Below are 72089 nucleotides of genomic sequence, written 5' to 3' on the forward strand. Positions count from 1 at the left end.
TGCCATTATTACAGCCATTTTCTCCTATTCAGAAGCTTCTATTTCGACCAATTTCAGGCATTAAAGTGACTCTAAACACACTTATTTTAGTTCCAAAAGTGATAATTCACATGGAATAGTCATTTACAGTAAAAAAATTAAACATTAAAAAATTTCCATTTCTGACCATCTGGAGACATTTCGACAGGTCACGGGTCATCGTTTTTCATCAGAAAATTGATTTTTTGGACTGTAGAAAAATTGATTCAAAATGTCATTTGGAATGTGCCTCATGTTGAATGACTACTTTTGAAAGCCTCAATGTGACCAAAATTGCCATTATTACAGACTTTTTCTCCTATTCAGAAGCTTTTGTTTCAACCAATTTCAGGCATTAAAGTGTCTCTAAACACACTTGTTTTTCTTCCAAAAGTGATAATTTACATGGAATAGTCATTTACAATCAAAAAATTAAACATTAAAAAATTTCCATTTCTGACCATATGGAGAAATTTTGACAGGTCACGGGTCATCGTTTTTCATTAGAAAATTGATTTTTTGGACTGTAGAAAAATTGATTCAAAATGTCATTTGGAATGTGCCTCATGCTGAATAACTACTTTTTGAAGCCTCAATGTGACCAAAATTGCCATTTTTACAGACATTTTCTCCTATTCAGAAGCGTCTATTTCGACCAATTTCAGGCATTAAAGTGACTCTAAACACACTTATTTTTATTCCAAAAGTGATAATTTACATGGAATAGTCATTTGCAGTCAAAAAATTAAACATTAAAAAATTTCCATTTCTGACCATCTGGAGAAATTTCGACAGGTCACGGGTCATCGTTTTTCATCAGAAAATTGATTTTTTGGACTGTAGAAAAATTGATTCAAAATGTCATTTGGATTGTGCCTCATGTTGAATAACTACTTTTTAAAGCCTGAATGTGACCAAAATTTCAATTTTTACAGACATTTTCTCCTATTCAGAAGCTTCTATTTCGACCAATTTCAGGCATTAAAGTGACTCTAAACACACTTATTTTTGTTCCAAAAGTGATAATTTAAATGGAATAGTCATTTGCAGTAAAAAAACTTAAACATTAAAAAAATTCAATTTCTGACCAACTGGAGAAATGTCGACAGGTCACGGGTCATCGTTTTTCATCAGAAAATTGATTTTTTGGACTGTAGAAAAATTGATTCAAAATGTCATTTCGAATGTGCCTCATGTTGAATAACTACTTTTTAAAGCCTCAATGTGACCAAAATTGCCATTATTACAGACATTTTCTCGTATTCAGAAGCTTCTATTTCGACCAATTTCAGGCATAAAAGTGACTCTAAACACACTTAATGTTGTTCCAAAAGTGATAATTTACATGGAATAGTCATTTGCATTCAAAAAATTAAACATTAAAAAATTTCCATTTCTGACCATCTGGATAAATTTCGACAGGTCACGGGTCATCGTTTTTCATCAGAAAATTGATTTTTTTGGACTGTAGAAAAATTGATTCAAAATGTCATTTGGAATGTGCCTCATGTTGAATGACTACTTTTTAAAGCCTCAATGTGACCAAAATTGCCATTATTACAGACTTTTTCTCCTATTCAGAAGCTTTTGTTTCAACCAATTTCAGGCATTAAAGTGACTCTAAACACACTTATTTTTCTTCCAAAAGTGATAATTTACATGGAATAGTCATTTACAGTCAAAAAATTAAACATTAAAAAATGTACATTTCTGACAATCTGGAGAAATTTCAACAGGTCACGGGTCATCGTTTTTCATCAGAAAATTGATTTTTTGGACTGTAGAAAAATTGATTCAAAATGTCATTTGGATTGTGCCTCATGTTGAATAACTACTTTTTAAAGCCTGAATGTGACCAAAATTTCAATTTTTACAGACATTTTCTCCTATTCAGAAGCTTTTATTTCGACCAATTTCAGGCATTAAAGTGACTCTAAACACACTTATTTTTGTTCCAAAAGTGATAATTTAAATGGAATAGTCATTTGCAGTCCAAAAACTTAAACATTAAAAAAATTCAATTTCTGACCAACTGGAGAAATGTCGACAGGTCACGGGTCATCGTTTTTCATCAGAAAATTGATTTTTTTGGACTGTAGAAAAATTGATTCAAAATGTCATTTGGATTGTGCCTCATGTTGAATAACTACTTTTTAAAGCCTGAATGTGACCAAAATTTCAATTTTTACAGACATTTTCTCCTATTCAGAAGCTTCTATTTCGACCAATTTCAGGCATTAAAGTGACTCTAGACACACTTATTTTTGTTCCAAAAGTGATAATTTAAATGGAATAGTCATTTGCAGTAAAAAAACTTAAACATTAAAAAAATTCAATTTCTGACCAACTGGAGAAATGTCGACAGGTCACGGGTCATCGTTTTTCATCAGAAAATTGATTTTTTGGACTGTAGAAAAATTGATTCAAAATGTCATTTCGAATGTGCCTCATGTTGAATAACTACTTTTTAAAGCCTCAATGTGACCAAAATTGCCATTATTACAGACATTTTCTCGTATTCAGAAGCTTCTATTTCGACCAATTTCAGGCATTAAAGTGACTCTAAACACACTTATTTTTGTTCCAAAAGTGATAATTTAAATGGAATAGTCATTTGCAGTAAAAAAACTTAAACATTAAAAAAATTCAATTTCTGACCAACTGGAGAAATGTCGACAGGTCACGGGTCATCGTTTTTCATCAGAAAATTGATTTTTTGGACTGTAGAAAAATTGATTCAAAATGTCATTTCGAATGTGCCTCATGTTGAATAACTACTTTTTAAAGCCTCAATGTGACCAAAATTGCCATTATTACAGACATTTTCTCGTATTCAGAAGCTTCTATTTCGACCAATTTCAGGCATAAAAGTGACTCTAAACACACTTAATGTTGTTCCAAAAGTGATAATTTACATGGAATAGTCATTTGCATTCAAAAAATTAAACATTAAAAAATTTCCATTTCTGACCATCTGGATAAATTTCGACAGGTCACGGGTCATCGTTTTTCATCAGAAAATTTATTTTTTTGGACTGTAGAAAAATTGATTCAAAATGTCATTTGGAATGTGCCTCATGTTGAATGACTACTTTTTAAAGCCTCAATGTGACCAAAATTGCCATTTTTACAGACATTTTCTCCTATTCAGAAGCTTCTATTTCTACCAATTTCAGGCATTAAAGTGACTCTAAACACACTTATTTTTGTTCCAAAAGTGATAATTTAAATGGAATAGTCATTTGCAGTCCAAAAACTTAAACATTAAAAAATTCAATTTCTGACCAACTGGAGAAATGTCGACAGGTCACGGGTCATCGTTTTTCATCAGAAAATTGATTTTTTTGGACTGTAGAAAAATTGATTCAAAATGTCATTTCGAATGTGCCTCATGTTGAATAACTACTTTTTAAAGCCTCAATGTGACCAAAATTGCCATTATTACAGACATTTTCTCGTACTCAGAAGCTTCTATTTCGACCAATTTCAGGCCTTAAAGTGACTCTAAACACACTTAATGTTGTTCCAAAATTGATAATTTACATGGAATAGTCATTTGCATTCAAAAAATTAAACATTAAAAAATTATTATTTCTGACCATCTGGATAAATTTCGACAGGTCACGGGTCATCGTTTTTCATCAGAAAATTGATTTTTTTGGACTGTAGAAAAATTGATTCAAAATGTCATTTGGAATGTGCCTCATGTTGAATGACTACTTTTTAAAGCCTCAATGTGACCAAAATTGCCATTATTACAGACTTTTTCTCCTATTCAGAAGCTTTTGTTTCAACCAATTTCAGGCATTAAAGTGACTCTAAACACACCTATTTTTCTTCCAAAAGTGATAATTTACATGGAATAGCCATTTACAGTCAAAAAATTAAACATTAAAAAATTTCCATTTCTGACCATCTGGAGAAATTTCGACAGGTCACCGGTCATCGTTTTTCATCAGAAAATTGATTTTTTTGGACTGTAGAAAAATTGATTCAAAATGTCATTTGGAATGTGCCTCATGTTGAATGACTACTTTTTAAAGCCTCAATGTGACCAAAATTGCCATTATTACAGACTTTTTCTCCTATTCAGAAGCTTTTGTTTCAACCAATTTCAGGCATTAAAGTGACTCTAAACACACTTATTTTTTTTCCAAAAGTGATAATTTACATGGAATAGCCATTTACAGTCAAAAAATTAAACATTAAAAAATTTCCATTTCTGACCATCTGGAGAAATTTCGACAGGTCACCGGTCATCGTTTTTCATCAGAAAATTGATTTTTTTGGACTGTAGAAAAATTGATTCAAAATGTCATTTGGATTGTGCCTCATGTTGAATAACTACTTTTTAAAGCCTGAATGTGACCAAAATTTCAATTTTTACAGACATTTTCTCCTATTCAGAAGCTTCTATTTCGACCAATTTCAGGCATTAAAGTGACTCTAAACACACTTATTTTTGTTCCAAAAGTGATAATTTAAATAGAATAGTCATTTGCAGTAAAAAAACTTAAACATTAAAAAAATTCAATTTCTGACCAACTGGAGAAATGTCGACAGGTCACGGGTCATCGTTTTTCATCAGAAAATTGATTTTTTGGACTGTAGAAAAATTGATTCAAAATGTCATTTCGAATGTGCCTCATGTTGAATAACTACTTTTTAAAGCCTCAATGTGACCAAAATTGCCATTATTACAGACATTTTCTCGTATTCAGAAGCTTCTATTTCGACCAATTTCAGGCATAAAAGTGACTCTAAACACACTTAATGTTGTTCCAAAAGTGATAATTTACATGGAATAGTCATTTGCATTCAAAAAATTAAACATTAAAAAATTTCCATTTCTGACCATCTGGATAAATTTCGACAGGTCACGGGTCATCGTTTTTCATCAGAAAATTTATTTTTTTGGACTGTAGAAAAATTGATTCAAAATGTCATTTGGAATGTGCCTCATGTTGAATGACTACTTTTTAAAGCCTCAATGTGACCAAAATTGCCATTTTTACAGACATTTTCTCCTATTCAGAAGCTTCTATTTCTACCAATTTCAGGCATTAAAGTGACTCTAAACACACTTATTTTGTTCCAAAAGTGATAATTTACATGGAATAGTCATTTGCAGTCAAAAAATGAAACATTAAAAAATTTCCATTTCTGACCATCTGGAGAAATTTCGACAGGTCACGGGTCATCGTTTTTGATCAGAAAATTGATTTTTTGGACTGTAGAAAAATTGATTCAAAATGTCATTTGGAATGTGCCTCATGCTGAATAACTACTTTTTAAAGCCTCAATGTGACCAAAATTGCCATTATTACAGCCATTTTCTCCTATTCAGAAGCTTCTATTTCGACCAATTTCAGGCATTAAAGTGACTCTAAACACACTTATTTTAGTTCCAAAAGTGATAATTCACATGGAATAGTCATTTACAGTAAAAAAATTAAACATTAAAAAATTTCCATTTCTGACCATCTGGAGACATTTCGACAGGTCACGGGTCATCGTTTTTCATCAGAAAATTGATTTTTTGGACTGTAGAAAAATTGATTCAAAATGTCATTTGGAATGTGCCTCATGTTGAATGACTACTTTTGAAAGCCTCAATGTGACCAAAATTGCCATTATTACAGACTTTTTCTCCTATTCAGAAGCTTTTGTTTCAACCAATTTCAGGCATTAAAGTGTCTCTAAACACACTTATTTTTCTTCCAAAAGTGATAATTTACATGGAATAGTCATTTACAATCAAAAAATTAAACATTAAAAAATTTCCATTTCTGACCATATGGAGAAATTTTGACAGGTCACGGGTCATCGTTTTTCATTAGAAAATTGATTTTTTGGACTGTAGAAAAATTGATTCAAAATGTCATTTGGAATGTGCCTCATGCTGAATAACTACTTTTTGAAGCCTCAATGTGACCAAAATTGCCATTTTTACAGACATTTTCTCCTATTCAGAAGCGTCTATTTCGACCAATTTCAGGCATTAAAGTGACTCTAAACACACTTATTTTTATTCCAAAAGTGATAATTTACATGGAATAGTCATTTGCAGTCAAAAAATTAAACATTAAAAAATTTCCATTTCTGACCATCTGGAGAAATTTCGACAGGTCACGGGTCATCGTTTTTCATCAGAAAATTGATTTTTTGGACTGTAGAAAAATTGATTCAAAATGTCATTTGGATTGTGCCTCATGTTGAATAACTACTTTTTAAAGCCTGAATGTGACCAAAATTTCAATTTTTACAGACATTTTCTCCTATTCAGAAGCTTCTATTTCGACCAATTTCAGGCATTAAAGTGACTCTAAACACACTTATTTTTGTTCCAAAAGTGATAATTTAAATGGAATAGTCATTTGCAGTAAAAAAACTTAAACATTAAAAAAATTCAATTTCTGACCAACTGGAGAAATGTCGACAGGTCACGGGTCATCGTTTTTCATCAGAAAATTGATTTTTTGGACTGTAGAAAAATTGATTCAAAATGTCATTTCGAATGTGCCTCATGTTGAATAACTACTTTTTAAAGCCTCAATGTGACCAAAATTGCCATTATTACAGACATTTTCTCGTATTCAGAAGCTTCTATTTCGACCAATTTCAGGCATAAAAGTGACTCTAAACACACTTAATGTTGTTCCAAAAGTGATAATTTACATGGAATAGTCATTTGCATTCAAAAAATTAAACATTAAAAAATTTCCATTTCTGACCATCTGGATAAATTTCGACAGGTCACGGGTCATCGTTTTTCATCAGAAAATTGATTTTTTTGGACTGTAGAAAAATTGATTCAAAATGTCATTTGGAATGTGCCTCATGTTGAATGACTACTTTTTAAAGCCTCAATGTGACCAAAATTGCCATTATTACAGACTTTTTCTCCTATTCAGAAGCTTTTGTTTCAACCAATTTCAGGCATTAAAGTGACTCCAAACACACTTATTTTTCTTCCAAAAGTGATAATTTACATGGAATAGTCATTTACAGTCAAAAAATGAAACATTAAAAAATTTCCATTTCTGACCATCTGGAGAAATTACGACAGGTCACGGGTAAGGGTGGGCGTAGTTCGCGAAGTAGCACTTCGCGAAGCTACGCAAAGTGAAGTTCGCACTACGCGAGCTACGCGTAGCACTTCGCGAACTGCGAAGTAACATGTTCGCACTGTGCAAGATGTTGTTTTCAATGATTGCACAGTGCGGACAAGCAACCGGCACTGTGCAATCATTGAAAATGGCATCTTGCACAGTGCGAGCTGTAGTTTTCTGCTGCTCGAGTAGATTTTTACTCGAGCTGCAGCTTTCTCAACGCGAACTGGTAGTTTCTCATCGCGAGCGGTCGCGAGCATACGCGACCCCTCGCAATGAGAAACCTGACCTTCTCGCGTTGGGAATCTCGCCGGGAGGTTTATTTTCCATGCTCGCGATCGCGAACAAGGAAAAAGTCTCGCCAGGATGTCATTTTGCTTGCTCGCGGTCGCCAACTTGACGTTGAGGACCGCGAGCAAGCAAAAAATGACCGCAGCACTACGCAACACTACGCTACGCGTGTTCGCACTGTGCTACGTGCAGTTCGCGTAGCGCGAAGTAGCGCGAACTTCGCAAACTACGCGAGCGTAACGTAGTGCTTCGCCCAGGCCTAGTCACGGGTCATCGTTTTTCATCAGAAAATTGATTTTTTTGGACTGTAGAAAAATTGATTCAAAATGTCATTTGGAATGTGCCTCATGTTGAATGACTACTTTTTAAAGCCTCAATGTGACCAAAATTGCCATTATTACAGACTTTTTCTCCTATTCAGAAGCTTTTGTTTCAACCAATTTCAGGCATTAAAGTGACTCTAAACACACTTATTTTTCTTCCAAAAGTGATAATTTACATGGAATAGTCATTTACAGTCAAAAAACTTAAACATTAAAAAATTTCCATTTCTGACCATCTGTAGAAATTTCGACAGGTCACGGGTCATCGTTTTTCATCAGAAAATTGATTTTTTTGGACTGTAGAAAAATTGATTCAAAATGTCATTTGGAATGTGCCTCATGTTGAATGACTACTTTTTAAAGCCTCAATGTGACCAAAATTGCCATTATTACAGACTTTTTCTCCTATTCAGAAGCTTTTGTTTCAACCAATTTCAGGCATTAAAGTGACTCCAAACACACTTATTTTTCTTCCAAAAGTGATAATTTACATGGAATAGTCATTTACAGTCAAAAAATGAAACATTAAAAAATTTCCATTTCTGACCATCTGCATAAATTTCGACAGGTCACGGGTCATCGTTTTTCATCAGAAAATTTATTTTTTTGGACTGTAGAAAAATTGATTCAAAATGTCATTTGGAATGTGCCTCATGCTGAATAACTACTTTTTGAAGCCTCATGTGACCAAAATTGCCATTTTTACAGACATTTTCTCCTATTCAGAAGCGTCTATTTCGACCAATTTCAGTCATAAAGTGACTCTAAACACACTTATTTTTGTTCCAAAAGTGATAATTTACATGGAATAGTCATTTGCAGTCAAAAAATTAAACATTAAAAAATTTCCATTTCTGACCATCTGGAGAAATTTCGACAGGTCACGGGTCATCGTTTTTCATCAGAAAATTGATTTTTTTGGACTGTAGAAAAATTGATTCAAAATGTCATTTGGAATGTGCCTCATGTTGAATGACTACTTTTTAAAGCCTCAATGTGACCAAAATTGCCATTATTACAGACTTTTTCTCCTATTCAGAAGCTTTTGTTTCAACCAATTTCAGGCATTAAAGTGACTCTAAACACACTTATTTTTCTTCCAAAAGTGATAATTTACATGGAATAGTCATTTACAGTCAAAAAATTAAACATTAAAAAATTTCCATTTCTGACCATCTGGAGAAATTTCGACAGGTCACAGGTCATCGTTTTTCAGCAGAAAATTGATTTTTTGGACTGTAGAAAAATTGATTCAAAATGTCATTTGGAATGTGCCTCATGTTGAATGACTACTTTTTAAAGCCTCAATGTGACCAAAATTGCCATTATTACAGACTTTTTCTCCTATTCAGAAGCTTCTATTTCGACCAATTTCAGGCATTAAAGTGACTCTAAACACCTTTATTTTAGTTCCAAAAGTGATAATTCACATGGAAGTCATTTGCAGTCAAAAAATGAAACATTAAAAAATTTCCATTTCTGACCATCTGGATAAATTTCGACAGGTCACGGGTCATCGTTTTTCATCAGAAAATTGATTTTTTTGGACTGTAGAAAAATTGATTCAAAATGGCATTTGGAATGTGCCTCATGCTGAATAACTACTTTTTGAAGCCTCAATGTGACCAAAATTGCCATTTTTACAGACATTTTCTCCTATTCAGAAGCTTCTATTTCGACCAATTTCAGGCATTAAAGTGACTCTAAACACACTAATTGTGTTCCAAAAGTGATCATTTACATGGAATAGTCATTTGCAGTCAAAAAATGAAACATTAAAAAATTTCCATTTCTGACCATCTGGAGAAATTTCGACAGGTCACGGGTCATCGTTTTTCATCAGAAAATTTATTTTTTTGGACTGTAGAAAAATTGATTCAAAATGTCATTTGGAATGTGCCTCATGTTGAATGACTACTTTTTAAAGCCTCAATGTGACCAAAATTGACATAATTACAGACTTTTTCTCCTATTCAGAAGCTTTTGTTTCAACCAATTTCAGGCATTAAAGTGACTCTAAACACACTTATTTTTCTTCCAAAAGTGATAATTTACATGGAATAGTCATTTACAGTCAAAAAATTAAAGATAAAAAAATTTCCATTTCTGACCATCTGGAGAAATTTCGACAGGTCACGGGTCATCGTTTTTGATCAGAAAATTGATTTTTTGGACTGTAGAAAAATTGATTCAAAATGTCATTTGGAATGTGCCTCATGTTGAATGACTACTTTTTAAAGCCTCAATGTGACCAAAATTGCCATTATTACAGACTTTTTCTCCTATTCAGAAGCTTTTGTTTCAACCAATTTCAGGCATTAAAGTGACTCTGAACACACCTATTTTTCTTCCAAAAGTGATAATTTACATGGAATAGCCATTTACAGTCAAAAAATTAAACATTAAAAAATTTCCATTTCTGACCATCTGGAGAAATTTCGACAGGTCACGGGTCATCGTTTTTCATCAGAAAATTGATTTTTTTGGACTGTAGAAAAATTGATTCAAAATGTCATTTGGAATGTGCCTCATGTTGAATGACTACTTTTTAAAGCCTCAATGTGACCAAAATTGCCATTATTACAGACTTTTTCTCCTATTCAGAAGCTTTTGTTTCATCCAATTTCAGGCATTAAAGTGACTCTAAACACACTTATTTTTCTTCCAAAAGTGATAATTTACATGGAATAGTCATTTACAGTCAAAAAATTAAACATGAAAAAATTTCCATTTCTGACAATCTGGAGAAATTTCGACAGGTCACAGGTCATCGTTTTTCATCAGAAAATTGATTTTTTGGACTGTAGAAAAATTGATTCAAAATGTCATTTGGAAAGTGCCTCATGTTGAATGACTACTTTTTAAAGCCTCAATGTGACCAAAATTGCCATTATTACAGACTTTTTCTCCTATTCAGAAGCTTCTATTTCTACCAATTTCAGGCATTAAAGTGACTCTAAACACACTTATTTTTGTTCCAAAAGTGATAATTTACATGGAAGTCATTTGCAGTCAAAAAATTGAACATTAAAAAATTTCCATTTCTGACCATCTGGATAAATTTCGACAGGTCACGGGTCATCGTTTTTCATCAGAAAATTGATTTTTTTGGACTGTAGAAAAATTGATTCAAAATGTCATTTGGAATGTGCCTCATGTTGAATGACTACTTTTTAAAGCCTCAATGTGACCAAAATTGCCATTATTACAGACTTTTTCTCCTATTCAGAAGCTTTTGTTTCAACCAATTTCAGGCATTAAAGTGTCTCTAAACACACTTATTTTTCTTCCAAAAGTGATAATTTACATGGAATAGTCATTTACAGTCAAAAAATGAAACATTAAAAAATTTCCATTTCTGACCATCTGGATAAATTTCGACAGGTCACGGGTCATCGTTTTTCATCAGAAAATTTATTTTTTTGGACAGTAGAAAAATTGATTCAAAATGGCATTTGGAATGTGCCTCATGCTGAATAACTACTTTTTGAAGCCTCAATGTGACCAAAATTGCCATTTTTACAGACATTTTCTCCTATTCAGAAGCTTCTATTTCGACCAATTTCAGGCATTAAAGTGACTCTAAACACACTAATTTTGTTCCAAAAGTGATCATTTACATGGAATAGTCATTTGCAGTCAAAAAATGAAACATTAAAAAATTTCCATTTCTGACCATCTGGAGAAATTTCGACAGGTCACGGGTCATCGTTTTTCATCAGAAAATTGATTTTTTTGGACTGTAGAAAAATTGATTCAAAATGTCATTTGGAATGTGCCTCATGTTGAATGACTACTTTTTAAAGCCTCAATGTGACCAAAATTGCCATTATTACAGACTTTTTCTCCTATTCAGAAGCTTTTGTTTCAACCAATTTCAGGCATTAAAGTGACTCTAAACACACTTATTTTTCTTCCAAAAGTGATAATTTACATGGAATAGTCATTTACAGTCAAAAAATTAAAGATAAAAAAATTTCCATTTCTGACCATCTGGAGAAATTTCGACAGGTCACGGGTCATCGTTTTTGATCAGAAAATTGATTTTTTGGACTGTAGAAAAATTGATTCAAAATGTCATTTGGAATGTGCCTCATGTTGAATGACTACTTTTTAAAGCCTCAATGTGACCAAAATTGCCATTATTACAGACTTTTTCTCCTATTCAGAAGCTTTTGTTTCAACCAATTTCAGGCATTAAAGTGACTCTGAACACACCTATTTTTCTTCCAAAAGTGATAATTTACATGGAATAGCCATTTACAGTCAAAAAATTAAACATTAAAAAATTTCCATTTCTGACCATCTGGAGAAATTTCGACAGGTCACCGGTCATCGTTTTTCATCAGAAAATTGATTTTTTTGGACTGTAGAAAAATTGATTCAAAATGTCATTTGGAATGTGCCTCATGTTGAATGACTACTTTTTAAAGCCTCAATGTGACCAAAATTGCCATTATTACAGACTTTTTCTCCTATTCAGAAGCTTTTGTTTCAACCAATTTCAGGCATTAAAGTGACTCTAAACACACTTATTTTTTTTCCAAAAGTGATAATTTACATGGAATAGTCATTTACAGTCAAAAAATTAAACATTAAAAAATGTACATTTCTGACAATCTGGAGAAATTTCAACAGGTCACGGGTCATCGTTTTTCATCAGAAAATTGATTTTTTGGACTGTAGAAAAATTGATTCAAAATGTCATTTGGATTGTGCCTCATGTTGAATAACCACTTTTTAAAGCCTGAATGTGACCAAAATTTCAATTTTTACAGACATTTTCTCCTATTCAGAAGCTTCTATTTCGACCAATTTCAGGCATTAAAGTGACTCTAAACACACTTATTTTTGTTCCAAAAGTGATAATTTAAATGGAATAGTCATTTGCAGTAAAAAAACTTAAACATTAAAAAAATTCAATTTCTGACCAACTGGAGAAATGTCGACAGGTCACGGGTCATCGTTTTTCATCAGAAAATTGATTTTTTGGACTGTAGAAAAATTGATTCAAAATGTCATTTCGAATGTGCCTCATGTTGAATGACTACTTTTTAAAGCCTCAATGTGACCAAAATTGCCATTATTACAGACATTTTCTCGTATTCAGAAGCTTCTATTTCGACCAATTTCAGGCATAAAAGTGACTCTAAACACACTTATTTTTCTTCCAAAAGTGATAATTTACATGGAATAGTCATTTACAGTCAAAAAATTAAAGATAAAAAAATTTCCATTTCTGACCATCTGGAGAAATTTCGACAGGTCACGGGTCATCGTTTTTCATCAGAAAATTGATTTTTTTGGACTGTAGAAAAATTGATTCAAAATGTCATTTGAAATGTGCCTCATGTTGAATGACTACTTTTTAAAGCCTCAATGTGACCAAAATTGCCATTATTACAGACTTTTTCTCCTATTCAGAAGCTTTTGTTTCAACCAATTTCAGGCATTAAAGTGACTCTAAACACACTTATTTTTTTTCCAAAAGTGATAATTTACATGGAATAGCCATTTACAGTCAAAAAATTAAACATTAAAAAATTTCCATTTCTGACCATCTGGAGAAATTTCGACAGGTCACCGGTCATCGTTTTTCATCAGAAAATTGATTTTTTTGGACTGTAGAAAAATTGATTCAAAATGTCATTTGGATTGTGCCTCATGTTGAATAACTACTTTTTAAAGCCTGAATGTGACCAAAATTTCAATTTTTACAGACATTTTCTCCTATTCAGAAGCTTCTATTTCGACCAATTTCAGGCATTAAAGTGACTCTAAACACACTTATTTTTGTTCCAAAAGTGATAATTTAAATAGAATAGTCATTTGCAGTAAAAAAACTTAAACATTAAAAAAATTCAATTTCTGACCAACTGGAGAAATGTCGACAGGTCACGGGTCATCGTTTTTCATCAGAAAATTGATTTTTTGGACTGTAGAAAAATTGATTCAAAATGTCATTTCGAATGTGCCTCATGTTGAATAACTACTTTTTAAAGCCTCAATGTGACCAAAATTGCCATTATTACAGACATTTTCTCGTATTCAGAAGCTTCTATTTCGACCAATTTCAGGCATAAAAGTGACTCTAAACACACTTAATGTTGTTCCAAAAGTGATAATTTACATGGAATAGTCATTTGCATTCAAAAAATTAAACATTAAAAAATTTCCATTTCTGACCATCTGGATAAATTTCGACAGGTCACGGGTCATCGTTTTTCATCAGAAAATTTATTTTTTTGGACTGTAGAAAAATTGATTCAAAATGTCATTTGGAATGTGCCTCATGTTGAATGACTACTTTTTAAAGCCTCAATGTGACCAAAATTGCCATTTTTACAGACATTTTCTCCTATTCAGAAGCTTCTATTTCTACCAATTTCAGGCATTAAAGTGACTCTAAACACACTTATTTTGTTCCAAAAGTGATAATTTACATGGAATAGTCATTTGCAGTCAAAAAATGAAACATTAAAAAATTTCCATTTCTGACCATCTGGAGAAATTTCGACAGGTCACGGGTCATCGTTTTTGATCAGAAAATTGATTTTTTGGACTGTAGAAAAATTGATTCAAAATGTCATTTGGAATGTGCCTCATGCTGAATAACTACTTTTTAAAGCCTCAATGTGACCAAAATTGCCATTATTACAGCCATTTTCTCCTATTCAGAAGCTTCTATTTCGACCAATTTCAGGCATTAAAGTGACTCTAAACACACTTATTTTAGTTCCAAAAGTGATAATTCACATGGAATAGTCATTTACAGTAAAAAAATTAAACATTAAAAAATTTCCATTTCTGACCATCTGGAGACATTTCGACAGGTCACGGGTCATCGTTTTTCATCAGAAAATTGATTTTTTGGACTGTAGAAAAATTGATTCAAAATGTCATTTGGAATGTGCCTCATGTTGAATGACTACTTTTGAAAGCCTCAATGTGACCAAAATTGCCATTATTACAGACTTTTTCTCCTATTCAGAAGCTTTTGTTTCAACCAATTTCAGGCATTAAAGTGTCTCTAAACACACTTATTTTTCTTCCAAAAGTGATAATTTACATGGAATAGTCATTTACAATCAAAAAATTAAACATTAAAAAATTTCCATTTCTGACCATATGGAGAAATTTTGACAGGTCACGGGTCATCGTTTTTCATTAGAAAATTGATTTTTTGGACTGTAGAAAAATTGATTCAAAATGTCATTTGGAATGTGCCTCATGCTGAATAACTACTTTTTGAAGCCTCAATGTGACCAAAATTGCCATTTTTACAGACATTTTCTCCTATTCAGAAGCGTCTATTTCGACCAATTTCAGGCATTAAAGTGACTCTAAACACACTTATTTTTATTCCAAAAGTGATAATTTACATGGAATAGTCATTTGCAGTCAAAAAATTAAACATTAAAAAATTTCCATTTCTGACCATCTGGAGAAATTTCGACAGGTCACGGGTCATCGTTTTTCATCAGAAAATTGATTTTTTGGACTGTAGAAAAATTGATTCAAAATGTCATTTGGATTGTGCCTCATGTTGAATAACTACTTTTTAAAGCCTGAATGTGACCAAAATTTCAATTTTTACAGACATTTTCTCCTATTCAGAAGCTTCTATTTCGACCAATTTCAGGCATTAAAGTGACTCTAAACACACTTATTTTTGTTCCAAAAGTGATAATTTAAATGGAATAGTCATTTGCAGTAAAAAAACTTAAACATTAAAAAAATTCAATTTCTGACCAACTGGAGAAATGTCGACAGGTCACGGGTCATCGTTTTTCATCAGAAAATTGATTTTTTGGACTGTAGAAAAATTGATTCAAAATGTCATTTCGAATGTGCCTCATGTTGAATAACTACTTTTTAAAGCCTCAATGTGACCAAAATTGCCATTATTACAGACATTTTCTCGTATTCAGAAGCTTCTATTTCGACCAATTTCAGGCATAAAAGTGACTCTAAACACACTTAATGTTGTTCCAAAAGTGATAATTTACATGGAATAGTCATTTGCATTCAAAAAATTAAACATTAAAAAATTTCCATTTCTGACCATCTGGATAAATTTCGACAGGTCACGGGTCATCGTTTTTCATCAGAAAATTGATTTTTTTGGACTGTAGAAAAATTGATTCAAAATGTCATTTGGAATGTGCCTCATGTTGAATGACTACTTTTTAAAGCCTCAATGTGACCAAAATTGCCATTATTACAGACTTTTTCTCCTATTCAGAAGCTTTTGTTTCAACCAATTTCAGGCATTAAAGTGACTCCAAACACACTTATTTTTCTTCCAAAAGTGATAATTTACATGGAATAGTCATTTACAGTCAAAAAATGAAACATTAAAAAATTTCCATTTCTGACCATCTGGAGAAATTACGACAGGTCACGGGTAAGGGTGGGCGTAGTTCGCGAAGTAGCACTTCGCGAAGCTACGCAAAGTGAAGTTCGCACTACGCGAGCTACGCGTAGCACTTCGCGAACTGCGAAGTAACATGTTCGCACTGTGCAAGATGTTGTTTTCAATGATTGCACAGTGCGGACAAGCAACCGGCACTGTGCAATCATTGAAAATGGCATCTTGCACAGTGCGAGCTGTAGTTTTCTGCTGCTCGAGTAGATTTTTACTCGAGCTGCAGCTTTCTCAACGCGAACTGGTAGTTTCTCATCGCGAGCGGTCGCGAGCATACGCGACCCCTCGCAATGAGAAACCTGACCTTCTCGCGTTGGGAATCTCGCCGGGAGGTTTATTTTCCATGCTCGCGATCGCGAACAAGGAAAAAGTCTCGCCAGGATGTCATTTTGCTTGCTCGCGGTCGCCAACTTGACGTTGAGGACCGCGAGCAAGCAAAAAATGACCGCAGCACTACGCAACACTACGCTACGCGTGTTCGCACTGTGCTACGTGCAGTTCGCGTAGCGCGAAGTAGCGCGAACTTCGCAAACTACGCGAGCGTAACGTAGTGCTTCGCCCAGGCCTAGTCACGGGTCATCGTTTTTCATCAGAAAATTGATTTTTTTGGACTGTAGAAAAATTGATTCAAAATGTCATTTGGAATGTGCCTCATGTTGAATGACTACTTTTTAAAGCCTCAATGTGACCAAAATTGCCATTATTACAGACTTTTTCTCCTATTCAGAAGCTTTTGTTTCAACCAATTTCAGGCATTAAAGTGACTCTAAACACACTTATTTTTCTTCCAAAAGTGATAATTTACATGGAATAGTCATTTACAGTCAAAAAACTTAAACATTAAAAAATTTCCATTTCTGACCATCTGTAGAAATTTCGACAGGTCACGGGTCATCGTTTTTCATCAGAAAATTGATTTTTTTGGACTGTAGAAAAATTGATTCAAAATGTCATTTGGAATGTGCCTCATGTTGAATGACTACTTTTTAAAGCCTCAATGTGACCAAAATTGCCATTATTACAGACTTTTTCTCCTATTCAGAAGCTTTTGTTTCAACCAATTTCAGGCATTAAAGTGACTCCAAACACACTTATTTTTCTTCCAAAAGTGATAATTTACATGGAATAGTCATTTACAGTCAAAAAATGAAACATTAAAAAATTTCCATTTCTGACCATCTGCATAAATTTCGACAGGTCACGGGTCATCGTTTTTCATCAGAAAATTTATTTTTTTGGACTGTAGAAAAATTGATTCAAAATGTCATTTGGAATGTGCCTCATGCTGAATAACTACTTTTTGAAGCCTCATGTGACCAAAATTGCCATTTTTACAGACATTTTCTCCTATTCAGAAGCGTCTATTTCGACCAATTTCAGTCATAAAGTGACTCTAAACACACTTATTTTTGTTCCAAAAGTGATAATTTACATGGAATAGTCATTTGCAGTCAAAAAATTAAACATTAAAAAATTTCCATTTCTGACCATCTGGAGAAATTTCGACAGGTCACGGGTCATCGTTTTTCATCAGAAAATTGATTTTTTTGGACTGTAGAAAAATTGATTCAAAATGTCATTTGGAATGTGCCTCATGTTGAATGACTACTTTTTAAAGCCTCAATGTGACCAAAATTGCCATTATTACAGACTTTTTCTCCTATTCAGAAGCTTTTGTTTCAACCAATTTCAGGCATTAAAGTGACTCTAAACACACTTATTTTTCTTCCAAAAGTGATAATTTACATGGAATAGTCATTTACAGTCAAAAAATTAAACATTAAAAAATTTCCATTTCTGACCATCTGGAGAAATTTCGACAGGTCACAGGTCATCGTTTTTCAGCAGAAAATTGATTTTTTGGACTGTAGAAAAATTGATTCAAAATGTCATTTGGAATGTGCCTCATGTTGAATGACTACTTTTTAAAGCCTCAATGTGACCAAAATTGCCATTATTACAGACTTTTTCTCCTATTCAGAAGCTTCTATTTCGACCAATTTCAGGCATTAAAGTGACTCTAAACACCTTTATTTTAGTTCCAAAAGTGATAATTCACATGGAAGTCATTTGCAGTCAAAAAATGAAACATTAAAAAATTTCCATTTCTGACCATCTGGATAAATTTCGACAGGTCACGGGTCATCGTTTTTCATCAGAAAATTGATTTTTTTGGACTGTAGAAAAATTGATTCAAAATGGCATTTGGAATGTGCCTCATGCTGAATAACTACTTTTTGAAGCCTCAATGTGACCAAAATTGCCATTTTTACAGACATTTTCTCCTATTCAGAAGCTTCTATTTCGACCAATTTCAGGCATTAAAGTGACTCTAAACACACTAATTGTGTTCCAAAAGTGATCATTTACATGGAATAGTCATTTGCAGTCAAAAAATGAAACATTAAAAAATTTCCATTTCTGACCATCTGGAGAAATTTCGACAGGTCACGGGTCATCGTTTTTCATCAGAAAATTTATTTTTTTGGACTGTAGAAAAATTGATTCAAAATGTCATTTGGAATGTGCCTCATGTTGAATGACTACTTTTTAAAGCCTCAATGTGACCAAAATTGACATAATTACAGACTTTTTCTCCTATTCAGAAGCTTTTGTTTCAACCAATTTCAGGCATTAAAGTGACTCTAAACACACTTATTTTTCTTCCAAAAGTGATAATTTACATGGAATAGTCATTTACAGTCAAAAAATTAAAGATAAAAAAATTTCCATTTCTGACCATCTGGAGAAATTTCGACAGGTCACGGGTCATCGTTTTTGATCAGAAAATTGATTTTTTGGACTGTAGAAAAATTGATTCAAAATGTCATTTGGAATGTGCCTCATGTTGAATGACTACTTTTTAAAGCCTCAATGTGACCAAAATTGCCATTATTACAGACTTTTTCTCCTATTCAGAAGCTTTTGTTTCAACCAATTTCAGGCATTAAAGTGACTCTGAACACACCTATTTTTCTTCCAAAAGTGATAATTTACATGGAATAGCCATTTACAGTCAAAAAATTAAACATTAAAAAATTTCCATTTCTGACCATCTGGAGAAATTTCGACAGGTCACGGGTCATCGTTTTTCATCAGAAAATTGATTTTTTTGGACTGTAGAAAAATTGATTCAAAATGTCATTTGGAATGTGCCTCATGTTGAATGACTACTTTTTAAAGCCTCAATGTGACCAAAATTGCCATTATTACAGACTTTTTCTCCTATTCAGAAGCTTTTGTTTCATCCAATTTCAGGCATTAAAGTGACTCTAAACACACTTATTTTTCTTCCAAAAGTGATAATTTACATGGAATAGTCATTTACAGTCAAAAAATTAAACATGAAAAAATTTCCATTTCTGACCATCTGGAGAAATTTCGACAGGTCACAGGTCATCGTTTTTCATCAGAAAATTGATTTTTTGGACTGTAGAAAAATTGATTCAAAATGTCATTTGGAAAGTGCCTCATGTTGAATGACTACTTTTTAAAGCCTCAATGTGACCAAAATTGCCATTATTACAGACTTTTTCTCCTATTCAGAAGCTTCTATTTCTACCAATTTCAGGCATTAAAGTGACTCTAAACACACTTATTTTTGTTCCAAAAGTGATAATTTACATGGAAGTCATTTGCAGTCAAAAAATTGAACATTAAAAAATTTCCATTTCTGACCATCTGGATAAATTTCGACAGGTCACGGGTCATCGTTTTTCATCAGAAAATTGATTTTTTTGGACTGTAGAAAAATTGATTCAAAATGTCATTTGGAATGTGCCTCATGTTGAATGACTACTTTTTAAAGCCTCAATGTGACCAAAATTGCCATTATTACAGACTTTTTCTCCTATTCAGAAGCTTTTGTTTCAACCAATTTCAGGCATTAAAGTGTCTCTAAACACACTTATTTTTCTTCCAAAAGTGATAATTTACATGGAATAGTCATTTACAGTCAAAAAATGAAACATTAAAAAATTTCCATTTCTGACCATCTGGATAAATTTCGACAGGTCACGGGTCATCGTTTTTCATCAGAAAATTTATTTTTTTGGACAGTAGAAAAATTGATTCAAAATGGCATTTGGAATGTGCCTCATGCTGAATAACTACTTTTTGAAGCCTCAATGTGACCAAAATTGCCATTTTTACAGACATTTTCTCCTATTCAGAAGCTTCTATTTCGACCAATTTCAGGCATTAAAGTGACTCTAAACACACTAATTTTGTTCCAAAAGTGATCATTTACATGGAATAGTCATTTGCAGTCAAAAAATGAAACATTAAAAAATTTCCATTTCTGACCATCTGGAGAAATTTCGACAGGTCACGGGTCATCGTTTTTCATCAGAAAATTGATTTTTTTGGACTGTAGAAAAATTGATTCAAAATGTCATTTGGAATGTGCCTCATGTTGAATGACTACTTTTTAAAGCCTCAATGTGACCAAAATTGCCATTATTACAGACTTTTTCTCCTATTCAGAAGCTTTTGTTTCAACCAATTTCAGGCATTAAAGTGACTCTAAACACACTTATTTTTCTTCCAAAAGTGATAATTTACATGGAATAGTCATTTACAGTCAAAAAATTAAAGATAAAAAAATTTCCATTTCTGACCATCTGGAGAAATTTCGACAGGTCACGGGTCATCGTTTTTGATCAGAAAATTGATTTTTTGGACTGTAGAAAAATTGATTCAAAATGTCATTTGGAATGTGCCTCATGTTGAATGACTACTTTTTAAAGCCTCAATGTGACCAAAATTGCCATTATTACAGACTTTTTCTCCTATTCAGAAGCTTTTGTTTCAACCAATTTCAGGCATTAAAGTGACTCTGAACACACCTATTTTTCTTCCAAAAGTGATAATTTACATGGAATAGCCATTTACAGTCAAAAAATTAAACATTAAAAAATTTCCATTTCTGACCATCTGGAGAAATTTCGACAGGTCACCGGTCATCGTTTTTCATCAGAAAATTGATTTTTTTGGACTGTAGAAAAATTGATTCAAAATGTCATTTGGAATGTGCCTCATGTTGAATGACTACTTTTTAAAGCCTCAATGTGACCAAAATTGCCATTATTACAGACTTTTTCTCCTATTCAGAAGCTTTTGTTTCAACCAATTTCAGGCATTAAAGTGACTCTAAACACACTTATTTTTTTTCCAAAAGTGATAATTTACATGGAATAGTCATTTACAGTCAAAAAATTAAACATTAAAAAATGTACATTTCTGACAATCTGGAGAAATTTCAACAGGTCACGGGTCATCGTTTTTCATCAGAAAATTGATTTTTTGGACTGTAGAAAAATTGATTCAAAATGTCATTTGGATTGTGCCTCATGTTGAATAACCACTTTTTAAAGCCTGAATGTGACCAAAATTTCAATTTTTACAGACATTTTCTCCTATTCAGAAGCTTCTATTTCGACCAATTTCAGGCATTAAAGTGACTCTAAACACACTTATTTTTGTTCCAAAAGTGATAATTTAAATGGAATAGTCATTTGCAGTAAAAAAACTTAAACATTAAAAAAATTCAATTTCTGACCAACTGGAGAAATGTCGACAGGTCACGGGTCATCGTTTTTCATCAGAAAATTGATTTTTTGGACTGTAGAAAAATTGATTCAAAATGTCATTTCGAATGTGCCTCATGTTGAATGACTACTTTTTAAAGCCTCAATGTGACCAAAATTGCCATTATTACAGACATTTTCTCGTATTCAGAAGCTTCTATTTCGACCAATTTCAGGCATAAAAGTGACTCTAAACACACTTATTTTTCTTCCAAAAGTGATAATTTACATGGAATAGTCATTTACAGTCAAAAAATTAAAGATAAAAAAATTTCCATTTCTGACCATCTGGAGAAATTTCGACAGGTCACGGGTCATCGTTTTTCATCAGAAAATTGATTTTTTTGGACTGTAGAAAAATTGATTCAAAATGTCATTTGAAATGTGCCTCATGTTGAATGACTACTTTTTAAAGCCTCAATGTGACCAAAATTGCCATTATTACAGACTTTTTCTCCTATTCAGAAGCTTTTGTTTCAACCATTTTCAGGCATTAAAGTGACTCTAAACACACTTATTTTTCTTCCAAAAGTGATAATTTACATGGAATAGTCATTTACAGTCAAAAAATGAAACATTAAAAAATTTCCATTTCTGACCATCTGGATAAATTTCGACAGGTCACGGGTCATCGTTTTTCATCAGAAAATTTATTTTTTTGGACTGGTGAAAAATTGATTCAAAATGTCATTTGGAATGTGCCTCATGCTGAATAACTACTTTTTGAAGCCTCAATGTGACCAAAATTGCCATTTTTACAGACATTTTCTCCTATTCAGAAGCGTCTATTTCGACCAATTTCACTCAGAAAGTGACTCTAAACACACTTATTTTTGTTCCAAAAGTGATAATTTACATGGAATAGTCATTTGCAGTCAAAAAATTAAACATTAAAAAATTTCCATTTCTGACCATCTGGAGAAATTTCGACAGGTCACGGGTCATCGTTTTTCATCAGAAAATTGATTTTTTTGGACTGTAGAAAAATTGATTCAAAATGTCATTTGGAATGTGCCTCATGTTGAATGACTACTTTTTAAAGCCTCAATGTGACCAAAATTGCCATTATTACAGACTTTTTCTCCTATTCAGAAGCTTTTGTTTCAACCAATTTCAGGCATTAAAGTGACTCTAAACACACTTATTTTTGTTCCAAAAGTGATAATTTAAATGGAATAGTCATTTGCAGTAAAAAAACTTAAACATTAAAAAAATTCAATTTCTGACCAACTGGAGAAATGTCGACAGGTCACGGGTCATCGTTTTTCATCAGAAAATTGATTTTTTGTACTGTAGAAAAATTGATTCAAAATGTCATTTCGAATGTGCCTCATGTTGAATGACTACTTTTTAAAGCCTCAATGTGACCAAAATTGCCATTATTACAGACATTTTCTCGTATTCAGAAGCTTCTATTTCGACCAATTTCAGGCATAAAAGTGACTCTAAACACACTTATTTTTCTTCCAAAAGTGATAATTTACATGGAATAGTCATTTACAGTCAAAAAATTAAAGATAAAAAAATTTCCATTTCTGACCATCTGGAGAAATTTCGACAGGTCACGGGTCATCGTTTTTCATCAGAAAATTGATTTTTTTGGACTGTGGAAAAATTGATTCAAAATGTCATTTGAAATGTGCCTCATGTTGAATGACTACTTTTTAAAGCCTCAATGTGACCAAAATTGCCATTATTACAGACTTTTTCTCCTATTCAGAAGCTTTTGTTTCAACCATTTTCAGGCATTAAAGTGACTCTAAACACACTTATTTTTCTTCCAAAAGTGATAATTTACATGGAATAGTCATTTACAGTCAAAAAAGTGAAACATTAAAAAATTTCCATTTCTGACCATCTGGATAAATTTCGACAGGTCACGGGTCATCGTTTTTCATCAGAAAATTTATTTTTTTGGACTGTAGAAAAATTGATTCAATATGTCATTTGGAATGTGCCTCATGCTGAATAACTACTTTTTGAAGCCTCAATGTGACCAAAATTGCCATTTTTACAGACATTTTCTCCTATTCAGAAGCGTCTATTTCGACCAATTTCACTCATAAAGTGACTCTAAACACACTTATTTTTGTTCCAAAAGTGATAATTTACATGGAATAGTCATTTGCAGTCAAAAAATTAAACATTAAAAAATTTCCATTTCTGACCATCTGGAGAAATTTCGACAGGTCACGGGTCATCGTTTTTCATCAGAAAATTTATTTTTTTGGACTGTAGAAAAATTGATTCAAAATGTCATTTGGAATGTGCCTCATGCTGAATAACTACTTTTTGAAGCCTCAATGTGACCAAAATTGCCATTTTTACAGACATTTTCTCCTATTCAGAAGCTTCTATTTCGACCAATTTCGGGCATTAAAGTGACTGTAAACACACTTATTTTAGTTCCAAAAGTGATAATTCACATGGAATAGTCATTTACAGTAAAAAAACGTAAACATTAAAAAATTTCCATTTCTGACCATCTGGAGAAATTTCGACAGGTCACGGGTCATCGTTTTTCATCAGAAAATTGATTTTTTTGGACTGTAGAAACATTGATTCAAAATGTCATTTTGAATGTGCCTCATGTTGAATGACTACTTTTTAAAGCCTCAATGTGACCAAAATTGCCATTATTACAGACTTTTTCTCCTATTCAGAAGCTTTTGTTTCAACCAATTTCAGGCATTAAAGTGTCTCTAAACACACTTATTTTTCTTCCAAAAGTGATAATTTACATGGAATAGTCATTTACATTCAAAAAATTAAACATTAAAAAATGTCAATTTCTGACCATATGGAGAAATTTTGACAGGTCACGGGTCATCGTTTTTCATCAGAAAATTGATTTTTTGGACTGTAGAAAAATTGATTCAAAATGGCATTTGGAATGTGCCTCATGCTGAATAACTACTTTTTGAAGCCTCAATGTGACCAAAATTGCCATTTTTACAGACATTTTCTCCTATTCAGAAGCTTCTATTTCGACCAATTTCAGGCATTAAAGTGACTCTAAACACACTAATTTTGTTCCAAAAGTGATCATTTACATGGAATAGTCATTTGCAGTCAAAAAATGAAACATTAAAAAATTGCCATTTCTGACCATCTGGAGAAATTTCGACAGGTCACGGGTCATCGTTTTTCATCAGAAAATTGATTTTTTTGGACTGTAGAAAAATTGATTCAAAATGTCATTTGGAATGTGCCTCATGTTGAATGACTACTTTTTAAAGCCTCAATGTGACCAAAATTGCCATTATTACAAACTTTTTCTCCTATTCAGAAGCTTTTGTTTCAACCAATTTCAGGCATTAAAGTGACTCTAAACACACTTATTTTTCTTCCAAAAGTGATAATTTACATGGAATAGTCATTTACAGTCAAAAAATTAAAGATAAAAAAATTTCCATTTCTGACCATCTGGAGAAATTTCGACAGGTCACGGGTCATCGTTTTTGATCAGAAAATTGATTTTTTGGACTGTAGAAAAATTGATTCAAAATGTCATTTGGAATGTGCCTCATGTTGAATGACTACTTTTTAAAGCCTCAATGTGACCAAAATTGCCATTATTACAGACTTTTTCTCCTATTCAGAAGCTTTTGTTTCAACCAATTTCAGGCATTAAAGTGACTCTGAACACACCTATTTTTCTTCCAAAAGTGATAATTTACATGGAATAGCCATTTACAGTCAAAAAATTAAACATTAAAAAATTTCCATTTCTGACCATCTGGAGAAATTTCGACAGGTCACGGGTCATCGTTTTTCATCAGAAAATTGATTTTTTTGGACTGTAGAAAAATTGATTCAAAATGTCATTTGGAATGTGCCTCATGTTGAATGACTACTTTTTAAAGCCTCAATGTGACCAAAATTGCCATTATTACAGACTTTTTCTCCTATTCAGAAGCTTTTGTTTCAACCAATTTCAGGCATTAAAGTGACTCTAAACACACTTATTTTTTTTCCAAAAGTGATAATTTACATGGAATAGTCATTTACAGTCAAAAAATTAAACATTAAAAAATGTACATTTCTGACAATCTGGAGAAATTTCAACAGGTCACGGGTCATCGTTTTTCATCAGAAAATTGATTTTTTGGACTGTAGAAAAATTGATTCAAAATGTCATTTGGATTGTGCCTCATGTTGAATAACTACTTTTTAAAGCCTGAATGTGACCAAAATTTCAATTTTTACAGACATTTTCTCCTATTCAGAAGCTTCTATTTCGACCAATTTCAGGCATTAAAGTGACTCTAAACACACTTATTTTTGTTCCAAAAGTGATAATTTAAATGGAATAGTCATTTGCAGTCAAAAAACTTAAACATTAAAAAAATTCAATTTCTGACCAACTGGAGAAATGTCGACAGGTCACGGGTCATCGTTTTTCATCAGAAAATTGATTTTTTGGACTGTAGAAAAATTGATTCAAAATGTCATTTCGAATGTGCCTCATGTTGAATGACTACTTTTTAAAGCCTCAATGTGACCAAAATTGCCATTATTACAGACATTTTCTCGTATTCAGAAGCTTCTATTTCGACCAATTTCAGGCATAAAAGTGACTCTAAACACACTTATTTTTCTTCCAAAAGTGATAATTTACATGGAATAGTCATTTACAGTCAAAAAATTAAAGATAAAAAAATTTCCATTTCTGACCATCTGGAGAAATTTCGACAGGTCACGGGTCATCGTTTTTCATCAGAAAATTGATTTTTTTGGACTGTGGAAAAATTGATTCAAAATGTCATTTGAAATGTGCCTCATGTTGAATGACTACTTTTTAAAGCCTCAATGTGACCAAAATTGCCATTATTACAGACTTTTTCTCCTATTCAGAAGCTTTTGTTTCAACCATTTTCAGGCATTAAAGTGACTCTAAACACACTTATTTTTCTTCCAAAAGTGATAATTTACATGGAATAGTCATTTACAGTCAAAAAATTAAACATTAAAAAATGTCAATTTCTGACCATATGGAGAAATTTTGACAGGTCACGGGTCATCGTTTTTCATCAGAAAATTGATTTTTTGGACTGTAGAAAAATTGATTCAAAATGGCATTTGGAATGTGCCTCATGCTGAATAACTACTTTTTGAAGCCTCAATGTGACCAAAATTTCCATTTTTACAGACATTTTCTCCTATTCAGAAGCTTCTATTTCGACCCATTTCAGGCATTAAAGTGACTCTAAACACACTAATTTTGTTCCAAAAGTGATCATTTACATGGAATAGTCATTTGCAGTCAAAAAATGAAACATTAAAAAATTGCCATTTCTGACCATCTGGAGAAATTTCGACAGGTCACGGGTCATCGTTTTTCATCAGAAAATTGATTTTTTTGGACTGTAGAAAAATTGATTCAAAATGTCATTTGGAATGTGCCTCATGTTGAATGACTACTTTTTAAAGCCTCAATGTGACCAAAATTGCCATTATTACAAACTTTTTCTCCTATTCAGAAGCTTTTGTTTCAACCAATTTCAGGCATTAAAGTGACTCTAAACACACTTATTTTTCTTCCAAAAGTGATAATTTACATGGAATAGTCATTTACAGTCAAAAAATTAAAGATAAAAAAATTTCCATTTCTGACCATCTGGAGAAATTTCGACAGGTCACGGGTCATCGTTTTTGATCAGAAAATTGATTTTTTGGACTGTAGAAAAATTGATTCAAAATGTCATTTGGAATGTGCCTCATGTTGAATGACTACTTTTTAAAGCCTCAATGTGACCAAAATTGCCATTATTACAGACTTTTTCTCCTATTCAGAAGCTTTTGTTTCAACCAATTTCAGGCATTAAAGTGACTCTGAACACACCTATTTTTCTTCCAAAAGTGATAATTTACATGGAATAGCCATTTACAGTCAAAAAATTAAACATTAAAAAATTTCCATTTCTGACCATCTGGAGAAATTTCGACAGGTCACGGGTCATCGTTTTTCATCAGAAAATTGATTTTTTTGGACTGTAGAAAAATTGATTCAAAATGTCATTTGGAATGTGCCTCATGTTGAATGACTACTTTTTAAAGCCTCAATGTGACCAAAATTGCCATTATTACAGACTTTTTCTCCTATTCAGAAGCTTTTGTTTCAACCAATTTCAGGCATTAAAGTGACTCTAAACACACTTATTTTTTTTCCAAAAGTGATAATTTACATGGAATAGTCATTTACAGTCAAAAAGTTAAACATTAAAAAATGTACATTTCTGACAATCTGGAGAAATTTCAACAGGTCACGGGTCATCGTTTTTCATCAGAAAATTGATTTTTTGGACTGTAGAAAAATTGATTCAAAATGTCATTTGGATTGTGCCTCATGTTGAATAACTACTTTTTAAAGCCTGAATGTGACCAAAATTTCAATTTTTACAGACATTTTCTCCTATTCAGAAGCTTCTATTTCGACCAATTTCAGGCATTAAAGTGACTCTAAACACACTTATTTTTGTTCCAAAAGTGATAATTTAAATGGAATAGTCATTTGCAGTAAAAAAACTTAAACATTAAAAAAATTCAATTTCTGACCAACTGGAGAAATGTCGACAGGTCACGGGTCATCGTTTTTCATCAGAAAATTGATTTTTTGGACTGTAGAAAAATTGATTCAAAATGTCATTTCGAATGTGCCTCATGTTGAATGACTACTTTTTAAAGCCTCAATGTGACCAAAATTGCCATTATTACAGACATTTTCTCGTATTCAGAAGCTTCTATTTCGACCAATTTCAGGCATAAAAGTGACTCTAAACACACTTATTTTTCTTCCAAAAGTGATAATTTACATGGAATAGTCATTTACAGTCAAAAAATTAAAGATAAAAAAATTTCCATTTCTGACCATCTGGAGAAATTTCGACAGGTCACGGGTCATCGTTTTTCATCAGAAAATTGATTTTTTTGGACTGTGGAAAAATTGATTCAAAATGTCATTTGAAATGTGCCTCATGTTGAATGACTACTTTTTAAAGCCTCAATGTGACCAAAATTGCCATTATTACAGACTTTTTCTCCTATTCAGAAGCTTTTGTTTCAACCATTTTCAGGCATTAAAGTGACTCTAAACACACTTATTTTTCTTCCAAAAGTGATAATTTACATGGAATAGTCATTTACAGTCAAAAAATGAAACATTAAAAAATTTCCATTTCTGACCATCTGGATAAATTTCGACAGGTCACGGGTCATCGTTTTTCATCAGAAAATTGATTTTTTTGGACTGTAGAAAAATTGATTCAAAATGTCATTTGGAATGTGCCTCATGCTGAATAACTACTTTTTGAAGCCTCAATGTGACCAAAATTGCCATTTTTACAGACATTTTCTCCTATTCAGAAGCGTCTATTTCGACCAATTTCACTCATAAAGTGACTCTAAACACACTTATTTTTGTTCCAAAAGTGATAATTTACATGGAATAGTCATTTGCAGTCAAAAAATTAAACATTAAAAAATTTCCATTTCTGACCATCTGGAGAAATTTCGACAGGTCACGGGTCATCGTTTTTCATCAGAAAATTTATTTTTTTGGACTGTAGAAAAATTGATTCAAAATGTCATTTGGAATGTGCCTCATGCTGAATAACTACTTTTTGAAGCCTCAATGTGACCAAAATTGCCATTTTTACAGACATTTTCTCCTATTCAGAAGCGTCTATTTCGACCAATTTCAGTCATAAAGTGACTCTAAACACACTTATTTTTGTTCCAAAAGTGATAATTTACATGGAATAGTCATTTGCAGTCAAAAAATTAAACATTAAAAAATTTCCATTTCTGACCATCTGGAGAAATTTCGACAGGTCACGGGTCATCGTTTTTCATCAGAAAATTGATTTTTTGGACTGTAGAAAAATTGATTCAAAATGTCATTTGGAATGTGCCTCATGCTGAATAACTACTTTTTAAAGCCTCAATGTGACCAAAATTGCCATTATTACAGACATTTTCTCCTATTCAGAAGCTTCTATTTCGACCAATTTCGGGCATTAAAGTGACTGTAAACACACTTATTTTAGTTCCAAAAGTGATAATTCACATGGAATAGTCATTTACAGTAAAAAAACGTAAACATTAAAAAATTTCCATTTCTGACCATCTGGAGAAATTTCGACAGGTCACGGGTCATCGTTTTTCATCAGAAAATTGATTTTTTTGGACTGTAGAAACATTGATTCAAAATGTCATTTTGAATGTGCCTCATGTTGAATGACTACTTTTTAAAGCCTCAATGTGACCAAAATTGCCATTATTACAGACTTTTTCTCCTATTCAGAAGCTTTTGTTTCAACCAATTTCAGGCATTAAAGTGTCTCTAAACACACTTATTTTTCTTCCAAAAGTGATAATTTACATGGAATAGTCATTTACATTCAAAAAATTAAACATTAAAAAATGTCAATTTCTGACCATATGGAGAAATTTTGACAGGTCACGGGTCATCGTTTTTCATCAGAAAATTGATTTTTTGGACTGTAGAAAAATTGATTCAAAATGGCATTTGGAATGTGCCTCATGCTGAATAACTACTTTTTGAAGCCTCAATGTGACCAAAATTGCCATTTTTACAGACATTTTCTCCTATTCAGAAGCTTCTATTTCGACCAATTTCAGGCATTAAAGTGACTCTAAACACACTAATTTTGTTCCAAAAGTGATAATTTACATGGAATAGTCATTTGCAGTCAAAAAATGAAACATTAAAAAATTGCCATTTCTGACCATCTGGAGAAATTTCGACAGGTCACGGGTCATCGTTTTTCATCAGAAAATTGATTTTTTTGGACTGTAGAAAAATTGATTCAAAATGTCATTTGGAATGTGCCTCATGTTGAATGACTACTTTTTAAAGCCTCAATGTGACCAAAATTGCCATTATTACAAACTTTTTCTCCTATTCAGAAGCTTTTGTTTCAACCAATTTCAGGCATTAAAGTGACTCTAAACACACTTATTTTTCTTCCAAAAGTGATAATTTACATGGAATAGTCATTTACAGTCAAAAAATTAAAGATAAAAAAATTTCCATTTCTGACCATCTGGAGAAATTTCGACAGGTCACGGGTCATCGTTTTTGATCAGAAAATTGATTTTTTGGACTGTAGAAAAATTGATTCAAAATGTCATTTGGAATGTGCCTCATGTTGAATGACTACTTTTTAAAGCCTCAATGTGACCAAAATTGCCATTATTACAGACTTTTTCTCCTATTCAGAAGCTTTTGTTTCAACCAATTTCAGGCATTAAAGTGACTCTGAACACACCTATTTTTCTTCCAAAAGTGATAATTTACATGGAATAGCCATTTACAGTCAAAAAATTAAACATTAAAAAATTTCCATTTCTGACCATCTGGAGAAATTTCGACAGGTCACGGGTCATCGTTTTTCATCAGAAAATTGATTTTTTTGGACTGTAGAAAAATTGATTCAAAAAGTCATTTGGAATGTGCCTCATGTTGAATGACTACTTTTTAAAGCCTCAATGTGACCAAAATTGCCATTATTACAGACTTTTTCTCCTATTCAGAAGCTTTTGTTTCAACCAATTTCAGGCATTAAAGTGACTCTAAACACACTTATTTTTTTTCCAAAAGTGATAATTTACATGGAATAGTCATTTACAGTCAAAAAATTAAACATTAAAAAATGTACATTTCTGACAATCTGGAGAAATTTCAACAGGTCACGGGTCATCGTTTTTCATCAGAAAATTGATTTTTTGGACTGTAGAAAAATTGATTCAAAATGTCATTTGGATTGTGCCTCATGTTGAATAACTACTTTTTAAAGCCTGAATGTGACCAAAATTTCAATTTTTACAGACATTTTCTCCTATTCAGAAGCTTCTATTTCGACCAATTTCAGGCATTAAAGTGACTCTAAACACACTTATTTTTGTTCCAAAAGTGATAATTTAAATGGAATAGTCATTTGCAGTAAAAAAACTTAAACATTAAAAAAATTCAATTTCTGACCAACTGGAGAAATGTCGACAGGTCACGGGTCATTGTTTTTCATCAGAAAATTGATTTTTTGGACTGTAGAAAAATTGATTCAAAATGTCATTTCGAATGTGCCTCATGTTGAATGACTACTTTTTAAAGCCTCAATGTGACCAAAATTGCCATTATTACAGACATTTTCTCGTATTCAGAAGCTTCTATTTCGACCAATTTCAGGCATAAAAGTGACTCTAAACACACTTATTTTTCTTCCAAAAGTGATAATTTACATGGAATAGTCATTTACAGACAAAAAATTAAAGATAAAAAAATTTCCATTTCTGACCATCTGGAGAAATTTCGACAGGTCACGGGTCATCGTTTTTCATCAGAAAATTGATTTTTTTGGACTGTGGAAAAATTGATTCAAAATGTCATTTGAAATGTGCCTCATGTTGAATGACTACTTTTTAAAGCCTCAATGTGACCAAAATTGCCATTATTACAGACTTTTTCTCCTATTCAGAAGCTTTTGTTTCAACCATTTTCAGGCATTAAAGTGACTCTAAACACACTTATTTTTCTTCCAAAAGTGATAATTTACATGGAATAGTCATTTACAGTCAAAAAATTAAACATTAAAAAATGTCAATTTCTGACCATATGGAGAAATTTTGACAGGTCACGGGTCATCGTTTTTCATCAGAAAATTGATTTTTTGGACTGTAGAAAAATTGATTCAAAATGGCATTTGGAATGTGCCTCATGCTGAATAACTACTTTTTGAAGCCTCAATGTGACCAAAATTGCCATTTTTACAGACATTTTCTCCTATTCAGAAGCTTCTATTTCGACCAATTTCAGGCATTAAAGTGACTCTAAACACACTAATTTTGTTCCAAAAGTGATCATTTACATGGAATAGTCATTTGCAGTCAAAAAATGAAACATTAAAAAATTGCCATTTCTGACCATCTGGAGAAATTTCGACAGGTCACGGGTCATCGTTTTTCATCAGAAAATTGATTTTTTTGGACTGTAGAAAAATTGATTCAAAATGTCATTTGGAATGTGCCTCATGTTGAATGACTACTTTTTAAAGCCTCAATGTGACCAAAATTGCCATTATTACAAACTTTTTCTCCTATTCAGAAGCTTTTGTTTCAACCAATTTCAGGCATTAAAGTGACTCTAAACACACTTATTTTTCTTCCAAAAGTGATAATTTACATGGAATAGTCATTTACAGTCAAAAAATTAAAGATAAAAAAATTTCCATTTCTGACCATCTGGAGAAATTTCGACAGGTCACGGGTCATCGTTTTTGATCAGAAAATTGATTTTTTGGACTGTAGAAAAATTGATTCAAAATGTCATTTGGAATGTGCCTCATGTTGAATGACTACTTTTTAAAGCCTCAATGTGACCAAAATTGCCATTATTACAGACTTTTTCTCCTATTCAGAAGCTTTTGTTTCAACCAATTTCAGGCATTAAAGTGACTCTGAACACACCTATTTTTCTTCCAAAAGTGATAATTTACATGGAATAGCCATTTACAGTCAAAAAATTAAACATTAAAAAATTTCCATTTCTGACCATCTGGAGAAATTTCGACAGGTCACGGGTCATCGTTTTTCATCAGAAAATTGATTTTTTTGGACTGTAGAAAAATTGATTCAAAATGTCATTTGGAATGTGCCTCATGTTGAATGACTACTTTTTAAAGCCTCAATGTGACCAAAATTGCCATTATTACAGACTTTTTCTCCTATTCAGAAGCTTTTGTTTCAACCAATTTCAGGCATTAAAGTGACTCTAAACACACTTATTTTTTTTCCAAAAGTGATAATTTACATGGAATAGTCATTTACAGTCAAAAAATTAAACATTAAAAAATGTACATTTCTGACAATCTGGAGAAATTTCAACAGGTCACGGGTCATCGTTTTTCATCAGAAAATTGATTTTTTGGACTGTAGAAAAATTGATTCAAAATGTCATTTGGATTGTGCCTCATGTTGAATAACTACTTTTTAAAGCCTGAATGTGACCAAAATTTCAATTTTTACAGACATTTTCTCCTATTCAGAAGCTTCTATTTCGACCAATTTCAGGCATTAAAGTGACTCTAAACACACTTATTTTTGTTCCAAAAGTGATAATTTAAATGGAATAGTCATTTGCAGTAAAAAAACTTAAACATTAAAAAAATTCAATTTCTGACCAACTGGAGAAATGTCGACAGGTCACGGGTCATCGTTTTTCATCAGAAAATTGATTTTTTGGACTGTAGAAAAATTGATTCAAAATGTCATTTCGAATGTGCCTCATGTTGAATGACTACTTTTTAAAGCCTCAATGTGACCAAAATTGCCATTATTACAGACATTTTCTCGTATTCAGAAGCTTCTATTTCGACCAATTTCAGGCATAAAAGTGACTCTAAACACACTTATTTTTCTTCCAAAAGTGATAATTTACATGGAATAGTCATTTACAGTCAAAAAATTAAAGATAAAAAAAATTCCATTTCTGACCATCTGGAGAAATTTCGACAGGTCACGGGTCATCGTTTTTCATCAGAAAATTGATTTTTTTGGACTGTGGAAAAATTGATTCAAAATGTCATTTGAAATGTGCCTCATGTTGAATGACTACTTTTTAAAGCCTCAATGTGACCAAAATTGCCATTATTACAGACTTTTTCTCCTATTCAGAAGCTTTTGTTTCAACCATTTTCAGGCATTAAAGTGACTCTAAACACACTTATTTTTCTTCCAAAAGTGATAATTTACATGGAATAGTCATTTACAGTCAAAAAATGAAACATTAAAAAATTTCCATTTCTGACCATCTGGATAAATTTCGACAGGTCACGGGTCATCGTTTTTCATCAGAAAATTGATTTTTTTGGACTGTAGAAAAATTGATTCAAAATGTCATTTGGAATGTGCCTCATGCTGAATAACTACTTTTTGAAGCCTCAATGTGACCAAAATTGCCATTTTTACAGACATTTTCTCCTATTCAGAAGCGTCTATTTCGACCAATTTCACTCATAAAGTGACTCTAAACACACTTATTTTTGTTCCAAAAGTGATAATTTACATGGAATAGTCATTTGCAGTCAAAAAATTAAACATTAAAAAATTTCCATTTCTGACCATCTGGAGAAATTTCGACAGGTCACGGGTCATCGTTTTTCATCAGAAAATTGATTTTTTTGGACTGTAGAAAAATTGATTCAAAATGTCATTTGGAATGTGCCTCATGTTGAATGACTACTTTTTAAAGCCTCAATGTGACCAAAATTGCCATTATTACAGACTTTTTCTCCTATTCAGAAGCTTTTGTTTCAACCAATTTCAGGCATTAAAGTGACTCTAAACACACTTATTTTTCTTCCAAAAGTGATAATTTACATGGAATAGTCATTTACAGTCAAAAAATGAAACATTAAAAAATTTCCATTTCTGACCATCTGGATAAATTTCGACAGGTCACGGGTCATCGTTTTTCATCAGAAAATTTATTTTTTTGGACTGTAGAAAAATTGATTCAAAATGTCATTTGGAATGTGCCTCATGCTGAATAACTACTTTTTGAAGCCTCAATGTGACCAAAATTGCCATTTTTACAGACATTTTCTCCTATTCAGAAGCGTCTATTTCGACCAATTTCAGTCATAAAGTGACTCTAAACACACTTATTTTTGTTCCAAAAGTGATAATTTACATGGAATAGTCATTTGCAGTCAAAAAATTAAACATTAAAAAATTTCCATTTCTGACCATCAGGAGAAATTTCGACAGGTCACGGGTCATCGTTTTTCATCAGAAAATTGATTTTTTTGGACTGTAGAAAAATTGATTCAAAATGTCATTTGGAATGTGCCTCATGTTGAATGACTACTTTTTAAAGCCTCAATGTGACCAAAATTGCTATTATTACAGACTTTTTCTCCTATTCAGAAGCTTTTGTTTCAACCAATTTCAGGCATTAAAGTGACTCTAAACACACTTATTTTTCTTCCAAAAGTGATAATTTACATGGAATAGTCATTTACAGTCAAAAAATTAAACATTAAAAAATTTCCATTTCTGACCATCTGGAGAAATTTCGACAGGTCACGGGTCATCGTTTTTCATCAGAAAATTGATTTTTTGGACTGTAGAAAAATTGATTCAAAATGTCATTTGGAATGTGCCTCATGTTGAATGACTACTTTTTGAAGCCTCAATGTGACCAAAATTGCCATTTTTACAGACATTTTCTCCTATTCAGAAGCGTCTATTTCGACCAATTTCAGGCATTAAAGTGACTCTAAACACACTTATTTTGTTCCAAAAGTGATAATTTACATGGAATAGTCATTTGCAGTCAAAAAATTAAACATTAAAAAAATTCAATTTCTGACCAACTGGAGAAATGTCGACAGGTCACGGGTCATCGTTTTTCATCAGAAAATTGATTTTTTGGACTGTAGAAAAATTGATTCAAAATGTCATTTCGAATGTGCCTCATGTTGAATAACTACTTTTTAAAGCCTCAATGTGACCAAAATTGCCATTATTACAGACTTTTTCTCCTATTCAGAAGCTTTTGTTTCAACCAATTTCAGGCATTAAAGTGACTCTAAACACACTTATTTTTCTTCCAAAAGTGATAATTTACATGGAATAGTCATTTACAGTCAAAAAATTTAACATTAAAAAATTTCCATTTCTGACCATCTGGAGAAATTTCGACAGGTCACGGGTCATCGTTTTTCATCAGAAAATTGATTTTTTGGACTGTAGAAAAATTGATTCAAAATGTCATTTGGAATGTGCCTCATGCTGAATAACTACTTTTTAAAGCCTCAATGTGACCAAAATTGCCATTTTTACAGACATTTTCTCCTATTCAGAAGCTTCTATTTCGACCAATTTCAGGCATTAAAGTGACTCTAAACACACTAATTTTGTTCCAAAAGTGATCATTTACATGGAATAGTCATTTGCAGTCAAAAAATGAAACATTAAAAAATTGCCATTTCTGACCATCTGGAGAAATTTCGACAGGTCACGGGTCATCGTTTTTCATCAGAAAATTGATTTTTTTGGACTGTAGAAAAATTGATTCAAAATGTCATTTGGAATGTGCCTCATGTTGAATGACTACTTTTTAAAGCCTCAATGTGACCAAAATTGCCATTATTACAAACTTTTTCTCCTATTCAGAAGCTTTTGTTTCAACCAATTTCAGGCATTAAAGTGACTCTAAACACACTTATTTTTCTTCCAAAAGTGATAATTTACATGGAATAGTCATTTACAGTCAAAAAATTAAAGATAAAAAAATTTCCATTTCTGACCATCTGGAGAAATTTCGACAGGTCACGGGTCATCGTTTTTGATCAGAAAATTGATTTTTTGGACTGTAGAAAAATTGATTCAAAATGTCATTTGGAATGTGCCTCATGTTGAATGACTACTTTTTAAAGCCTCAATGTGACCAAAATTGCCATTATTACAGACTTTTTCTCCTATTCAGAAGCTTTTGTTTCAACCAATTTCAGGCATTAAAGTGACTCTGAACACACCTATTTTTCTTCCAAAAGTGATAATTTACATGGAATAGCCATTTACAGTCAAAAAATTAAACATTAAAAAATTTCCATTTCTGACCATCTGGAGAAATTTCGACAGGTCACGGGTCATCGTTTTTCATCAGAAAATTGATTTTTTTGGACTGTAGAAAAATTGATTCAAAATGTCATTTGGAATGTGCCTCATGTTGAATGACTACTTTTTAAAGCCTCAATGTGACCAAAATTGCCATTATTACAGACTTTTTCTCCTATTCAGAAGCTTTTGTTTCAACCAATTTCAGGCATTAAAGTGACTCTAAACACACTTATTTTTTTTCCAAAAGTGATAATTTACATGGAATAGTCATTTACAGTCAAAAAATTAAACATTAAAAAATGTACATTTCTGACAATCTGGAGAAATTTCAACAGGTCACGGGTCATCGTTTTTCATCAGAAAATTGATTTTTTGGACTGTAGAAAAATTGATTCAAAATGTCATTTGGATTGTGCCTCATGTTGAATAACTACTTTTTAAAGCCTGAATGTGACCAAAATTTCAATTTTTACAGACATTTTCTCCTATTCAGAAGCTTCTATTTCGACCAATTTCAGGCATTAAAGTGACTCTAAACACACTTATTTTTGTTCCAAAAGTGATAATTTAAATGGAATAGTCATTTGCAGTAAAAAAACTTAAACATTAAAAAAATTCAATTTCTGACCAACTGGAGAAATGTCGACAGGTCACGGGTCATCGTTTTTCATCAGAAAATTGATTTTTTGGACTGTAGAAAAATTGATTCAAAATGTCATTTCGAATGTGCCTCATGTTGAATGACTACTTTTTAAAGCCTCAATGTGACCAAAATTGCCATTATTACAGACATTTTCTCGTATTCAGAAGCTTCTATTTCGACCAATTTCAGGCATAAAAGTGACTCTAAACACACTTATTTTTCTTCCAAAAGTGATAATTTACATGGAATAGTCATTTACAGTCAAAAAATTAAAGATAAAAAAAATTCCATTTCTGACCATCTGGAGAAATTTCGACAGGTCACGGGTCATCGTTTTTCATCAGAAAATTGATTTTTTTGGACTGTGGAAAAATTGATTCAAAATGTCATTTGAAATGTGCCTCATGTTGAATGACTACTTTTTAAAGCCTCAATGTGACCAAAATTGCCATTATTACAGACTTTTTCTCCTATTCAGAAGCTTTTGTTTCAACCATTTTCAGGCATTAAAGTGACTCTAAACACACTTATTTTTCTTCCAAAAGTGATAATTTACATGGAATAGTCATTTACAGTCAAAAAATGAAACATTAAAAAATTTCCATTTCTGACCATCTGGATAAATTTCGACAGGTCACGGGTCATCGTTTTTCATCAGAAAATTGATTTTTTTGGACTGTAGAAAAATTGATTCAAAATGTCATTTGGAATGTGCCTCATGCTGAATAACTACTTTTTGAAGCCTCAATGTGACCAAAATTGCCATTTTTACAGACATTTTCTCCTATTCAGAAGCGTCTATTTCGACCAATTTCACTCATAAAGTGACTCTAAACACACTTATTTTTGTTCCAAAAGTGATAATTTACATGGAATAGTCATTTGCAGTCAAAAAATTAAACATTAAAAAATTTCCATTTCTGACCATCTGGAGAAATTTCGACAGGTCACGGGTCATCGTTTTTCATCAGAAAATTGATTTTTTTGGACTGTAGAAAAATTGATTCAAAATGTCATTTGGAATGTGCCTCATGTTGAATGACTACTTTTTAAAGCCTCAATGTGACCAAAATTGCCATTATTACAGACTTTTTCTCCTATTCAGAAGCTTTTGTTTCAACCAATTTCAGGCATTAAAGTGACTCTAAACACACTTATTTTTCTTCCAAAAGTGATAATTTACATGGAATAGTCATTTACAGTCAAAAAATGAAACATTAAAAAATTTCCATTTCTGACCATCTGGATAAATTTCGACAGGTCACGGGTCATCGTTTTTCATCAGAAAATTTATTTTTTTGGACTGTAGAAAAATTGATTCAAAATGTCATTTGGAATGTGCCTCATGCTGAATAACTACTTTTTGAAGCCTCAATGTGACCAAAATTGCCATTTTTACAGACATTTTCTCCTATTCAGAAGCGTCTATTTCGACCAATTTCAGTCATAAAGTGACTCTAAACACACTTATTTTTGTTCCAAAAGTGATAATTTACATGGAATAGTCATTTGCAGTCAAAAAATTAAACATTAAAAAATTTCCATTTCTGACCATCAGGAGAAATTTCGACAGGTCACGGGTCATCGTTTTTCATCAGAAAATTGATTTTTTTGGACTGTAGAAAAATTGATTCAAAATGTCATTTGGAATGTGCCTCATGTTGAATGACTACTTTTTAAAGCCTCAATGTGACCAAAATTGCTATTATTACAGACTTTTTCTCCTATTCAGAAGCTTTTGTTTCAACCAATTTCAGGCATTAAAGTGACTCTAAACACACTTATTTTTCTTCCAAAAGTGATAATTTACATGGAATAGTCATTTACAGTCAAAAAATTAAACATTAAAAAATTTCCATTTCTGACCATCTGGAGAAATTTCGACAGGTCACGGGTCATCGTTTTTCATCAGAAAATTGATTTTTTGGACTGTAGAAAAATTGATTCAAAATGTCATTTGGAATGTGCCTCATGTTGAATGACTACTTTTTGAAGCCTCAATGTGACCAAAATTGCCATTTTTACAGACATTTTCTCCTATTCAGAAGCGTCTATTTCGACCAATTTCAGGCATTAAAGTGACTCTAAACACACTTATTTTGTTCCAAAAGTGATAATTTACATGGAATAGTCATTTGCAGTCAAAAAATTAAACATTAAAAAAATTCAATTTCTGACCAACTGGAGAAATGTCGACAGGTCACGGGTCATCGTTTTTCATCAGAAAATTGATTTTTTGGACTGTAGAAAAATTGATTCAAAATGTCATTTCGAATGTGCCTCATGTTGAATAACTACTTTTTAAAGCCTCAATGTGACCAAAATTGCCATTATTACAGACTTTTTCTCCTATTCAGAAGCTTTTGTTTCAACCAATTTCAGGCATTAAAGTGACTCTAAACACACTTATTTTTCTTCCAAAAGTGATAATTTACATGGAATAGTCATTTACAGTCAAAAAATTTAACATTAAAAAATTTCCATTTCTGACCATCTGGAGAAATTTCGACAGGTCACGGGTCATCGTTTTTCATCAGAAAATTGATTTTTTGGACTGTAGAAAAATTGATTCAAAATGTCATTTGGAATGTGCCTCATGCTGAATAACTACTTTTTAAAGCCTCAATGTGACCAAAATTGCCATTATTACAGACATTTTCTCCTATTCAGAAGCTTCTATTTCGACCAATTTCGGGCATTAAAGTGACTGTAAACACACTTATTTTAGTTCCAAAAGTGATAATTCACATGGAATAGTCATTTACAGTAAAAAAACGTAAACATTAAAAAATTTCCATTTCTGACCATCTGGAGAAATTTCGACAGGTCACGGGTCATCGTTTTTCATCAGAAAATTGATTTTTTGGACTGTAGAAAAGTTGATTCAAAATGTCATTTGGAATGTGCCTCATGCTGAATAACTACTTTTTGAAGCCTCAATGTGACCAAAATTGCCATTTTTACAGACATTTTCTCCTATTCAGAAGCGTCTATTTCGACCAATTTCAGTCATAAAGTGACTCTAAACACACTTATTTTTGTTCCAAAAGTGATAATTTACATGGAATAGTCATTTGCAGTCAAAAAATTAAACATTAAAAAATTTCCATTTCTGACCATCTGGAGAAATTTCGACAGGTCACGGGTCATCGTTTTTCATCAGAAAATTGATTTTTTGGACTGTAGAAAAATTGATTCAAAATGTCATTTGGAATGTGCCTCATGCTGAATAACTACTTTTTAAAGCCTCAATGTGACCAAAATTGCCATTATTACAGACATTTTCTCCTATTCAGAAGCTTCTATTTCGACCAATTTCGGGCATTAAAGTGACTGTAAACACACTTATTTTAGTTCCAAAAGTGATAATTTACATGGAATAGTCATTTGCAGTCAAAAAATGAAACATTAAAAAATTTCCATTTCTGACCATCTGGATAAATTTCGACAGGTCACGGGTCATCGTTTTTCATCAGAAAATTTATTTTTTTGGACTGTAGAAAAATTGATTCAAAATGTCATTTGGAATGTGCCTCATGCTGAATAACTACTTTTTGAAGCCTCAATGTGACCAAAATTGCCATTTTTACAGACATTTTCTCCTATTCAGAAGCGTCTATTTCGACCAATTTCAGTCATAAAGTGACTCTAAACACACTTATTTTTGTTCCAAAAGTGATAATTTACATGGAATAGTCATTTGCAGTCAAAAAATTAAACATTAAAAAATTTCCATTTCTGACCATCTGGAGAAATTTCGACAGGTCACGGGTCATCGTTTTTCATCAGAAAATTGATTTTTTTGGACTGTAGAAAAATTGATTCAAAATGTCATTTGGAATGTGCCTCATGTTGAATGACTACTTTTTAAAGCCTCAATGTGACCAAAATTGCCATTATTACAGACTTTTTCTCCTATTCAGAAGCTTCTATTTCTACCAATTTCAGGCATTAAAGTGACTCTAAACACACTTATTTTTCTTCCAAAAGTGATAATTTACATGGAATAGTCATTTACAGTCAAAAAATTAAACATTAAAAAATTTCCATTTCTGACCATCTGGAGAAATTTCGACAGGTCACGGGTCATCGTTTTTCATCAGAAAATTGATTTTTTGGACTGTAGAAAAATTGATTCAAAATGTCATTTGGAATGTGCCTCATGTTGAATGACTACTTTTTAAAGCCTCAATGTGACCAAAATTGCCATTATTACAGACTTTTTCTCCTATTCAGAAGCTTCTATTTCTACCAATTTCAGGCATTAAAGTGACTCTAAACACACTTATTTTTCTTCCAAAAGTGATAATTTACATGGAATAGTCATTTACAGTCAAAAAATTAAACATTAAAAAATTTCCATTTCTGACCATCTGGAGAAATTTCGACAGGTCACGGGTCATCGTTTTTCATCAGAAAATTGATTTTTTGGACTGTAGAAAAATTGATTCAAAATGTCATTTGGAATGTGCCTCATGCTGAATAACTACTTTTTAAAGCCTCAATGTGACCAAAATTGCCATTATTACAGACATTTTCTCCTATTGCGAAGCTTCTATTTCGACCAATTTCGGGCATTAAAGTGACTGTAAACACACTTATTTTAGTTCCAAAAGTGATAATTCACATGGAATAGTCATTTACAGTAAAAAAACGTAAACATTAAAAAATTTCCATTTCTGACCATCTGGAGAAATTTCGACAGGTCACGGGTCATCGTTTTTCATCAGAAAATTGATTCTTTGGACTGTAGAAAAGTTGATTCAAAATGTCATTTGGAATGTGCCTCATGCTGAATAACTACTTTTTGAAGCCTCAATGTGACCAAAATTGCCATTTTTACAGACATTTTCTCCTATTCAGAAGCGTCTATTTCGACCAATTTCAGGCATTAAAGTGACTCTAAACACACTTATTTTGTTCCAAAAGTGATAATTTACATGGAATAGTCATTTGCAGTCAAAAAATTAAACATTAAAAAATTTCCATTTCTGACCATCTGGAGAAATTTCGACAGGTCACGGGTCATCGTTTTTCATCAGAAAATTGATTTTTTTGGACTGTAGAAAAATTGATTCAAAATGTCATTTGGAATGTGCCTCATGTTGAATGACTACTTTTTAAAGCCTCAATGTGACCAAAATTGCCATTATTACAGACTTTTTCTCCTATTCAGAAGCTTTTGTTTCAACCAATTTCAGGCATTAAAGTGACTCTAAACACACTTATTTTTCTTCCAAAAGTGATAATTTACATGGAATAGTCATTTACAGTCAAAAAATTAAACATTAAAAAATGTACATTTCTGACAATCTGGAGAAATTTCAACTGGTCACGGGTCATCGTTTTTCATCAGAAAATTGATTTTTTGGACTGTAGAAAAATTGATTCAAAATGTCATTTGGATGGTGCCTCATGTTGAATAACTACTTTTTAAAGCCTGAATGTGACCAAAATTTCAATTTTTACAGACATTTTCTCCTATTCAGAAGCTTTTATTTCGACCAATTTCAGGCATTAAAGTGACTCTAAACACACTTATTTTTGTTCCAAAAGTGATAATTTAAATGGAATAGTCATTTGCAGTCAAAAAACTTAAACATTAAAAAAATTCAATTTCTGACCAACTGGAGAAATGTCGACAGGTCACGGGTCATCGTTTTTCATCAGAAAATTGATTTTTTGGACTGTAGAAAAATTGATTCAAAATGTCATTTCGAATGTGCCTCATGTTGAATAACTACTTTTTAAAGCCTCAATGTGACCAAAATTGCCATTATTACAGACATTTTCTCGTATTCTGAAGCTTCTATTTCGACCAATTTCAGGCAGTAAAGTGACTCTAAACACACTTAATGTTGTTCCAAAAGTGATAATTTACATGGAATAGTCATTTGCATTCAAAAAATTAAACATTAAAAAATTTCCATTTCTGACCAACTGGAGAAATGTCGACAGGTCACGGGTCATCGTTTTTCATCAGAAAATTGATTTTTTGGACTGTAGAAAAATTTATTCAAAATGTCATTTCGAATGTGCCTCATGTTGAATAACTACTTTTTAAAGCCTCAATGTGACCAAAATTGCCATTATTACAGACATTTTCTCGTACTCAGAAGCTTCTATTTCGACCAATTTCAGGCATTAAAGTGACTCTAAACACACTTAATGTTGTTCCAAAAGTGATAATTTACATGGAATAGTCATTTGCATTAAAAAAATTAAACATTAAAAAATTTCTATTTCTGACCATCTGGATAAATTTCGACAGGTCACAGGTCATCGTTTTTCATCAGAAAATTGATTTTTTTGGACTGTAGAAAAATTGATTCAAAATGTCATTTGGAATGTGCCTCATGTTGAATGACTACTTTTTAAAGCCTCAATGTGACCAAAATTGCCATTATTACAGACTTTTTCTCCTATTCAGAAGCTTTTGTTTCAACCAATTTCAGGCATTAAAGTGACTCTAAACACACCTATTTTTCTTCCAAAAGTGATAATTTACATGGAATAGCCATTTACAGACAAAAAATTAAACATTAAAAAATTTCCATTTCTGACCATCTGGAGAAATTTCGACAGGTCACGGGTCATCGTTTTTCATCAGAAAATTGATTTTTTGGACTGTAGAAAAATTGATTCAAAATGTCATTTGGAATGTGCCTCATGCTGAATAACTACTTTTTAAAGCCTCAATGTGACCAAAATTGCCATTATTACAGACATTTTCTCCTATTCAGAAGCGTCTATTTCGACCAATTTCAGGCATTAAAGTGACTCTAAACACACTTATTTGTGTTCCAAAAGTGATAATTTACATGGAATAGTCATTTGCAGTCAAAAAATTAAACATTAAATAATTTCCATTTCTGACCATCTGGACAAATTTCGACAGGTCACGGGTCATCGTTTTTCATCAGAAAATTGATTTTTTTGGACTGTAGAAAAATTGATTCAAAATGTCATTTGGAATGTGCCTCATGTTGAATGACTACTTTTTAAAGCCTCAATGTGACCAAAATTGCCATTATTACAGACTTTTTCTCCTATTCAGAAGCTTTTGTTTCAACCAATTTCAGGCATTAAAGTGACTCTAAACACACTTATTTTTCTTCCAAAAGTGATAATTTACATGGAATAGTCATTTACAATCAAAAAATTAAACATTAAAAATGTCCATTTCTGACCATATGGAGAAATTTTGACAGGTCACGGGTCATCGTTTTTCATTAGAAAATTGATTTTTTGGACTGTAGAAAAATTGATTCAAAATGTCATTTGGAATTTGCCTCATGCTGAATAACTACTTTTTGAAGCCTCAATGTGACCAAAATTGCCATTTTTACAGATATTTTCTCCTATTCAGAAGCGTCTATTTCGACCAATTTCAGGCATTAAAGTGACTCTAAACACACTTATTTTTCTTCCAAAAGTGATAATTTACATGGAATAGTCATTTGCAGTCAAAAAATTAAACATTAAAAAATTTCCATTTCTGACTATCTGGAGAAATTTCGACGGGTCACGGGTCATCGTTTTTCATCAGAAAATTGATTTTTTGGACTGTAGAAAAATTGATTCAAAATGTCATTTCGAATGTGCCTCATGTTGAATAACTACTTTTTAAAGCCTCAATGTGACCAAAATTGCCATTATTACCGACATTTTCTCGTATTCAGAAGCTTCTATTTCGACCAATTTCAGGCATAAAAGTGACTCTAAACACACTTAATGTTGTTCCAAAAGTGATAATTTACATGGAATAGTCATTTGCATTCAAAAAATTAAACATTAAAAAATTTCCATTTCTGACCATCTGGATAAATTTCGACAGGTCACGGGTCATCGTTTTTCATCAGAAAATTGATTTTTTTGGACTGTAGAAAAATTGATTCAAAATGTCATTTGGAATGTGCCTCATGTTGAATGACTACTTTTTAAAGCCTCAATGTGACCAAAATTGCCATTATTACAGACTTTTTCTCCTATTCAGAAGCTTTTGTTTCAACCAATTTCAGGCATTAAAGTGACTCTAAACACACTTATTTTTCTTCCAAAAGTGATAATTTACTTGGAATAGTCATTTACAGTCAAAAAATTAAACATTAAAAAATTTCCATTTCTGACCATCTGGAGAAATTTCGACAGGTCACGGGTCATCGTTTTTCATCAGAAAATAGATTTTTTGGACTGTAGAAAAATTGATTCAAAATGTCATTTGGAATGTGCCTCATGCTGAATAACTACTTTTTAAAGCCTCAATGTGACCAAAATTGCCATTATTACAGACATTTTCTCCTATTCAGAAGCTTCTATTTCGACCAATTTCGGGCATTAAAGTGACTGTAAACACACTTATTTTAGTTCCAAAAGTGATAATTCACATGGAATAGTCATTTACAGTAAAAAAACGTAAACATTAAAAAATTTCCATTTCTGACCATCTGGAGAAATTTCGACAGGTCACGGGTCATCGTTTTTCATCAGAAAATTGATTTTTTGGACTGTAGAAAAGTTGATTCAAAATGTCATTTGGAATGTGCCTCATGCTGAATAACTACTTTTTGAAGCCTCAATGTGACCAAAATTGCCATTTTTACAGACATTTTCTCCTATTCAGAAGCGTCTATTTCGACCAATTTCAGTCATAAAGTGACTCTAAACACACTTATTTTTGTTCCAAAAGTGATAATTTACATGGAATAGTCATTTGCAGTCAAAAAATGAAACATTAAAAAATTTCCATTTCTGACCATCTGGATAAATTTCGACAGGTCACGGGTCATCGTTTTTCATCAGAAAATTTTTTTTTTTGGACTGTAGAAAAATTGATTCAAAATGTCATTTGGAATGTGCCTCATGCTGAATAACTACTTTTTGAAGCCTCAATGTGACCAAAATTGCCATTTTTACAGACATTTTCTCCTATTCAGAAGCGTCTATTTCGACCAATTTCAGTCATAAAGTGACTCTAAACACACTTATTTTTGTTCCAAAAGTGATAATTTACATGGAATAGTCATTTGCAGTCAAAAAATTAAACATTAAAAAATTTCCATTTCTGACCATCTGGAGAAATTTCGACAGGTCACGGGTCATCGTTTTTCATCAGAAAATTGATTTTTTTGGACTGTAGAAAAATTGATTCAAAATGTCATTTGGAATGTGCCTCATGTTGAATGACTACTTTTTAAAGCCTCAATGTGACCAAAATTGCCATTATTACAGACTTTTTCTCCTATTCAGAAGCTTTTGTTTCAACCAATTTCAGGCATTAAAGTGACTCTAAACACACTTATTTTTCTTCCAAAAGTGATAATTTACATGGAATAGTCATTTACAGTCAAAAAATTAAACATTAAAAAATTTCCATTTCTGACCATCTGGAGAAATTTCGACAGGTCACGGGTCATCGTTTTTCATCAGAAAATTGATTTTTTGGACTGTAGAAAAATTGATTCAAAATGTCATTTGGAATGTGCCTCATGCTGAATAACTACTTTTTAAAGCCTCAATGTGACCAAAATTGCCATTATTACAGACATTTTCTCCTATTCAGAAGCTTCTATTTCGACCAATTTCGGGCATTAAAGTGACTGTAAACACACTTATTTTAGTTCCAAAAGTGATAATTCACATGGAATAGTCATTTACAGTAAAAAAACGTAAACATTAAAAAATTTCCATTTCTGACCATCTGGAGAAATTTCGACAGGTCACGGGTCATCGTTTTTCATCAGAAAATTGATTTTTTGGACTGTAGAAAAGTTGATTCAAAATGTCATTTGGAATGTGCCTCATGCTGAATAACTACTTTTGGAAGCCTCAATGTGACCAAAATTGCCATTTTTACAGACATTTTCTCCTATTCAGAAGCGTCTATTTCGACCAATTTCAGGCATTAAAGTGACTCTAAACACACTTATTTTGTTCCAAAAGTGATAATTTACATGGAATAGTCATTTGCAGTCAAAAAATTAAACATTAAAAAATTTCCATTTCTGACCATCTGGAGAAATTTCGACAGGTCACGGGTCATTGTTTTTCATCAGAAAATTGATTTTTTTGGACTGTAGAAAAATTGATTCAAAATGTCATTTGGAATGTGCCTCATGTTGAATGACTACTTTTTAAAGCCTCAATGTGACCAAAATTGCCATTATTACAGACTTTTTCTCCTATTCAGAAGCTTTTGTTTCAACCAATTTCAGGCATTAAAGTGACTCTAAACACACTTATTTTTCTTCCAAAAATGATAATTTACATGGAATAGTCATTTACAGTCAAAAAATTAAACATTAAAAAATGTACATTTCTGACAATCTGGAGAAATTTCAACTGGTCACGGGTCATCATTTTTCATCAGAAAATTGATTTTTTGGACTGTAGAAAAATTGATTCAAAATGTCATTTGGATTGTGCCTCATGTTGAATAACTACTTTTTAAAGCCTGAATGTGACCAAAATTTCAATTTTTACAGACATTTTCTCCTATTCAGAAGCTTTTATTTCGACCAATTTCAGGCATTAAAGTGACTCTAAACACACTTATTTTTGTTCCAAAAGTGATAATTTAAATGGAATAGTCATTTGCAGTCAAAAAACTTAAACATTAAAAAAATTCAATTTCTGACCAACTGGAGAAATGTCGACAGGTCACGGGTCATCGTTTTTCATCAGAAAATTGATTTTTTGGACTGTAGAAAAATTGATTCAAAATGTCATTTCGAATGTGCCTCATGTTGAATAACTACTTTTTAAAGCCTCAATGTGACCAAAATTGCCATTATTACAGACATTTTCTCGTACTCAGAAGCTTCTATTTCGACCAATTTCAGGCAGTAAAGTGACTCTAAACACACTTAATGTTGTTCCAAAAGTGATAATTTACATGAAATAGTCATTTGCATTAAAAAAATTAAACATTAAAAAATTTCTATTTCTGACCATCTGGATAAATTTCGACAGGTCACGGGTCATCGTTTTTCATCAGAAAATTGATTTTTTTGGACTGTAGAAAAATTGATTCAAAATGTCATTTGGAATGTGCCTCATGTTGAATGACTACTTTTTAAAGCCTCAATGTGACCAAAATTGCCATTATTACAGACTTTTTCTCCTATTCAGAAGCTTTTGTTTCAACCAATTTCAGGCATTAAAGTGACTCTAAACACACCTATTTTTCTTCCAAAAGTGATAATTTACATGGAATAGCCATTTACAGACAAAAAATTAAACATTAAAAAATTTCCATTTCTGACCATCTGGAGAAATTTCGACAGGTCACGGGTCATCGTTTTTCATCAGAAAATTGATTTTTTGGACTGTAGAAAAATTGATTCAAAATGTCATTTGGAATGTGCCTCATGCTGAATAACTACTTTTTAAAGCCTCAATGTGACCAAAATTGCCATTATTACAGACATTTTCTCCTATTCAGAAGCGTCTATTTCGACCAATTTCAGGCATTAAAGTGACTCTAAACACACTTATTTGTGTTCCAAAAGTGATAATTTACATGGAATAGTCATTTGCAGTCAAAAAATTAAACATTAAATAATTTCCATTTCTGACCATCTGGACAAATTTCGACAGGTCACGGGTCATCGTTTTTCATCAGAAAATTGATTTTTTTGGACTGTAGAAAAATTGATTCAAAATGTCATTTGGAATGTGCCTCATGTTGAATGACTACTTTTTAAAGCCTCAATGTGACCAAAATTGCCATTATTACAGACTTTTTCTCCTATTCAGAAGCTTTTGTTTCAACCAATTTCAGGCATTAAAGTGACTCTAAACACACTTATTTTTCTTCCAAAAGTGATAATTTACATGGAATAGTCATTTACAATCAAAAAATTAAACATTAAAAAATGTCCATTTCTGACCATATGGAGAAATTTTTACAGGTCACGGGTCATCGTTTTTCATTAGAAAATTGATTTTTTGGACTGTAGAAAAATTGATTCAAAATGTCATTTGGAATTTGCCTCATGCTGAATAACTACTTTTTGAAGCCTCAATGTGACCAAAATTGCCATTTTTACAGATATTTTCTCCTATTCAGAAGCGTCTATTTCGACCAATTTCAGGCATTAAAGTGACTCTAAACACACTTATTTTTCTTCCAAAAGTGATAATTTACATGGAATAGTCATTTGCAGTCAAAAAATTAAACATTAAAAAATTTCCATTTCTGACTATCTGGAGAAATTTCGACAGGTCACGGGTCATCGTTTTTCATCAGAAAATTGATTTTTTGGACTGTAGAAAAATTGATTCAAAATGTCATTTCGAATGTGCCTCATGTTGAATAACTACTTTTTAAAGCCTCAATGTGACCAAAATTGCCATTATTACCGACATTTTCTCGTATTCAGAAGCTTCTATTTCGACCAATTTCAGGCATAAAAGTGACTCTAAACACACTTAATGTTGTTCCAAAAGTGATAATTTACATGGAATAGTCATTTGCATTCAAAAAATTAAACATCAAAAAATTTCCATTTCTGACCATCTGGATAAATTTCGACAGGTCACGGGTCATCGTTTTTCATCAGAAAATTGATTTTTTTGGACTGTAGAAAAATTGATTCAAAATGTCATTTGGAATGTACCTCATGTTGAATGACTACTTTTTAAAGCCTCAATGTGACCAAAATTGCCATTATTACAGACTTTTTCTCCTATTCAGAAGCTTTTGTTTCAACCAATTTCAGGCATTAAAGTGACTCTAAACACACTTATTTTTCTTCCAAAAGTGATAATTTACATGGAATAGTCATTTACAGTCAAAAAATTAAACATTAAAAAATTTCCATTTCTGACTATCTGGAGAAATTTCGACAGGTCACGGGTCATCGTTTTTCATCAGAAAATTGATTTTTTGGACTGTAGAAAAATTGATTCAAAATGTCATTTCGAATGTGCCTCATGTTGAATAACTACTTTTTAAAGCCTCAATGTGACCAAAATTGCCATTATTACCGACATTTTCTCGTATTCAGAAGCTTCTATTTCGACCAATTTCAGGCATAAAAGTGACTCTAAACACACTTAATGTTGTTCCAAAAGTGATAATTTACATGGAATAGTCATTTGCATTCAAAAAATTAAACATTAAAAAATTTCCATTTCTGACCATCTGGATAAATTTCGACAGGTCACGGGTCATCGTTTTTCATCAGAAAATTGATTTTTTTGGACTGTAGAAAAATTGATTCAAAATGTCATTTGGAATGTGCCTCATGTTGAATGACTACTTTTTAAAGCCTCAATGTGACCAAAATTGCCATTATTACAGACTTTTTCTCCTATTCAGAAGCTTTTGTTTCAACCAATTTCAGGCATTAAAGTGACTCTAAACACACTTATTTTTCTTCCAAAAGTGATAATTTACATGGAATAGTCATTTACAGTCAAAAAATTTAACATTAAAAAATTTCCATTTCTGACCATCTGGAGAAATTTCGACAGGTCACGGGTCATCGTTTTTCATCAGAAAATTGATTTTTTGGACTGTAGAAAAATTGATTCAAAATGTCATTTGGAATGTGCCTCATGCTGAATAACTACTTTTTAAAGCCTCAATGTGACCAAAATTGCCATTATTACAGACATTTTCTCCTATTCAGAAGCTTCTATTTCGACCAATTTCGGGCATTAAAGTGACTGTAAACACACTTATTTTAGTTCCAAAAGTGATAATTCACATGGAATAGTCATTTACAGTAAAAAAACGTAAACATTAAAAAATTTCCATTTCTGACCATCTGGAGAAATTTCGACAGGTCACGGGTCATCGTTTTTCATCAGAAAATTGATTTTTTGGACTGTAGAAAAGTTGATTCAAAATGTCATTTGGAATGTGCCTCATGCTGAATAACTACTTTTTGAAGCCTCAATGTGACCAAAATTGCCATTTTTACAGACATTTTCTCCTATTCAGAAGCGTCTATTTCGACCAATTTCAGTCATAAAGTGACTCTAAACACACTTATTTTTGTTCCAAAAGTGATAATTTACATGGAATAGTCATTTGCAGTCAAAAAATTAAACATTAAAAAATTTCCATTTCTGACCATCAGGAGAAATTTCGACAGGTCACAGGTCATCGTTTTTCATCAGAAAATTGATTTTTTTGGACTGTAGAAAAATTGATTCAAAATGTCATTTGGAATGTGCCTCATGTTGAATGACTACTTTTTAAAGCCTCAATGTGACCAAAATTGCCATTATTACAGACTTTTTCTCCTATTCAGAAGCTTTTGTTTCAACCAATTTCAGGCATTAAAGTGACTCTAAACACACTTATTTTTCTTCCAAAAGTGATAATTTACATGGAATAGTCATTTACAGTCAAAAAATTAAACATTAAAAAATTTCCATTTCTGACCATCTGGAGAAATTTCGACAGGTCACGGGTCATCGTTTTTCATCAGAAAATTGATTTTTTGGACTGTAGAAAAATTGATTCAAAATGTCATTTGGAATGTGCCTCATGTTGAATGACTACTTTTTGAAGCCTCAATGTGACCAAAATTGCCATTTTTACAGACATTTTCTCCTATTCAGAAGCGTCTATTTCGACCAATTTCAGGCATTAAAGTGACTCTAAACACACTTATTTTGTTCCAAAAGTGATAATTTACATGGAATAGTCATTTGCAGTCAAAAAATTAAACATTAAAAAATTTCCATTTCTGACCATCTGGAGAAATTTCGACAGGTCACGGGTCATTGTTTTTCATCAGAAAATTGATTTTTTTGGACTGTAGAAAAATTGATTCAAAATGTCATTTGGAATGTGCCTCATGTTGAATGACTACTTTTTAAAGCCTCAATGTGACCAAAATTGCCATTATTACAGACTTTTTCTCCTATTCAGAAGCTTTTGTTTCAACCAATTTCAGGCATTAAAGTGACTCTAAACACACTTATTTTTCTTCCAAAAGTGATAATTTACATGGAATAGTCATTTACAGTCAAAAAATTAAAGATAAAAAAATTTCCATTTCTGACCATCTGGAGAAATTTCGACAGGTCACGGGTCATCGTTTTTCATCAGAAAATTGATTTTTTTGGACTGTAGAAAAATTGATTCAATATGTCATTTGGAATGTGCCTCATGTTGAATGACTACTTTTTAAAGCCTCAATGTGACCAAAATTGCCATTATTACAGACTTTTTCTCCTATTTAGAAGCTTTTGTTTCAACCAATTTCAGGCATTAAAGTGACTCTAAACACACTTATTTTTCTTCCAAAAGTGATAATTTACATGGAATAGTCATTTACAGTCAAAAAATGAAACATTAAAAAATTTCCATTTCTGACCATCTGGATAAATTTCGACAGGTCACGGGTCATCGTTTTTCCTCAGAAAATTTATTTTTTTGGACTGTAGAAAAATTGATTCAAAATGTCATTTGGAATGTGCCTCATGCTGAATAACTACTTTTTGAAGCCTCAATGTGACCAAAATTGCCATTTTTACAGACATTTTCTCCTATTCAGAAGCGTCTATTTCGACCAATTTCAGTCATAAAGTGACTCTAAACACACTTATTTTTGTTCCAAAAGTGATAATTTACATGGAATAGTCATTTGCAGTCAAAAAATGAAACATTAAAAAATTTCCATTTCTGACCATCTGGATAAATTTCGACAGGTCACGGGTCATCGTTTTTCATCAGAAAATTTATTTTTTTGGACTGTAGAAAAATTGATTCAAAATGTCATTTGGAATGTGCCTCATGCTGAATAACTACTTTTTGAAGCCTCAATGTGACCAAAATTGCCATTTTTACAGACATTTTCTCCTATTCAGAAGCGTCTATTTCGACCAATTTCAGTCATAAAGTGACTCTAAACACACTTATTTTTGTTCCAAAAGTGATAATTTACATGGAATAGTCATTTGCAGTCAAAAAATTAAACATTAAAAAATTTCCATTTCTGACCATCTGGAGAAATTTCGACAGGTCACGGGTCATCGTTTTTCATCAGAAAATTGATTTTTTTGGACTGTAGAAAAATTGATTCAAAATGTCATTTGGAATGTGCCTCATGTTGAATGACTACTTTTTAAAGCCTCAATGTGACCAAAATTGCCATTATTACAGACTTTTTCTCCTATTCAGAAGCTTTTGTTTCAACCAATTTCAGGCATTAAAGTGACTCTAAACACACTTATTTTTCTTCCAAAAGTGATAATTTACATGGAATAGTCATTTACAGTCAAAAAATTAAACATTAAAAAATTTCCATTTCTGACCATCTGGAGAAATTTCGACAGGTCATCGTTTTTCATCAGAAAATTGATTTTTTGGACTGTAGAAAAATTGATTCAAAATGTCATTTGGAATGTGCCTCATGCTGAATAACTACTTTTTAAAGCCTCAATGTGACCAAAATTGCCATTATTACAGACATTTTCTCCTATTCAGAAGCTTCTATTTCGACCAATTTCGGGCATTAAAGTGACTGTAAACACACTTATTTTAGTTCCAAAAGTGATAATTCACATGGAATAGTCATTTACAGTAAAAAAACGTAAACATTAAAAAATTTCCATTTCTGACCATCTGGAGAAATTTCGACAGGTCACGGGTCATCGTTTTTCATCAGAAAATTGATTTTTTGGACTGTAGAAAAATTGATTCAAAATGTCATTTCGAATGTGCCTCATGTTGAATAACTACTTTTTAAAGCCTGAATGTGACCAAAATTTCAATTTTTACAGACATTTTCTCCTATTCAGAAGCTTTTATTTCGACCAATTTCAGGCATTAAAGTGACTCTAAACACACTTATTTTTGTTCCAAAAGTGATAATTTAAATGGAATAGTCATTTACAGTCAAAAAATTAAACATTAAAAAATTTCCATTTCTGACCAACTGGAGAAATGTCGACAGGTCACGGGTCATCGTTTTTCATCAGAAAATTGATTTTTTGGACTGTAGAAAAATTGATTCAAAATGTCATTTCGAATGTGCCTCATGTTGAATAACTACTTTTTAAAGCCTCAATGTGACCAAAATTGCCATTATTACAGACATTTTCTCGTATTCTGAAGCTTCTATTTCGACCAATTTCAGGCAGTAAAGTGACTCTAAACACACTTAATGTTGTTCCAAAAGTGATAATTTACATGGAATAGTCATTTGCATTCAAAAAATTAAACATTAAAAAATTTCCATTTCTGACCAACTGGAGAAATGTCGACAGGTCACGGGTCATCGTTTTTCATCAGAAAATTGATTTTTTGGACTGTAGAAAAATTTATTCAAAATGTCATTTCGAATGTGCCTCATGTTGAATAACTACTTTTTAAAGCCTCAATGTGACCAAAATTGCCATTATTACAGACATTTTCTCGTACTCAGAAGCTTCTATTTCGACCAATTTCAGGCATTAAAGTGACTCTAAACACACTTAATGTTGTTCCAAAAGTGATAATTTACATGGAATAGTCATTTGCATTAAAAAAATTAAACATTAAAAAATTTCTATTTCTGACCATCTGGATAAATTTCGACAGGTCACAGGTCATCGTTTTTCATCAGAAAATTGATTTTTTTGGACTGTAGAAAAATTGATTCAAAATGTCATTTGGAATGTGCCTCATGTTGAATGACTACTTTTTAAAGCCTCAATGTGACCAAAATTGCCATTATTACAGACTTTTTCTCCTATTCAGAAGCTTTTGTTTCAACCAATTTCAGGCATTAAAGTGACTCTAAACACACCTATTTTTCTTCCAAAAGTGATAATTTACATGGAATAGCCATTTACAGACAAAAAATTAAACATTAAAAAATTTCCATTTCTGACCATCTGGAGAAATTTCGACAGGTCACGGGTCATCGTTTTTCATCAGAAAATTGATTTTTTGGACTGTAGAAAAATTGATTCAAAATGTCATTTGGAATGTGCCTCATGCTGAATAACTACTTTTTAAAGCCTCAATGTGACCAAAATTGCCATTATTACAGACATTTTCTCCTATTCAGAAGCGTCTATTTCGACCAATTTCAGGCATTAAAGTGACTCTAAACACACTTATTTGTGTTCCAAAAGTGATAATTTACATGGAATAGTCATTTGCAGTCAAAAAATTAAACATTAAATAATTTCCATTTCTGACCATCTGGACAAATTTCGACAGGTCACGGGTCATCATTTTTCATCAGAAAATTGATTTTTTTGGACTGTAGAAAAATTGATTCAAAATGTCATTTGGAAAGTGCCTCATGTTGAATGACTACTTTTTAAAGCCTCAATGTGACCAAAATTGCCATTATTACAGACTTTTTCTCCTATTCAGAAGCTTTTGTTTCAACCAATTTCAGGCATTAAAGTGACTCTAAACACACTTATTTTTCTTCCAAAAGTGATAATTTACATGGAATAGTCATTTACAATCAAAAAATTAAACATTAAAAATGTCCATTTCTGACCATATGGAGAAATTTTGACAGGTCACGGGTCATCGTTTTTCATTAGAAAATTGATTTTTTGGACTGTAGAAAAATTGATTCAAAATGTCATTTGGAATTTGCCTCATGCTGAATAACTACTTTTTGAAGCCTCAATGTGACCAAAATTGCCATTTTTACAGATATTTTCTCCTATTCAGAAGCGTCTATTTCGACCAATTTCAGGCATTAAAGTGACTCTAAACACACTTATTTTTCTTTCAAAAGTGATAATTTACATGGAATAGTCATTTGCAGTCAAAAAATTAAACATTAAAAAATTTCCATTTCTGACTTTTTGGAGAAATTTCGACAGGTCACGGGTCATCGTTTTTCATCAGAAAATTGATTTTTTGGACTGTAGAAAAATTGATTCAAAATGTCATTTCGAATGTGCCTCATGTTGAATAACTACTTTTTAAAGCCTCAATGTGACCAAAATTGCCATTATTACAGACTTTTTCTCCTATTCAGAAGCTTTTGTTTCAACCAATTTCAGGCATTAAAGTGACTCTAAACACACTTATTTTTCTTCCAAAAGTGATAATTTACATGGAATAGTCATTTACAGTCAAAAAATTAAAGATAAAAAAATTTCCATTTCTGACCATCTGGAGAAATTTCGACAGGTCACGGGTCATCGTTTTTCATCAGAAAATTGATTTTTTTGGACTGTAGAAAAATTGATTCAATATGTCATTTGGAATGTGCCTCATGTTGAATGACTACTTTTTAAAGCCTCAATGTGACCAAAATTGCCATTATTACAGACTTTTTCTCCTATTTAGAAGCTTTTGTTTCAACCAATTTCAGGCATTAAAGTGACTCTAAACACACTTATTTTTCTTCCAAAAGTGATAATTTACATGGAATAGTCATTTACAGTCAAAAAATGAAACATTAAAAAATTTCCATTTCTGACCATCTGGATAAATTTCGACAGGTCACGGGTCATCGTTTTTCCTCAGAAAATTTATTTTTTTGGACTGTAGAAAAATTGATTCAAAATGTCATTTGGAATGTGCCTCATGCTGAATAACTACTTTTTGAAGCCTCAATGTGACCAAAATTGCCATTTTTACAGACATTTTCTCCTATTCAGAAGCGTCTATTTCGACCAATTTCAGTCATAAAGTGACTCTAAACACACTTATTTTTGTTCCAAAAGTGATAATTTACATGGAATAGTCATTTGCAGTCAAAAAATGAAACATTAAAAAATTTCCATTTCTGACCATCTGGATAAATTTCGACAGGTCACGGGTCATCGTTTTTCATCAGAAAATTTATTTTTTTGGACTGTAGAAAAATTGATTCAAGATGTCATTTGGAATGTGCCTCATGCTGAATAACTACTTTTTGAAGCCTCAATGTGACCAAAATTGCCATTTTTACAGACATTTTCTCCTATTCAGAAGCGTCTATTTCGACCAATTTCAGTCATAAAGTGACTCTAAACACACTTATTTTTGTTCCAAAAGTGATAATTTACATGGAATAGTCATTTGCAGTCAAAAAATTAAACATTAAAAAATTTCCATTTCTGACCATCTGGAGAAATTTCGACAGGTCACGGGTCATCGTTTTTCATCAGAAAATTGATTTTTTTGGACTGTAGAAAAATTGATTCAAAATGTCATTTGGAATGTGCCTCATGTTGAATGACTACTTTTTAAAGCCTCAATGTGACCAAAATTGCCATTATTACAGACTTTTTCTCCTATTCAGAAGCTTTTGTTTCAACCAATTTCAGGCATTAAAGTGACTCTAAACACACTTATTTTTCTTCCAAAAGTGATAATTTACATGGAATAGTCATTTACAGTCAAAAAATTAAACATTAAAAAATTTCCATTTCTGACCATCTGGAGAAATTTCGACAGGTCATCGTTTTTCATCAGAAAATTGATTTTTTGGACTGTAGAAAAATTGATTCAAAATGTCATTTGGAATGTGCCTCATGCTGAATAACTACTTTTTAAAGCCTCAATGTGACCAAAATTGCCATTATTACAGACATTTTCTCCTATTCAGAAGCTTCTATTTCGACCAATTTCGGGCATTAAAGTGACTGTAAACACACTTATTTTAGTTCCAAAAGTGATAATTCACATGGAATAGTCATTTACAGTAAAAAAACGTAAACATTAAAAAATTTCCATTTCTGACCATCTGGAGAAATTTCGACAGGTCACGGGTCATCGTTTTTCATCAGAAAATTGATTTTTTGGACTGTAGAAAAGTTGATTCAAAATGTCATTTGGAATGTGCCTCATGCTGAATAACTACTTTTTGAAGCCTCAATGTGACCAAAATTGCCATTTTTACAGACATTTTCTCCTATTCAGAAGCTTTTGTTTCAACCAATTTCAGGCATTAAAGTGACTCTAAACACACTTATTTTTCTTCCAAAAGTGATAATTTACATGGAATAGTCATTTACAGTCAAAAAATTAAACATTAAAAAATGTACATTTCTGACAATCTGGAGAAATTTCAACTGGTCACGGGTCATCGTTTTTCATCAGAAAATTGATTTTTTGGACTGTAGAAAAATTGATTCAAAATGTCATTTCGAATGTGCCTCATGTTGAATAACTACTTTTTAAAGCCTGAATGTGACCAAAATTTCAATTTTTACAGACATTTTCTCCTATTCAGAAGCTTTTATTTCGACCAATTTCAGGCATTAAAGTGACTCTAAACACACTTATTTTTGTTCCAAAAGTGATAATTTAAATGGAATAGTCATTTACAGTCAAAAAATTAAACATTAAAAAATTTCCATTTCTGACCAACTGGAGAAATGTCGACAGGTCACGGGTCATCGTTTTTCATCAGAAAATTGATTTTTTGGACTGTAGAAAAATTGATTCAAAATGTCATTTCGAATGTGCCTCATGTTGAATAACTACTTTTTAAAGCCTCAATGTGACCAAAATTGCCATTATTACAGACATTTTCTCGTATTCTGAAGCTTCTATTTCGACCAATTTCAGGCAGTAAAGTGACTCTAAACACACTTAATGTTGTTCCAAAAGTGATAATTTACATGGAATAGTCATTTGCATTCAAAAAATTAAACATTAAAAAATTTCCATTTCTGACCAACTGGAGAAATGTCGACAGGTCACGGGTCATCGTTTTTCATCAGAAAATTGATTTTTTGGACTGTAGAAAAATTTATTCAAAATGTCATTTCGAATGTGCCTCATGTTGAATAACTACTTTTTAAAGCCTCAATGTGACCAAAATTGCCATTATTACAGACATTTTCTCGTACTCAGAAGCTTCTATTTCGACCAATTTCAGGCATTAAAGTGACTCTAAACACACTTAATGTTGTTCCAAAAGTGATAATTTACATGGAATAGTCATTTGCATTAAAAAAATTAAACATTAAAAAATTTCTATTTCTGACCATCTGGATAAATTTCGACAGGTCACAGGTCATCGTTTTTCATCAGAAAATTGATTTTTTTGGACTGTAGAAAAATTGATTCAAAATGTCATTTGGAATGTGCCTCATGTTGAATGACTACTTTTTAAAGCCTCAATGTGACCAAAATTGCCATTATTACAGACTTTTTCTCCTATTCAGAAGCTTTTGTTTCAACCAATTTCAGGCATTAAAGTGACTCTAAACACACCTATTTTTCTTCCAAAAGTGATAATTTACATGGAATAGCCATTTACAGACAAAAAATTAAACATTAAAAAATTTCCATTTCTGACCATCTGGAGAAATTTCGACAGGTCACGGGTCATCGTTTTTCATCAGAAAATTGATTTTTTGGACTGTAGAAAAATTGATTCAAAATGTCATTTGGAATGTGCCTCATGCTGAATAACTACTTTTTAAAGCCTCAATGTGACCAAAATTGCCATTATTACAGACATTTTCTCCTATTCAGAAGCGTCTATTTCGACCAATTTCAGGCATTAAAGTGACTCTAAACACACTTATTTGTGTTCCAAAAGTGATAATTTACATGGAATAGTCATTTGCAGTCAAAAAATTAAACATTAAATAATTTCCATTTCTGACCATCTGGACAAATTTCGACAGGTCACGGGTCATCATTTTTCATCAGAAAATTGATTTTTTTGGACTGTAGAAAAATTGATTCAAAATGTCATTTGGAAAGTGCCTCATGTTGAATGACTACTTTTTAAAGCCTCAATGTGACCAAAATTGCCATTATTACAGACTTTTTCTCCTATTCAGAAGCTTTTGTTTCAACCAATTTCAGGCATTAAAGTGACTCTAAACACACTTATTTTTCTTCCAAAAGTGATAATTTACATGGAATAGTCATTTACAATCAAAAAATTAAACATTAAAAATGTCCATTTCTGACCATATGGAGAAATTTTGACAGGTCACGGGTCATCGTTTTTCATTAGAAAATTGATTTTTTGGACTGTAGAAAAATTGATTCAAAATGTCATTTGGAATTTGCCTCATGCTGAATAACTACTTTTTGAAGCCTCAATGTGACCAAAATTGCCATTTTTACAGATATTTTCTCCTATTCAGAAGCGTCTATTTCGACCAATTTCAGGCATTAAAGTGACTCTAAACACACTTATTTTTCTTTCAAAAGTGATAATTTACATGGAATAGTCATTTGCAGTCAAAAAATTAAACATTAAAAAATTTCCATTTCTGACTTTTTGGAGAAATTTCGACAGGTCACGGGTCATCGTTTTTCATCAGAAAATTGATTTTTTGGACTGTAGAAAAATTGATTCAAAATGTCATTTCGAATGTGCCTCATGTTGAATAACTACTTTTTAAAGCCTCAATGTGACCAAAATTGCCATTATTACCGACATTTTCTCGTATTCAGAAGCTTCTATTTCGACCAATTTCAGGCATAAAAGTGACTCTAAACACACTTAATGTTGTTCCAAAAGTGATAATTTACATGGAATAGTCATTTGCATTCAAAAAATTAAACATTAAAAAATTTCCATTTCTGACCATCTGGATAAATTTCGACAGGTCACGGGTCATCGTTTTTCATCAGAAAATTGATTTTTTTGGACTGTAGAAAAATTGATTCAAAATGTCATTTGGAATGTGCCTCATGTTGAATGACTACTTTTTAAAGCCTCAATGTGACCAAAATTGCCATTATTTCAGACTTTTTCTCCTATTCAGAAGCTTTTGTTTCAACCAATTTCAGGCATTAAAGTGACTCTAAACACACTTATTTTTCTTCCAAAAGTGATAATTTACATGGAATAGTCATTTACAGTCAAAAAATTAAACATTAAAAAATTTCCATTTCTGACCATCTGGAGAAATTTCGACAGGTCACGGGTCATCGTTTTTCATCAGAAAATTGATTTTTTGGACTGTAGAAAAATTGATTCAAAATGTCATTTGGAATGTGCCTCATGCTGAATAACTACTTTTTAAAGCCTCAATGTGACCAAAATTGCCATTATTACAGACATTTTCTCCTATTCAGAAGCTTCTATTTCGACCAATTTCGGGCATTAAAGTGACTGTAAACACACTTATTTTAGTTCCAAAAGTGATAATTTACATGGAATAGTCATTTGCAGTCAAAAAATGAAACATTAAAAAATTTCCATTTCTGACCATCTGGATAAATTTCGACAGGTCACGGGTCATCGTTTTTCATCAGAAAATTTTTTTTTTTGGACTGTAGAAAAATTGATTCAAAATGTCATTTGGAATGTGCCTCATGCTGAATAACTACTTTTTGAAGCCTCAATGTGACCAAAATTGCCATTTTTACAGACATTTTCTCCTATTCAGAAGCGTCTATTTCGACCAATTTCAGTCATAAAGTGACTCTAAACACACTTATTTTTGTTCCAAAAGTGATAATTTACATGGAATAGTCATTTGCAGTCAAAAAATTAAACATTAAAAAATTTCCATTTCTGACCATCTGGAGAAATTTCGACAGGTCACGGGTCATCGTTTTTCATCAGAAAATTGATTTTTTTGGACTGTAGAAAAATTGATTCAAAATGTCATTTGGAATGTGCCTCATGTTGAATGACTACTTTTTAAAGCCTCAATGTGACCAAAATTGCCATTATTACAGACATTTTCTCCTATTCCGAAGCTTCTATTTCGACCAATTTCGAGCATTAAAGTGACTGTAAACACACTTATTTTAGTTCCAAAAGTGATAATTCACATGGAATAGTCATTTACAGTAAAAAAACGTAAACATTAAAAAATTTCCATTTCTGACCATCTGGAGAAATTTCGACAGGTCACGGGTCATCGTTTTTCATCAGAAAATTGATTCTTTGGACTGTAGAAAAGTTGATTCAAAATGTCATTTGGAATGTGCCTCATGCTGAATAACTACTTTTTGAAGCCTCAATGTGACCAAAATTGCCATTTTTACAGACATTTTCTCCTATTCAGAAGCGTCTATTTCGACCAATTTCAGGCATTAAAGTGACTCTAAACACACTTATTTTGTTCCAAAAGTGATAATTTACATGGAATAGTCATTTGCAGTCAAAAAATTAAACATTAAAAAATTTCCATTTCTGACCATCTGGAGAAATTTCGACAGGTCACGGGTCATTGTTTTTCATCAGAAAATTGATTTTTTTGGACTGTAGAAAAATTGATTCAAAATGTCATTTGGAATGTGCCTCATGTTGAATGACTACTTTTTAAAGCCTCAATGTGACCAAAATTGCCATTATTACAGACTTTTTCTCCTATTCAGAAGCTTTTGTTTCAACCAATTTCAGGCATTAAAGTGACTCTAAACACACTTATTTTTCTTCCAAAAGTGATAATTTACATGGAATAGTCATTTACAGTCAAAAAATTAAACATTAAAAAATGTACATTTCTGACAATCTGGAGAAATTTCAACTGGTCACGGGTCATCGTTTTTCATCAGAAAATTGATTTTTTGGACTGTAGAAAAATTGATTCAAAATGTCATTTGGATGGTGCCTCATGTTGAATAACTACTTTTTAAAGCCTGAATGTGACCAAAATTTCAATTTTTACAGACATTTTCTCCTATTCAGAAGCTTTTATTTCGACCAATTTCAGGCATTAAAGTGACTCTAAACACACTTATTTTTGTTCCAAAAGTGATAATTTAAATGGAATAGTCATTTGCAGTCAAAAAACTTAAACATTAAAAAAATTCAATTTCTGACCAACTGGAGAAATGTCGACAGGTCACGGGTCATCGTTTTTCATCAGAAAATTGATTTTTTGGACTGTAGAAAAATTGATTCAAAATGTCATTTCGAATGTGCCTCATGTTGAATAACTACTTTTTAAAGCCTCAATGTGACCAAAATTGCCATTATTACAGACATTTTCTCGTATTCTGAAGCTTCTATTTCGACCAATTTCAGGCAGTAAAGTGACTCTAAACACACTTAATGTTGTTCCAAAAGTGATAATTTACATGGAATAGTCATTTGCATTAAAAAAATTAAACATTAAAAAATTTCTATTTCTGACCATCTGGATAAATTTCGACAGGTCACAGGTCATCGTTTTTCATCAGAAAATTGATTTTTTTGGACTGTAGAAAAATTGATTCAAAATGTCATTTGGAATGTGCCTCATGTTGAATGACTACTTTTTAAAGCCTCAATGTGACCAAAATTGCCATTATTACAGACTTTTTCTCCTATTCAGAAGCTTTTGTTTCAACCAATTTCAGGCATTAAAGTGACTCTAAACACACCTATTTTTCTTCCAAAAGTGATAATTTACATGGAATAGCCATTTACAGACAAAAAATTAAACATTAAAAAATTTCCATTTCTGACCATCTGGAGAAATTTCGACAGGTCACGGGTCATCGTTTTTCATCAGAAAATTGATTTTTTGGACTGTAGAAAAATTGATTCAAAATGTCATTTGGAATGTGCCTCATGCTGAATAACTACTTTTTAAAGCCTCAATGTGACCAAAATTGCCATTATTACAGACATTTTCTCCTATTCAGAAGCGTCTATTTCGACCAATTTCAGGCATTAAAGTGACTCTAAACACACTTATTTGTGTTCCAAAAGTGATAATTTACATGGAATAGTCATTTGCAGTCAAAAAATTAAACATTAAATAATTTCCATTTCTGACCATCTGGACAAATTTCGACAGGTCACGGGTCATCGTTTTTCATCAGAAAATTGATTTTTTTGGACTGTAGAAAAATTGATTCAAAATGTCATTTGGAATGTGCCTCATGTTGAATGACTACTTTTTAAAGCCTCAATGTGACCAAAATTGCCATTATTACAGACTTTTTCTCCTATTCAGAAGCTTTTGTTTCAACCAATTTCAGGCATTAAAGTGACTCTAAACACACTTATTTTTCTTCCAAAAGTGATAATTTACATGGAATAGTCATTTACAATCAAAAAATTAAACATTAAAAATGTCCATTTCTGACCATATGGAGAAATTTTGACAGGTCACGGGTCATCGTTTTTCATTAGAAAATTGATTTTTTGGACTGTAGAAAAATTGATTCAAAATGTCATTTGGAATTTGCCTCATGCTGAATAACTACTTTTTGAAGCCTCAATGTGACCAAAATTGCCATTTTTACAGATATTTTCTCCTATTCAGAAGCGTCTATTTCGACCAATTTCAGGCATTAAAGTGACTCTAAACACACTTATTTTTCTTCCAAAAGTGATAATTTACATGGAATAGTCATTTGCAGTCAAAAAATTAAACATTAAAAAATTTCCATTTCTGACTATCTGGAGAAATTTCGACGGGTCACGGGTCATCGTTTTTCATCAGAAAATTGATTTTTTGGACTGTAGAAAAATTGATTCAAAATGTCATTTCGAATGTGCCTCATGTTGAATAACTACTTTTTAAAGCCTCAATGTGACCAAAATTGCCATTATTACCGACATTTTCTCGTATTCAGAAGCTTCTATTTCGACCAATTTCAGGCATAAAAGTGACTCTAAACACACTTAATGTTGTTCCAAAAGTGATAATTTACACGGAATAGTCATTTGCATTCAAAAAATTAAACATTAAAAAATTTCCATTTCTGACCATCTGGATAAATTTCGACAGGTCACGGGTCATCGTTTTTCATCAGAAAATTGATTTTTTTGGACTGTAGAAAAATTGATTCAAAATGTCATTTGGAATGTGCCTCATGTTGAATGACTACTTTTTAAAGCCTCAATGTGACCAAAATTGCCATTATTACAGACTTTTTCTCCTATTCAGAAGCTTTTGTTTCAACCAATTTCAGGCATTAAAGTGACTCTAAACACACTTATTTTTCTTCCAAAAGTGATAATTTACATGGAATAGTCATTTACAGTCAAAAAATTAAACATTAAAAAATTTCCATTTCTGACCATCTGGAGAAATTTCGACAGGTCACGGGTCATCGTTTTTCATCAGAAAATAGATTTTTTGGACTGTAGAAAAATTGATTCAAAATGTCATTTGGAATGTGCCTCATGCTGAATAACTACTTTTTAAAGCCTCAATGTGACCAAAATTGCCATTATTACAGACATTTTCTCCTATTCAGAAGCTTCTATTTCGACCAATTTCGGGCATTAAAGTGACTGTAAACACACTTATTTTAGTTCCAAAAGTGATAATTCACATGGAATAGTCATTTACAGTAAAAAAACGTAAACATTAAAAAATTTCCATTTCTGACCCTCTGGAGAAATTTCGACAGGTCACGGGTCATCGTTTTTTATCAGAAAATTGATTTTTTGGACTGTAGAAAAGTTGATTCAAAATGTCATTTGGAATGTGCCTCATGCTGAATAACTACTTTTTGAAGCCTCAATGTGACCAAAATTGCCATTTTTACAGACATTTTCTCCTATTCAGAAGCGTCTATTTCGACCAATTTCAGTCATAAAGTGACTCTAAACACACTTATTTTTGTTCCAAAAGTGATAATTTACATGGAATAGTCATTTGCAGTCAAAAAATGAAACATTAAAAAATTTCCATTTCTGACCATCTGGATAAATTTCGACAGGTCACGGGTCATCGTTTTTCATCAGAAAATTTTTTTTTTTGGACTGTAGAAAAATTGATTCAAAATGTCATTTGGAATGTGCCTCATGCTGAATAACTACTTTTTGAAGCCTCAATGTGACCAAAATTGCCATTTTTACAGACATTTTCTCCTATTCAGAAGCGTCTATTTCGACCAATTTCAGTCATAAAGTGACTCTAAACACACTTATTTTTGTTCCAAAAGTGATAATTTACATGGAATAGTCATTTGCAGTCAAAAAATTAAACATTAAAAAATTTCCATTTCTGACCATCTGGAGAAATTTCGACAGGTCACGGGTCATCGTTTTTCATCAGAAAATTGATTTTTTTGGACTGTAGAAAAATTGATTCAAAATGTCATTTGGAATGTGCCTCATGTTGAATGACTACTTTTTAAAGCCTCAATGTGACCAAAATTGCCATTATTACAGACTTTTTCTCCTATTCAGAAGCTTTTGTTTCAACCAATTTCAGGCATTAAAGTGACTCTAAACACACTTATTTTTCTTCCAAAAGTGATAATTTACATGGAATAGTCATTTACAGTCAAAAAATTAAACATTAAAAAATTTCCATTTCTGACCATCTGGAGAAATTTCGACAGGTCACGGGTCATCGTTTTTCATCAGAAAATTGATTTTTTGGACTGTAGAAAAATTGATTCAAAATGTCATTTGGAATGTGCCTCATGCTGAATAACTACTTTTTAAAGCCTCAATGTGACCAAAATTGCCATTATTACAGACATTTTCTCCTATTCAGAAGCTTCTATTTCGACCAATTTCGGGCATTAAAGTGACTGTAAACACACTTATTTTAGTTCCAAAAGTGATAATTCACATGGAATAGTCATTTACAGTAAAAAAACGTAAACATTAAAAAATTTCCATTTCTGACCATCTGGAGAAATTTCGACAGGTCACGGGTCATCGTTTTTCATCAGAAAATTGATTTTTTGGACTGTAGAAAAGTTGATTCAAAATGTCATTTGGAATGTGCCTCATGCTGAATAACTACTTTTTGAAGCCTCAATGTGACCAAAATTGCCATTTTTACAGACATTTTCTCCTATTCAGAAGCGTCTATTTCGACCAATTTCAGGCATTAAAGTGACTCTAAACACACTTATTTTGTTCCAAAAGTGATAATTTACATGGAATAGTCATTTGCAGTCAAAAAATTAAACATTAAAAAATTTCCATTTCTGACCATCTGGAGAAATTTCGACAGGTCACGGGTCATTGTTTTTCATCAGAAAATTGATTTTTTTGGACTGTAGAAAAATTGATTCAAAATGTCATTTGGAATGTGCCTCATGTTGAATGACTACTTTTTAAAGCCTCAATGTGACCAAAATTGCCATTATTACAGACTTTTTCTCCTATTCAGAAGCTTTTGTTTCAACCAATTTCAGGCATTAAAGTGACTCTAAACACACTTATTTTTCTTCCAAAAGTGATAATTTACATGGAATAGTCATTTACAGTCAAAAAATTAAACATTAAAAAATGTACATTTCTGACAATCTGGAGAAATTTCAACTGGTCACGGGTCATCATTTTTCATTAGAAAATTGATTTTTTGGACTGTAGAAAAATTGATTCAAAATGTCATTTGGATTGTGCCTCATGTTGAATAACTACTTTTTAAAGCCTGAATGTGACCAAAATTTCAATTTTTACAGACATTTTCTCCTATTCAGAAGCTTTTATTTCGACCAATTTCAGGCATTAAAGTGACTCTAAACACACTTATTTTTGTTCCAAAAGTGATAATTTAAATGGAATAGTCATTTGCAGTCAAAAAACTTAAACATTAAAAAAATTCAATTTCTGACCAACTGGAGAAATGTCGACAGGTCACGGGTCATCGTTTTTCATCAGAAAATTGATTTTTTGGACTGTAGAAAAATTGATTCAAAATGTCATTTCGAATGTGCCTCATGTTGAATAACTACTTTTTAAAGCCTCAATGTGACCAAAATTGCCATTATTACAGACATTTTCTCGTACTCAGAAGCTTCTATTTCGACCAATTTCAGGCAGTAAAGTGACTCTAAACACACTTAATGTTGTTCCAAAAGTGATAATTTACATGAAATAGTCATTTGCATTAAAAAAATTAAACATTAAAAAATTTCTATTTCTGACCATCTGGATAAATTTCGACAGGTCACGGGTCATCGTTTTTCATCAGAAAATTGATTTTTTTGGACTGTAGAAAAATTGATTCAAAATGTCATTTGGAATGTGCCTCATGTTGAATGACTACTTTTTAAAGCCTCAATGTGACCAAAATTGCCATTATTACAGACTTTTTCTCCTATTCAGAAGCTTTTGTTTCAACCAATTTCAGGCATTAAAGTGACTCTAAACACACCTATTTTTCTTCCAAAAGTGATAATTTACATGGAATAGTCATTTGCAGTCAAAAAATTAAACATTAAAAAATTTCCATTTCTGACCATCTGGAGAAATTTCGACAGGTCACGGGTCATTGTTTTTCATCAGAAAATTGATTTTTTTGGACTGTAGAAAAATTGATTCAAAATGTCATTTGGAATGTGCCTCATGTTGAATGACTACTTTTTAAAGCCTCAATGTGACCAAAATTGCCATTATTACAGACTTTTTCTCCTATTCAGAAGCTTTTGTTTCAACCAATTTCAGGCATTAAAGTGACTCTAAACACACTTATTTTTCTTCCAAAAGTGATAATTTACATGGAATAGTCATTTACAGTCAAAAAATTAAACATTAAAAAATGTACATTTCTGACAATCTGGAGAAATTTCAACTGGTCACGGGTCATCATTTTTCATCAGAAAATTGATTTTTTGGACTGTAGAAAAATTGATTCAAAATGTCATTTGGATTGTGCCTCATGTTGAATAACTACTTTTTAAAGCCTGAATGTGACCAAAATTTCAATTTTTACAGACATTTTCTCCTATTCAGAAGCTTTTATTTCGACCAATTTCAGGCATTAAAGTGACTCTAAACACACTTATTTTTGTTCCAAAAGTGATAATTTAAATGGAATAGTCATTTGCAGTCAAAAAACTTAAACATTAAAAAAATTCAATTTCTGACCAACTGGAGAAATGTCGACAGGTCACGGGTCATCGTTTTTCATCAGAAAATTGATTTTTTGGACTGTAGAAAAATTGATTCAAAATGTCATTTCGAATGTGCCTCATGTTGAATAACTACTTTTTAAAGCCTCAATGTGACCAAAATTGCCATTATTACAGACATTTTCTCGTACTCAGAAGCTTCTATTTCGACCAATTTCAGGCAGTAAAGTGACTCTAAACACACTTAATGTTGTTCCAAAAGTGATAATTTACATGAAATAGTCATTTGCATTAAAAAAATTAAACATTAAAAAATTTCTATTTCTGACCATCTGGATAAATTTCGACAGGTCACGGGTCATCGTTTTTCATCAGAAAATTGATTTTTTTGGACTGTAGAAAAATTGATTCAAAATGTCATTTGGAATGTGCCTCATGTTGAATGACTACTTTTTAAAGCCTCAATGTGACCAAAATTGCCATTATTACAGACTTTTTCTCCTATTCAGAAGCTTTTGTTTCAACCAATTTCAGGCATTAAAGTGACTCTAAACACACCTATTTTTCTTCCAAAAGTGATAATTTACATGGAATAGCCATTTACAGACAAAAAATTAAACATTAAAAAATTTCCATTTCTGACCATCTGGAGAAATTTCGACAGGTCACGGGTCATCGTTTTTCATCAGAAAATTGATTTTTTGGACTGTAGAAAAATTGATTCAAAATGTCATTTGGAATGTGCCTCATGCTGAATAACTACTTTTTAAAGCCTCAATGTGACCAAAATTGCCATTATTACAGACATTTTCTCCTATTCAGAAGCGTCTATTTCGACCAATTTCAGGCATTAAAGTGACTCTAAACACACTTATTTGTGTTCCAAAAGTGATAATTTACATGGAATAGTCATTTACAGTCAAAAAATTAAACATTAAAAAATTTCCATTTCTGACCATCTGGAGAAATTTCGACAGGTCACGGGTCATCGTTTTTCATCAGAAAATTGAGTTTTTTGGACTGTAGAAAAATTGATTCAAAATGTCATTTGGAATGTGCCTCATGTTGAATAACTACTTTTTAAAGCCTCAATGTGACCAAAATTGCCATTATTACAGACATTTTCTCCTATTCAGAAGCTTCTATTTCGACCAATTTCAGGCATAAAAGTGACTCTAAACACACTTAATGTTGTTCCAAAAGTGATAATTTACATGGAATAGTCATTTGCATTCAAAAAATTAAACATCAAAAAATTTCCATTTCTGACCATCTGGATAAATTTCGACAGGTCACGGGTCATCGTTTTTCATCAGAAAATTGATTTTTTTGGACTGTAGAAAAATTGATTCAAAATGTCATTTGGAATGTACCTCATGTTGAATGACTACTTTTTAAAGCCTCAATGTGACCAAAATTGCCATTATTACAGACTTTTTCTCCTATTCAGAAGCTTTTGTTTCAACCAATTTCAGGCATTAAAGTGACTCTAAACACACTTATTTTTCTTCCAAAAGTGATAATTTACATGGAATAGTCATTTACAGTCAAAAAATTAAACATTAAAAAATTTCCATTTCTGACTATCTGGAGAAATTTCGACAGGTCACGGGTCATCGTTTTTCATCAGAAAATTGATTTTTTGGACTGTAGAAAAATTGATTCAAAATGTCATTTCGAATGTGCCTCATGTTGAATAACTACTTTTTAAAGCCTCAATGTGACCAAAATTGCCATTATTACCGACATTTTCTCGTATTCAGAAGCTTCTATTTCGACCAATTTCAGGCATAAAAGTGACTCTAAACACACTTAATGTTGTTCCAAAAGTGATAATTTACATGGAATAGTCATTTGCATTCAAAAAATTAAACATTAAAAAATTTCCATTTCTGACCATCTGGATAAATTTCGACAGGTCACGGGTCATCGTTTTTCATCAGAAAATTGATTTTTTTGGACTGTAGAAAAATTGATTCAAAATGTCATTTGGAATGTGCCTCATGTTGAATGACTACTTTTTAAAGCCTCAATGTGACCAAAATTGCCATTATTACAGACTTTTTCTCCTATTCAGAAGCTTTTGTTTCAACCAATTTCAGGCATTAAAGTGACTCTAAACACACTTATTTTTCTTCCAAAAGTGATAATTTACATGGAATAGTCATTTACAGTCAAAAAATGTAACATTAAAAAATTTCCATTTCTGACCATCTGGAGAAATTTCGACAGGTCACGGGTCATCGTTTTTCATCAGAAAATTGATTTTTTGGACTGTAGAAAAATTGATTCAAAATGTCATTTGGAATGTGCCTCATGCTGAATAACTACTTTTTAAAGCCTCAATGTGACCAAAATTGCCATTATTACAGACATTTTCTCCTATTCAGAAGCTTCTATTTCGACCAATTTCGGGCATTAAAGTGACTGTAAACACA

Source organism: Triturus cristatus, chromosome 10 (assembly GCF_964204655.1).
Source record: "Triturus cristatus chromosome 10, aTriCri1.1, whole genome shotgun sequence".
Lineage (NCBI taxonomy): Eukaryota > Metazoa > Chordata > Amphibia > Caudata > Salamandridae > Triturus > Triturus cristatus.